We start from the raw sequence: 72,089 nt of genomic DNA, 5'->3' as shown, positions 1-72,089 counted from the left end.
GCCAACTTGAAGGCCTGAGTTTGCCAAGTAGAGTAGAAACGATAACACCGTTGGTGTACCACATGAAAAAGGGTCGATATTCTCTTCCCTACACCAGCTGCAAAATTTGTTCCAACGGCAGCGGTATAAAGACTTTGTTGCCGGTCTTCTGGCCAAAAGCAACACCTCCATGACGTCATCAGGGAGATCCCAATCCTTGTACCTCACCCTTTCAGAAGCCAAGCGTGAAGGTTGAGGGTTCTGGTGTCTGGATGGAGAACCTGACCTCCCTTCTGCGAGAGAAGATTCTCTTTGAGTGGAAGACGGATTGGAGGGCAGATGGACATATCTAGAAGGTCCGGGTACCACGTTCTCCTGGCTCAATCCGGGGCAATTAGGATCATGGTTTTCCGGAATCTTCCAACCTCCTGATCATTTGAGGAATAACAGGGACTGGTGGGAACACGTAAAGGAGTGGAAACTCCCAGTCCACTATGAACGCATCTCCTAGAGCTCCTCTCGGGGGAAATTCCCTTGAACAGAACAGATCACACTTCCTGTTGGTGCTTGTGATGAACAGATCCACCTGAGGGGTTCCCCAAAGGGCGAAGATCTCTTGAAGGACTTCCTGAGCTAGCTCCCACTCGTGGGAGACTGTGCTCTGCCTGCTCAGAGCGTCCGCTGTCAAGCTCTTCTCTCCAGCTAGGTGGACTGCCGATAGAGAGATTCCTTCTTGGATTGCCCAAAACCAGAGCTGCATCGCCTCTCTGCACAGTGGCAGTGATCCTACGCCTCCTCTTTTGTTGAGGTAGTGCATGGCCACCGCGTTGTCCGTCATTATCAGGACATTTCTCCCCTGTACTGATGGCAGGAAAGCATTCAGCGCTAGTCTGATCGCTCTCGGCTCTAATAGGTTGATGTGTAGTCTGGACTCCGATGGAGACCAACGACCGCTGATGGTCAAGTCGTTGGCATGGGCTCCCCACCCCGAGAGTGAGGAGTCCGACTACTGTTATCTCCGACCATGGTTGCCAAAACAGTTCTCCTTACAAGATGTTCTCTGGATAGGCCCACCACTGAAGGTTGCGGGCTACCTTGTCCGGATTCCGGAGGAGATCCGTCATTCTCCCTGAGAATTGCGACCACTGACTTCTCAGTGCCCACTGAAGAGATCTCATTCTCAGGCGAGCCTCTGGCACAAGGAAGATGCAGGATGCCATGAGGCCTAGCAACCTCAAAAAGTCGAAGGCTGGGAGACGTTGGGCATTTTGAAACTTGGTGACCATCTGTAGAATATCTTGAGCCCTCACCTCTGGTGGCGAGGCTTTTCCCAGGGAAGTGTCCAGGACCGCTCCAATAAAGTGGAGTCTCTGTGATGGTATCATCTGTGACTTCTTTAAATTGAGGGAGAAGCCCAGTCTGTGAAGGAAGTGGCAGACATAATCTAGCTGGGCCTGGGCCTGGGCCTGTTCCGAAGATACAGCCCTGATCAGCCAATCGTCCAGGTAGGGGTAGACGTGGATCCCTTCCCTCCTTAGACTCGCCGCCACTACCGACATCAGCTTGGTGAAGACCCTCGGGCGGAGGTCAGCCCAAATGGCAGAACTCGAAATTGATAATGAGAGTCGCCAATTGCGAACCTCAGGTATTTCCTGTGTTTGAGATGGATTTGCACATGGAAATAAGCATCCTGAAGGTCCAGAGATACCAGCCAGTCCTGGAGCTGGAGGGCCTGAAGGATCTGAGAGAGTTACCATCTTGAACTTGTCCTTCCTGAGGAACTTGTTCAATTCTCGTAAGTCCAGGATGGGTCTCAGTCCTCCGTCCTTCTTTGGTATGAGAAAGTAGGGGGAGTACCAGCCCTTGTTCCTGTCTGCTACAGGTACCGGTTCTATGGCACCTTTCTCTAGCAGGTCTATAATTTCCTGCAAGAGGAGCGGATCTGGAACTTTTAAAGAGCTGTTCCCTGGTGGATGACTGAGGAATATGTAGAAAGGGTAGGCAGTAACCCTGGGCAACTGTCCCCAATACCCAAGCATCTGACGTTATAGCCTGCCATTCCGTCAGATGGTGAGTTAACCTTCCCCCTACAGGTGTATTGTGTGGGAAGGCCTCAGAAGGGTTTGGGGGCGGCTGATGCAGATGCCGAGGGTAAAGAGGCACCTGCTGCTGCTGCGGCCTTAGTACTTTTGACCCGTCCACCTCGGGTGGATCTCCTTTGGCCTCTTTGAGCCGGCTGTCCGTTGCCTTTCCCAAATGCAGAATAATAGCGAAAGGACTTTCCTCTCCCAGAGGTTCCTGAGGGGCGAAAAGGAGTTTGGCGGATAGCAGCTCCTAAAGATTTTGCTGTTGCTTTAGAAGTCTGCAACTTTTCCAGACTGTTATCAGCCTTTTTCCCGAATAGTGAAGAGCCGTCAAAGGGCATATTCAAAAGTCTGGCCTGTACATCTGGAGCAAAGCCAGACTTTCGCAACCACGCATGCCGGCGGATTGTTGTTCTTGCCGCCATGGCCCTGCTGATACTGTCAGCGGAATCGATGTCAGTTTGAAGTGATTCGCACATGGCATCTTTGCCATCTTTAATAATGTTAAGGAAGGCTTCCTTTTCCTCTCCTTCGGGTATGCAGTCAGCCGCTGATGAAGCACACTCCCATAGTGTGTGACTGAACCTGGCGATGTTACAGCTGTCCACTTGGACCCCGCTGCTTCTCGTCACCAGATTTCACTTCCCGCGGTTCGACTCGGGATCGGGACTCCCAACATGGAGGTACCCGAGACTGCGAGCAGCGCACCAGTTGTTCGCGTTCACCGGACGATGCGGGTAGCCCCGCCCCTGACTTCCGGGAAGGAATATCCGGCAGCTGGAGCTTCGGTCCTACGCGTTGCTTCTCTCCTTAGAGTCGCGCTGCGCATCGTGAGTTCGCTCTCTCCTACCTATCTAAATTCAGCTATCATTGTTAGCCTGATTACTGATTCCAACTTTCACTTTCACTTTTACTTACTTCTTCTTTGTTTCTGAACTCGTAGAAATCTCCATTGTTTGGTAGTTATTCCTCACCTTCTAGCATTGAGTCCGGCATTCTCGTGGAGGTCTCTCTTTCTTCTAATCTTGTTTTTGTATTAACGCCCATTAGGACGCAACATTAGACCTTCCATTCTGCCTTCGGTTTCTACTTATGTTAGCCTCTTATTCTGCGCTTACCCATACCTCCCTGGGGCTAATTCCTGTGGGTAAGATTCATTCCAATTCCTACCACTTCCATTCTGAACTGTATCTTAAACATAACCTAATCTGTTATATTTGGCAATAGGCTACAGGTCTGCATTTCCCATCAGATTGAAATACAGAAGCCTAAAAGAGAATAGGTCTGTCAGGGTAAGCCTCCTTCTCTTATACTCTCCTCCTTCTGAATCGGAAATCTGAACCCATACTTACCTTAACCTCTACTTTTCTCACCCAGAATCCTACCTGATAAGACTACAGACTACATTCCAAAAGGCGTGATCCTTCAGCAGTCGTTGCAGGAATCCACTCTCCCCAGCAGCACATCACAGGGTTTTTTCCCTTCAGGGTTTCCCCTGGAGATTCCACTCCAGCCTAGCCTTTTGACTGGGTTTGAGAGGGGTTTTCAGGTAATTCCCTCTATCTTCTTTTCCGAGAGGGCTGACTGAAGAGAAGGTAGGTGTCATTCACAATTGCCAAAAGATAACCTGCTTTCGAGTGCTTTATTATTATAAGGTTATTACAGTAAGCAACGCCTAGCTGACCTTGAGAATCATCCTTATCTTTGGCATTTGTGAGGGACTACCTCCGTGATGGATCAACAGATCCAGCAACTTATAGCTGCTGTGCAATCTCTGACTTCAGAGGTACAAAATATGAAACAAGAGAATGCTAATCTTCGGCAGGCTCAACAGCAGTCTCAGCAACAGACTGCGCAGTTGGCTTCGCAACAGGCAACAGCGAGCAGGGTTCCTCATTGCTCAGAAGTTTCCCCTGGTCCCCTACCAGGGGGTCAATTCGATGGCAATCCTCATAAAATAAAGGAATTTCTAGATGCCTGCGCAGCCCAATTCGCTTTTAAAGCAGCCTTCTTTCATACCGATCGGGACAGAGTAGGTTATATGATTTTGCAGATGGTGGGACCTGCTTTAGCTTGGGCTACTCCTTTGGTCACAACCAATAACGCCTATTAGACTCGCATACTGCTTTCTGTAATAGCATCAGATCTATGTTTGGCAGGCAGGAGATACGAATAGCAGCTCAAGAACAACTACTAGATCTCAGACAAGGTAATCAGGACATCTTGACCTACATCACTAGATTCAAACAGATTGCCAGCAAATCTACTTGGTCAGATGATGCCCAGGTTACTCTTTTTCGGAGAGGTTTATCTGAGGATCTAAAGGATAAAGTGTCTAGGGTGCCACACCCCACGTCATTGACAGAATTTATCGCTTTAGTCATGCAGATTGACTACAGGATAAAGGAACGGAGCAGTGAACGGCGCAAAGGAAAGCCCACTACTCGTTCATGTTCCTCTGCCCCTTCTACACAAAGAGGAAGCTCTAATGAAGAACCTATGCAGTTGGGGTCAGCCACCGGAGGGCCTTTATCTCCTGAAGAGAGATCCCGTAGAAGAACTCAGGGATTGTGTATGTATTGTGGCTCGAATACCCACACTTTGAACATGCCAGCTTCACAAGGGAGCCAGCATTCTCACTCTCTAATGTTGGTTCTACATATCACTTTCTCATTTGGTACTCAGAAGATGACTGAGATTCCGGCACTTATAGACAGTGGCGCAGCCGGAAACATTGTTGATGAAATTTGGGCTAGACAACATCAGTTACCTTTAGTTTCAAAAGGCGAAGCTATCCCGGTGGAGTGTGTAGATGGTAGTCCTCTAACCTCCAGGCCAATTGCTAACCAAACCAGTCCCTTAGCTATGTCTATCGCTACACACGAGGAAGTCATTACCATGGATGTGATACGAACTGCTCATTACCCTGTTATCCTAGGACTGCCTTGGTTACGGAGACATAATCCCTATATTAATTGGGCAGCAGTTTCACTCTTTTTGGGTTTTTAGTTGTGCCTCCATAACTGTCTAGGAAGAACTAGCACGATATGTCATCCACGACTAGAGGAGAACAGACAAGTCACAATTATCGGTTCTGTAATCGGTCTTCCTCTCGAGTACCAAGAATTTTCTGAGGTCTTTTCCTCCTCCGATTACTCTTTACTTCCCCCTCATCGCAGAGATGATTGTGTAATTGATCTGATCCCAGACCAGCCTTTACCCTTCGGAAGGATGTACATCCTTTCCTCTTCCGAGAAGGTTGCTCTTAGAGAATACCTCAACCTCAATTTACGAAACGGACTCATTACCGAATCTACATCTCCAGCGGCCGCTTCTCTATTCTTTGTGCCCAAGAAGAATACTTCTGAACTCAGACCCTGTATAGATTTCAGGGGATTGAACAAGATCACTATTCCAGACAGATATTCGATGCCTTTAATTCCTGATATCTTAGAGGCTGTCAAAGGAGCCCGCATTTATACAAAGCTGGATTTAAAGGGAGCTTATCATCTGATCAGGATTAGAAAGGGAGACGAATGGAAGACGGCTTTCCGGACACCTTTTGGCCATTTTCAATACCAAGTAATGCCTTTTGGATTGACCAATGCCCCGGCCGTCTTCCAGCGATTTATGGACCACCTATTTTTGGATCTACTATTACACACTGTCATCGTCTACCTGGATGATATCCTGATCTTTTCTAAGGATTCCTCTGAACATCAAACCCATGTCTGAGAGGTATTATACAGCCTTCAGAGCAATCACTTATTCTGCAATTTGGAGAAATGCTTCTTTCATCAGTCCCAGGTGACCCATCTGGGTTATATCCTTTCGGCACAAGGTATCGCAATGGATCCAGACAAGGTTAAGGCAGTCCAGAATTGGGCTAACCCTCGATCTATCAAGGAGATTCAACGTTTCGTTGGATTCTCAAATTTTTATCGTCGGTTTATCCCTAATTTCTCGGCCCTTACTCAGCCTTTAACCAACCTTTTGAAAAAAGGAGTTCCATATGTCTTGAATGAGGAAACTCAAAAAGCTTTCGATACCTTAAAAAAAGAGGTTCACATCAGCACCCATACTTATGACGCCTGATCAATCACCCCATTTCATTCTCGAAACGGATGCCTCTCAGTATGTCTTGGGTGCTGTTCTCCTACAAGAAGTTGATCAAGGGCTAGAACGGCCCATTGCATATTTGTCCAAAACCCTTGCTCCAGCAGAATTGAATTATACCGTTCTCGAGAAGGAGCTATTGGCGATCAAAAGGGCTTATGAGGAGTGGAGACACTTGTTGCTGGGAGCAGAGTTTCCTGTAGAGGTCCGTACCGACCATCAAAACTTAAGGATTCTCCAATATGCCCAGACCTGTAACAGCCGTCAGGCCAGATGGGCTCATTTTTTCTCCCCTTTCAGAATCTTATTCTCTTTCATTCCCGGAAGAAACAATTTGCAAGCGGATGCCTTGTCACGAAAGGAGATCTCTTTTCAATGTCTAGTCAAACCAGCACCTATTTTCCCTGCGGCATCCTGAGCGTTGAAAAGAAATATAAATCTACAGATTTTCTCAAACGCTTGGAATTAAGTTCTGTACCCTCTGTCCTAAAGAGGCTGACCAAGAAGGAGTTGATTCTTCTGTCTAAAAAGGACGGTTGCTATTTTCATGGGAAACAGGTCTATGTACCCACTAAATCTTTACAAAAGGAGGTTCTAACTATGTGCCACGACTCAAAATCCGCAGGACATAGAGGTAATGTGAATACCCGCGAATTAATCTCCTGATACTTTTGGTGGCCATTAATGCGGAATGACATTTTCACAAATACGTTAGGTCTTGCCCTGTTTGTCTGCAAAATAAGAGCCCTAGACATTCACCCTTTGGAACTCTGGTAAAGATGCCAATACCTACACGGCCTTGGCAAATAATTTCAACAGACTTCATTGTGGATCTCCCTATCTCCGAAGGATGTTCAACTATTATGGTTGTTGTTGATTCATTCACCAAACTGGCTCATTTTCTCCCATTCACCGGTCTTCCCTCGGCGGCTCAAATGGCTCGAACCTTCATTTCCCGTATCTTCTGTCTTCATGGCCTACCAGAGACTATAATTTCGGATAGAGGTTCCCAATACACGTCCAGATACTGGAAGCAGGTCTGTCGAATTTTGGGTATCACCCGGGCTTTGAGTTCCGGTTTTCACCCACAAACCAACAGTCAGACCGAGAGACTAAATCAGACCCTAGAAGGATACCTTCGGAGTTATATATCAGCAGCACAAGACAACTGGTTGGGTTTGTTACCAATGGCTGAATACGCTTATAATAATGCACACCATTCAGCGATTAAAACCTCTCCCTTCTTTTGTTCCTATGGATTTCACCCTGCCTCATTTCCTGACAAGAGGGTTATGGATGACAAATGTCCGGACGTGAAGGTTCTCCTGGAGAAGATACACCAAGGTCAACACGCAGCCTCTCAGGCACTTAGGACTGCTCAAGAAAGAACAAAGAAGATGGCTGATCGCCTCCGATCTAAAGCTCCGGTAATACAACCTGGAGATCTGGTTTGGTTATCTTCCCGATTTTTGCCTAGACATCTTAGACCTTCCAAATTCTCACCTAAATTTATGGGCCCTTTTCGGGTGATTTCGGCAATAGGAGCTGCAGCCTTTAAGCTGAAACTACCCAGGACCTGGGCACGGATACATCCGGTCTTCCATGTCTCTCAGCTGAAACCTGACATTAGAAATAATTTCCATCCGGTGGTGTCTTCTCGTCCCCCTCCAGTTATGCTTGATACCAATGCAGAGTACGAAGTCTCAGAGTTGTGTGATTCACGTATTCACAGTGGAAAATTACAGTACTTAGTGGATTGGAAGGGCTACACCCCTTCTGATAGTACTTGGGAATCTAAATCCAGTATCCATGCTCCATGACTAATCAGACAATTTCACAAGAATCACCCTGGTAAACCAGGGGGTAGTGACTTTAAGAGGGGGCATACTGTTACAGCTGTCCACTTGGACCCCGCTGCTTCTCGTCGCCAGGTTTCACTTCTCGCTGTTCGACTCGGGATCGGGACTCCCAACATGGAGGTACCCGAGACTGCGAGCAGCGCACCAGTTGTTCGCGTTCACCGGACCACGCGGGTAGCCCTGCCCCTGACTTCCGGGAAGGAATATCCGGCAGCTGGAGCTTCGGTCCTACGCGTTGCTTCTCTCCTTAGAGTTGCGCTGAGCATCGTGAGTACGCTCTCTCCTACCTATCTAAATTCAGCTATCATTGTTAGCCTGATTACTGATTCCAACTGTCACTTTCACTTACTTCTTCTTTGTTTCTGAACTCGTAGAAATCTCCATTGCTATCCTTGCCCTCCGGATCGAGTAGACGATACCTTCCTGTTTTCACAACTACGTTTACCGGTAGTTATTCCTCACCTTCTAGCATTGAGTCCGGCATTCTCGTGGAGGTCTCTCTTTCTTCTAATCTTGTTTTTGTATTAACGCCCATTAGGACGCAACATTAGACCTTCCATTCTGCCTTCGGTTTCTACTTGTGTTAGCCTCTTATTCTGCGCTTACCCATACCTCCCTGGGGCTAATTCCTGTGGGTAAGATTCATTCCAATTCCTACGACTTCCATTCTGAACTGTATCTTAAACGTTCCCTAATCTGTTATATTTGGCAATAGGCTACAGGTCTGCATTTCCCATCAGATTGAAATACAGAAGCCTAAAAGAGAATAGGTCTGTCAGGGTAAGCCTACTTCTCTTATACTCTCCTCCTTCTGAATTGGAAATCTGAACCCATACTTACCTTTACCTCTACTTTTCTCACCCAGAATCCTACCTGATAAGACTACAGACTACCTTCCAAAAGGCGTGATCCTTCAGCAGTCGTTGCAGGAATCCACGCTCCCCAGCAGCACATCACTGGGTTTTTTCCCTTCGGGGTTTCCCCTGGAGATTCCACTCCAGCCTAGCCTTTTGACTGGGTTTGAGAGGGGTTTTCAGCTAATTCCCTCCAGCTTCTTTCCCGAGAGGGCTGACTGAAGAGAAGGTAGGTGTCATTCACAATTGCCAAAAGATAATCTGCTTTCGAGTGCTTTATTATTATAAGGTTATTACAGGCGAGCGTACAGGTGGCGTTGATGGACTTCAACGCCATACTACAAGCAGAGAAGAACAAGTTACTTACCAACTGTAACGTTCTTTCGACTGGATGATCCTCCCACGTATTCCTCATCTTGTGATAATCGTTATCTCCAGCTTCGCTGCTTCGGAAAAAAACAATTCTCGCCAGAAGGCGCTATGCTCGAGGTCGTGGCGTCGATTGTCCCTCGACGTACTCTGTCGACGTCACCGATGGTATAAGTAGCTCGAGCCGCGCCCGTTGCTTCAGTTCTGTTTTTTCGATTAAATATATATAGGAGGAACACCCAGGCGTGTCCCATGACCGATACATTCTTTGTGAGAGGAAAGTGTAAGAACACGTAAACTGAACTGTGAGGTTGGATGGGAGGGTCGATGAGGAATACGTGGGAGGAACATCCAGTCGAAAGAACGTTACAGTTGGTAAGTAACTTGTTCTTCGAATGGATTGTGTCCTCCCACGTATTCCTCATCTTGTGATAGGCTCCCATAGCAGTATCAATTTTTGGAGGTGGGAGTACCATTTCAGTTTTCGTGGACAGAATGCAGAACTGCCCTTGCAAATAAACCCTCGTTAGAGGAGGCAGTGTCCAGACAATAATGTTTAACAAATGTATGTATTGTTTTCCAGGTTGCAGCTGCGCAAATGTCTGCTGCCGGGACTCCCCTCGTTAGAGCCGCACAAGTAGCCATTCCCCTTGTAGAATGGGCACGAAGCCCATCTGGTGATTCTTTTCCCGCTAATCTATAGCATTCAACTATAGCTAATATGATCCAGCGGGAAATGGTCTGTTTCGTTACAGATAGGCCTAATTTTTGACCAGTGTAACCCACAAACACTTGGTCATCTTGTCTCAATTTAGCCATCCTAGATATGTAAAAACTAATAGCCCTCTTGGGATCTAATCTGTGTAATCTGTCCTCTTCTTTGACCAGATGAGGTGGAGGATAAAACGTAGGAAGTACTATTTTTTGTGACAAATGGAAGTCCGAGACTACTTTTGGCAAAAATGAAGGTTTAACTTTAAGGACTACCTTATCTTTATAGAAAATAAGAAAATAGTATATGGTGGTTTGCATGAGAGAGCCTGAAGTTCGCTAACCCTGCTGGCTGATGATAGGGCCACAAGTAGGACAGTTTTTAGAGTCAAAAGCCTCAATGGACATGAGTGCAGAGGCTCAAAAGGTATGCAAGTCAAGAATTTTAACACTAAATTTAAGTCCCAGGCTGGTACATGAAAAGGGACTGGAGGGTACACATTAGTGAGCCCCTTTAGGAATTGAACTATTAACGGTATTTTGAAATATGAAACCTCTTCCGAGGAGCGCTTAAAAATGGATAGCGCAGCAAAGTATCCTTTTATTGTTCCTATCTGGAGCCCCAGATTAGCTAGATGTAGCAGAAAAGAAAGCACCATTGGGGTGCCACACTGAAACTTTGTTGCTGGTCTTCTGGCCGAAAGCAAGATTTCCATTACGTCATCCGGAAGATCCCAATCCTTGTATCTCAACCTCTCAGAAACCATGCGTGAAGGTTGAGTGTTTTGACCTCTGGATGGAGAACCCGACCTTCCTCTTGCGAGAGAAGAACCTCTCTTTGCGGAAGACGTATTGGAGGGCAGATGGACATGTCTAGAAGGTTCGGGTACCACGTCCTCCTGGCCCAATCCGGGGCAATTAGGATCATGGTTTTCCTGAACTTTCTCAACCTCCTGATTACTTGAGGAATCACAGGGACTGGGGGAAACGCGTTCAGCAGTAGAAACTTCCACTCCACTACGAATGCGTCTCCCAGAGCTCCTCTTTGAGGAAATTCCCTTGAGCAGTACTGATCGCACTTCCGGTTGATCTCGGTGGCGAACAGATCCACTTGAGGGGTTCCCCAAAGGGCGAAGATCTCCAGAAGGACTTCCTGAGCCAGCTCCCACTCGTGAGAGACCGTGCTCTGCCTGCTCAGAGCGCCTGCCGCCATGTTCTTCTCTCCGGCTAGGTGAATTGCCAACAGAGAGATTCCTTCTCTTATTGCCCAGAACCAGAGCTGCATTGCCTCTCTGCACAGTGGCAGTGACCCTACTACTCCTCTCTTGTTGAGATAGTACATGGCCACTGTGTTGTCCGTCATTATCAGAACATTCTTTCCATGTACAGAGGGCAGAAAGGCCTTCAGAGCTAGTCTTATTGCCCTCAGCTCTAATAGGTTGATGTGTAGTTTGGACTCCGATGGAGACCAACGACCGCTGATTGTCAGATCGCTGGTGTGTGCTCCCCACCCCGTGAGTGAGGCGTCCGTCACTACCGTTATCTCCGGCCATGGTTGCCAAAAAGAGTCTCCCTTGAGAATGTTGTCGTTGCAAGCCCACCATAGAAGATCCTGAGCAACTGCGCTCGGGACTTGCAGAAGATCCGACATATTCCCTGAGAACTGGGACCACTGAGTTCTGAGTGCCCATTGAAGGGATCTCATTCTCAATCTCGCCTCTGGTACAAGAAAAATGCAGGATGCCATGAGGCCGAGCAACCTGAGAAAATCGAAGGCCGGTAGACGTTGAGCATTTTGGAATTTTGTTACCATCTGCTGGAAATGGAGAGCTCTCACTTCGGGAGGCAAGGCTTTTCCCGATGAATTGTCCAAGACCGCTCCGATAAACTGGCGTTTCTGGGATGGTATTATGTGGGACTTCTTGAAATTGAGGGAGAAGCCCAGTTTGTGAAGGAAGTGGCATGTGATCGAAAGATGTTCCTGAGCTTGTTCTGGAGAACTTGCTCTGGTCAACCAGTCGTCAAGGTAGGGATATATGTGAATACCTCCCTTCCTGAGACTTGCTGCCACAACCGCCAACAGTTTGGTGAAAACCCTCGGGGCGGAGGTCAACCCGAATGGCACAACTCGAAACTGATCATGAGAATTGCCAATCGCGAACCTCAGGTACTTTCTGTGCTTTGGATGGATTGGCACATAAAAGTAAGTAAGAAGGTCCAATGATACCAACCAATCTTGGAGTTGGAGACCCTGAAGGATCTGAGAAAGAGTCACCATCTTGAACTTGTCCTTCCCGAGGAACTTGTTCAAGTTTCTCAAGTCCAAGATGGGTCTCAGTCCTCCGTCCTTTTTTGGGATGAGAAAATATGGGAAGTACCAACCCCTGTTCCTCTCCGCTACAGGTACCAGTTCTATGGCACCTTTCTCTAGCAGGGTTAAAATTTCCTGCAACAGGAGCGGATCCGAAATTTTGACGGAATTGGCTCCCGGTGGATGATTCTGAGGCCTTTTTAGATCGGGGGGACAGTAACCTTGGGCTACTGTTTCCAGTGCCCAAGCATCTGAGGTAATGCCTCGCCATTCCTTCAGACGTTGCGAGATCCTACCTCCCACTGGTGTTTTGTGTAACAAGGTCTCAGAGGGATTTGGAGGCAACTGCAGGAGTGGCTGAGGGTACAGATACCGCTCCTGAGGCTGATTTTGCACCTCTTCCCCGTGTTCCACGAGGGAAGTTCCTTTTGCCCCTTTGAGAGGCCTGTCCTCTTCCTCTACCAAAAGAGGAGTAGTATCGAAAAGAACGACCCCTGCAGGAAGATGATCCGGAATAGGGTTTTAGAGGCTGGCGCAAAGAGGCGCTAAGTGATTTAGCTGCCGCTTTCGAGGTCTGAAGTTTTTCAAGGCTTTCATCAGCCTTTCTGCTAAAGAGCCTCGAGCCATCAAAGGGCATGTTGAGGAGTCTAGCTTGCACATCCGGTGCAAACCCCGACTTCCTCAACCACGCAAATCTGCGTAGCACAACGCTTGCAGGCATGGATCTGCTGATACTATCAGCAGTATCCAGTCCAGACTGGAGGCATTCCCCCATTGCCTCCTTCCCGTCTTTGACTATATTCAGGAAGCCTTCCCTTTCCTCGCCTTCCAGAATATGATCAGCCGCCGCCGAAATACAGTCCCACAGGGTATGGGTAAACCTGGCTAGGGTACAGGTGACATTTGCCGACTTAAGTACCATACTGCCTGACGTGAAAACTTTACGTGCCCAGGCGTCAATTTTTTTATCCTCTCTATCTGGAGGGATAGTAGGATAAGCAGTTTGTTTCGAAGTGGATGCTGCTTGAATGACTAAACTCTCAGGAGTAGGGTGTTTATTCAAATATTCTGGATCTGATCCAGCTGGTCTGTATTTTCTTGGAAAAGTGCTGTCTGCAGCAGCAATGGTTTCTGGTTTCTCCCAGTTTTTCTCCAGAGTCCTTTGAAGGGCCCTGTGAAAAGGGAGAACAGGATCCTTCTGAGGTCCCTTGACGATAATATCCGTCATGTCATCTTGTTCAAAAATGGGTGAAGTATTAGCCCAACCCATGTATTCAACTACCCTTGTCATAAGACCCCTGTACCCAGCATCTGCATGCTCTGCAGGATCAGGTTTGGCGAACTCTAATTCTGGGGATGTGTCAACTCCACTGGCAGAATGTAGAGTATCACTCAGGTCTCTCATTCTGGATTCCTGGTCAATAAGTTCTTCAGGAACTTGTCTTGTCCCATAAGCAACCCCCAAAGGAGTAACTTCGTCTTCTTCTTCTGAAGCAGACTCTTCATAAATTGCAGACATAGACTTGAAAAAGTCTGATCTGGGCAAAGGAGTGAATCTCCTTTCTTCCTCTTCCATCCGCTTTGAAGGAAATGGCAAATCCCTCGAAGTTTTCGAGGGTGTCTTCGAAGTTTTCGAAGATGACTTCGATAATGGCGTCGATGACGTATGTGGTTTTGGTGTCGAAATTATCGACGTCGAGGGCGTCGACGAAGTCGTCGAAGTCTTCGACGATTTGTGTTTCTTGGCCGGCACCGGAGAGGTGCTCGACTCTCGAGGTTTCTTCGACGGTTTTACGTCGACTCGTGGTTTTTTGTATTCCTCAACGCTACTGGTCTTAGCCATAGTAGCGTTGGACTTCCCTTTGTCGTCCAACGGAGCGACCTTAGGGGTATGGCTTTTTCGAGGTTCTTTCGAGGGGGTCGAGGCCGCATTCTCGAAAACCTCCATCATCTTTTTGCAGAATTCTTCCCACTTACTGGGAGAATCCGATTTAGTCGGACAACAAATTTCTTCGATCGACTCTGATGAAGAAGATGACGAGGGAGATCTGTGTCTCCTCTTCATTTTTTTCGATGACGACGAAGAATGTCTCGATCTACTTCTAGATCGAGATCTCTTCGAGTGTCTATGGCGATCCGATCCCTTAGAATCGGTCGCTTTCTTATGTTTTTTTGACAAAACCTTTTTTGAGGCCTCCCTCCCCACCGACAGTTTACCTCTCCTCTCACGAAGAGCTTTTTCGGTCATCGATCGGCAGGAGCCGCAGTCGTCGGTTCGGTGACTGGAACCGAGACACCAGAGACAAATCCGGGGGGGATCGGTAATCGACATCTTAGATCCACAATCTGCACACTTCTTGAACCCAGTCCTGGGTGTCGAAGGTGTCGAAGATGATGACATTTTCTTCACAGAAAATAGAAGCGCGCCGTTCTCGATAGCGAAGCGATCGGAAAAACGGAACTGAAGCAACGGGCGCGGCTCGAGCTACTTATACCATCGGTGACGTCGACAGAGTACGGAGTACGTCGAGGGACAATCGACGCCACGACCTCGAGCACAGCGCCCTCTGCCGAGAATTTTTTTTTCCGAAGCAGCGAAGCTGGAGATGACGATTATCACAAGATGAGGAATACGTGGGAGGACACAATCCATTCGAAGACTTTCTTCGCCATGGAATCGTACCTCTTGTCATCTCTATCCTGCGGGACAGTAGGGTAAGCGGTCCTACTGCTAGATTAAGTTGCCGCTTGAACCACCAGGCTCTCTGGGGTCGGGTGTTTTGATAAGTATTCAGGGTCAGCAGCCGCTACCCTATACTTGGCTGACAATCTTTTATTGACCGCAGGGATAACTTCAGGAGTTTCCCAATTAGATGTAATTTTCCTCTGTAAGGCTGCATGGAAGGGGACCACGGGGTCCTCCTGTGGACCTTGTCTAATATGTCTGTTAAGTCATCCTGTTGAAAAATAGGTGAGGGCGCAGACCAACCCATAAATTCAATAATTCTTGCCAAAAGGGTTCTATAGGGTGTTTCGGCATGTTCCCCTGGGTCTGGTTTAACAAATTCCACTTCTGGGGAAGTGTCCAGCCCACTTGCCTCATGTAGTGACTCCTGTAGGTCCTTCAGCCTTCTTTCCTCAGAGGTGAAATCCTCTGAAATAGGCAGTGTGGTCCTCTGTAACCCAAATGTTTCCTGGTAAGAATCTTCCCCCTCTTCATAAATTGAAGATAGTCCAGGGTACTCTGACCTCTGAAATGGTGTAAAACCCATCTCTAAGGCAGAAGGAGCCAAACACGTCGTTATTGGGCGAGAAAACGTCGATGTGGTCGACGCCGATGTGACAGGCTTCGAAGGCGCCGAGAACGGCGTCGAAAAAACTGGAAGCCGTCTCGAAGAACTCGAGAGGATCGGGATCCTACTCGAGGACATCGACGACGGTCTCGGCGCCGTGCCGGAGGCCCTTGGCATCACCGTAGGCTGTGGAGTGGCCTTGGTCTTCTCTTTCATCGGCGTCGATTGTCGGCGAGGACGATGGCGTCGAGTCGATCGACCGATGCGTCGAGGAACCCTTCGACAACGGCGTCGATGGCGCCGATCCGTGCGTCGAAGGAATCTTCGACGACGGCGTCGAAGATGGTGCCTTCTTACCCGATGGCTCATGGCGCTCTCGGGTAGAATGTTTCTCCGGGTGCTGCGACTCGCGGCGTTTTGATTTGTTGGGTTTTTCACCCGGGGTATCAACCTCAGCTGTCTTCGAGGGGGTCGAGGCCGCGTTCTTGAAGACGCTTAACATTTTCTTTCTGAATTCCTCCCACTCAGCTTGAGAGCTGTGTTTAGTGGGACAGGAGACCCTTTCTGGGGACACTGAAGACGACGAGGAAGGGGATCTTCGACGTCTCTTTTTTGAGTGTCTTGATCTCGACGAATGATGGGAGCTACTTCGAGATCTAGAATGGGAATGTTTTTGACGGCGAGGAGACGAATGCCTCGACTCAGCTGAAGAAACCTTCGAGGAGGTTTTGACTGACTTACCTCTCTACTGCAGTCTCAACATTTCTTGAAGCCGGATCGCGGCGTCGTCAGTTCCGATGAAGATGCCATTAAGAACGAGAAGGTATTATTCGAGTAGATATATGGAGTTATCCTGACTGAACTGAGGAACGACGTTCTGAGGCCCCACGAAGCGCGAAAAAACGGAACTGAACAACAGACGCAGCGCGTGGCTATTTATGGGCATGATGACGTCGGCGCTGATACGGTGGCCATCGAGGGACATCGACTCGGCGGACGTCGACGCAGAGCGCCATCTACAGAAAAAATTTCCGAGGCCAGCAAGCTGGAAATGTATTATCAAAGATAAGGAATATGTCGGAGGACACAATCCCTTCGAAATCATAGTGCGGTACAGACCGGTGTCACCAGCTCTCTCCCAGCTCTCTGTACACCCACTGCGATGAGTGATAATTGCAGCACGTATGGTACCCTGTAATTCTGGATCCTGCTGTGTATCAGACGTGGCCCTGCTGCCTCACCAGCGGGCACCTAGCTATCACTTGTGCGTGCTGGCCATCTGAGTGGTCCCAGCTGTCCCAGCACCAGTTCTTCTGTTATCTGTGTGTCCTTGTCGGCCCAGCAGCCTTTAGCCCCCGGGTCGATCCAGACCTTTTGAATCTACCCAATGTTCTTGGCGTGCTTTTGTGCGTCTTCGTTAGGCTGATTTCATCGGGCATCCCGCGTAGCCAAACCCGCTGAATTCCTGTTGAATCTGGCCCAGGGAGCCCAGGCCCGCGGCTTCACTTCTAAGCCCCTCTCTGACCATGTGTGGGAGGCTGGGTGCTGCGTGCTGCCGCTGGCGTATGCCGTCTTGGGTCCGGGGCAGCAGTGTACCTGGTATTTATTGTGTCTATGTACAGCGTTTGGCCGTGCCTGTCTTATGCTTGCGAGTGGTTGCTCTTACCTCCTTAGGAGCGCTGCAGCCCTCGGAACTCCAGCCGCCTGCCCGCACTGGGCAGCTACTCTGCTCTTCGGCGCCTCGCGGTCCTGCTGGGCCCAGGGTGTCTAAGTCCCCGCAGGTCATCGCTGTCTCTCGGCCCCACGGTGTGTGGCCGCCGGCCAATCTCCAGGTCCTATGGGTGCAGCCGGAAGGTGCGTCCGTGTCGTTCGAAGCTCCAGCGCTGTCCTTCACAGCAATTCTGTTGTCGGGCGTGCGCTGCCCCAGGTGCCGGATTCCTCTGTCCCTGCGGCTGTCCTCCGCTTCGGGCGCAGCCTTTCACGCTCCAGCAGCCGCAGGCTAGGCGCCCCACTGCTTATCCGTCTTCCTCGCCCTGCAGGCCGCCATAGTCCGCTGTCGCTGGTTCGCTGCCTCCACTGCTCCTCTATGTCTGTCTTAGGCACACCGGCAGTCGCTTCAGGAGGAGAAACAGGCCAATACCGTGCTAATACTACGCAGCCGTCTGTGTGCACTGAGGGCTTAGGGCGAGCCCCTCCCCCACTCTCTGCACCTCTTCTCAGGCCACCATTTTCACCATACCCCTGGGGCTCCTTTCTGGCACTCATTCGTCGAGATTCAGGCACCAAAGCACATCAAGTCTTTGCTCATGAACAGGAGAAACGCTTGCTCTGCACAGCGGCAGTGTTTTCGGCTGCGTTGGTCGCAGTATTCAGCAAATTAAATGATAATAGTTAGGATCAAGACAGGAGCTCAGCCCCAGTGCAGCCTCACTCCATGAGCTCCGGCCTTGGAGTTTGTTATTTAAGCCTAAACACACAATACAATCTTTAGGAGAGCTGCCCGAAGGAGAAATGTTGGGGGGGATTCTTCCTTGGATATAGCTGATGGAAATCCCCTTCAGAAGGCCTTTTTCCAGAGGGAGACTGATGTAGAAACCTTAACCAGAGAGGGATTTTTAAAGCGGGGCACAGAATGAGGCCAGGGCTCCAACAGGCCAGGCTGGCGGAGAGAGCATGGTACTGTGGTTGTCCCTACCTGTCAAGTGCCTTCAAAAGACAAACCAAATAGTGAGTATACCAATCTCTGTGTGTTTAGATGTACGTCCAAAGAAGTAGTTGAAGCTCCTGAAAGAAAGTGAAAGTCGTTTAGGGGAATCCTTTACTAGCTAGGCCACTTAATGTAGGTATATTTAAAAGAGTGTGCCCCAGAATTCATAATTGAGCAGGATACATAATATGCTCTGAATATAGTTGAATACATTCATTTCTAGGTTTTCACCAGAAGCATTTAAGCATAGATTTGTAAAATGGGTACCACACAAGAAATTATTCAACTTCTTGACCTGTGGAAACCATAATTTAAAAAGAGTCACCCTGAGTGAAGCTATATCCTTAAGGTTAAGTGGGAAGGATTCTAGTTTATCCACATTATTACCCATAATATAATATCAATTTAAATGCCCAGTGTGATTCTGCCAAAAACCATTGCGCAGAAAGGGAAGGACTCTGAACTTTTAACACCCAATAGAGCTGATATGTTCCCTGAGGTCTTATCACATTTAGTGCCTTTAGTATATCGTTCTAACAGGCCGGGGTACTTATGGCAATAAGCCCCTCGACTGCGGGCCATTGCTGCATATGCTAATGCCCCCGGGTCCTTTCATTAAGGCCCTCGCTATGCTATGGCCTGTAACTATGGTTTCTGCGGGCATTACCTTATGTGGTAATGGCCAGCAGTATCGGGGCGTTTTGCCCAAGTAAACTCTCATATTTGTGTGGCACTTTAGGTGAACCTAGATTTTGTGCTCTCTAAACATTTAAAATTCTATTCTAAATACAAGCTTGAAGACAAAGCAGTCCAACATCATACCCTGTATTTTACATACATGCCCAAACTATGAAGCAACCATTTCACATTTAGAGTAAAATTGTCTAGGGAATAAGAAAGTTATATGTGCATTCAATGTATGTTTTTCTTCAATGCCAACACTTATCGATGGCGTTACAGGAACCCAAGTGACAAGCATGTTACAACATTTTTATTTGATGTCAACACGTCAATGGTGTTAGAGAAAACCAATTAATAAATATTGTATATTTCTGATGAGACCATGGCAAAGAATATATATTTGTCTAGAATACTCACTCAGACTTGACTTTATATGAATGCATGTTTGTGTCTATTGTAAATCTAATCGACGAGACAATAGCAGGTAGGTTGCTTTTTCCTTTCTATAGGCAAGCTGCCTGTACGTATTTGTAAAGAATATTGTGGGTGATATCCCTAACATAAAGTTAGTAGACCACCTTTGTATTTCATTTATTGTTTTAAAAGAAATAGAATATTCATTTAGAAAAATCCTGTTTTTTGCCCCAGAATTTTGGGGTGGGGTTAATGTGGTATGGGGGTATTAGATCAGGAGTCACCTGCTCTCTCTCCAGTTAAAAGCAGAAACTGATGTGTTGGGAAGGTAGCAAACCCATCCCACCCCCTAGACGCTTTAGGGTGAGGCAAGTCCCATTGGAAGAACTCTGATATACCAGGTCGGAGTGGGGCGCCCTAAAGGTCCCTACACGATTATAATATTGTATTCAATTTAGACGTGTAGACATAGTGCATGCATATAAACAGACGTCATTTTGCAGATATTAAGTAGCCATAGTCGAAGCATGAGGCCTGCACGGCCATGCAGTATTTAGTGTATTAGATACAGGCCGCAAGTCTGAAGGGGAAATTTGAATAGGCCCAAGCGCTGATGAGAGAAGCCCATGCTGCTAACTTCTACAGAAACTCTTCTTTGCTCTAAAGCGGTTGCTAATATGTTTGTTCCAAGAAAGAATGTGCCTTGCAAGGCCACGAGACAGTGCTAGGCACCTTGGTGCACTTGCTATCCCAAATAGGGCAGAGCAGGCCTCCGACTCCCACCAAGCCAACTACGAGTTATAGTCCCTACAACTGTCCGAGTCCCAAGACCCAGGAATTGCAAGATACCAGCTGACACCAGACCACCAACCATAAACCAATCAACCATAAAAGATCTTAGAGTATGGTCACCCAAACTTTATTCCATAATTTCATGATTTGTAATGCGAGCTACAGGGAGGGATAAATTATAGTTCAAGAGCAAGGGTGGAAGCCTTGAAAGCCGAAAGACACATTGGGATGAGTGAAATGTGTGTGGGTCAGAGCGACCTCGAGACTCCCCCTGTACCAGCCTATGCTCATGACAGGTGCCCTGTATAATGATAGAGTAGCACTGTTAGCAAATGTCTCTAATTGATTCTTCAACCTTGGTTCCCAGGAGACGATGAGCTCAGCCACGCCCCACGTGATGGAAGATGGACAGACTGCTGGGACCAATGGCCTGGCATCCACTATGGAGTAGGCAGACCGTGTATAGGGAAAAATGCATATTCCTGACTGGTTTTACAGGAGTGGTCTTTGCAGAATCCCTGTCTGCTCTTTGGAGTGGGGCGCGGCTCTGAGGAGACAGCAGGCTAGTGTTATTGGGGACCCCGTGACGGAGGAGTTCGGGGGAACACGCACACGTGACTATAAACTTGCAAGTGATAACAAGTAGGGGACGGGTATATGGGAAAGTGTGAAAGGTGTGAACACGTGGATAGTGAAATTGTTGGTGTGGTATCAGTGTGGCTTGTTTTATTTTTTGGTATTATGAATTTTTTAAAGAGAATATTTAGGAAAGAAAAACAGAACGGCAGGGAGCCTTCCCGAGTGAGAGGAGAAGGTGGTACCACAGATATTGTGTAACAGAGAGACAAAAAAAGGCAATAAATAGAGCCCTGCATAGGCTCGGATTTAGTAGTAGTAGTTATTTTAGCTTGTTATTTTAGCATGTTTTGTTTGCGCATTTATTGTGTAGGGTGGAGGCCCAAGGAGGGGCATTGTGTAAATAGTAGTGTGTTTTGAGTATGTGGAGTGTGAGGATGTGAGAAGAAAAAAGGGTGTGTGAGAAATTGGTTTTGACTTGTTGATTGGAGGTAGTGCATGATGACAGACTGACTATTGTGAAGGGTAGCAGCAGTGTGTGCGGCACGTCTGCAGAGGTGTTGAGACAGTAAGGCACACAGACCATTACAATGGGAGGATAGACACCCGTAGAGAATATGTATGAGGCCCTGCCACTGTATTGTGACAGAATCGAGAAGTACCATAAACAGTAGGTGACGGAGACAAGAGGAGGGGGATGCCCATCTCGTGGCTAGAGCAGGGCTCCCATAATAAGGGAATTCTGGAACACATGTCTACATTTTTAACAGCTAAATATAAGGGGAAGCAGCTGCAAAAGTGGAATGAGATATTAGATCTCTGGAAAATGTTTGAAGATACAGAAGATTTTGAGGGAGGAAAAACGCAATGTGTTAGCAAGTGCGACTGTCCAGGAAATGAGGGCGGGGCACCAACGGAGCGCTGGAGAATATACCTATTGGTAGCTCGGTCCGCAGTAGGCTACACTAACCCGACCTATGTGTCCACTACGGCAACAGCCCCACCACCCCCTTATGCGTGTCCCAGCGCATGCCAATGTCAATAAAAGAGATCTAGAAGTGGCACTGGCAGCGACACAAACGGAGTTGAATAGATCGCGAGCAGCACAGCCTGAAGTAAAGCCTGACAAACCAGCAGAGCAAGGGCTAGATGGGTGGAAGGCAGGGGATTTTTTTGTTCAGGACAGCACGGCTATAAAGAACATGCACATAGAAAAGGACGGAGAAGAGGACAAGCGGTGTAGACAGTTTGGGGTACGAGAATCTAGGATCTCGTTGAGCGGAGGAAGACAGGTGGAGTACATTTGATGAGTATGAGGATGTTTCGGACGAAGAAGCAGAGCAGGTGCCTGAACAGAGTCCCCGGGTAGAGTGTTTGTGGGAAGGCAGGTTTAGGAGCAGATTTGGCCGAATAGCAGTCGCAAGGAAGAAAGGAAGCATGAAAAGGGGTGACGGGGGAATAACAAAGATGCAGATGCCTCTTATACATAAGGATTCCGGCAGACAGCACTATGTGCTGTGGACACAGATGGACAAAAAACAATTTGATAAAGGCGCCCCCCGCCCCTCACGGCGGGCGCAGATAAATGGATTCATGCATTCGAAAATCAGACAGCTAGAGTACCCATGGCAGTCGGTGGCATAAAAAGCCTATTGGTAGCGACTATTGGGGACCAAGCTGGGGATGTGTGGGTGAAAGAAGGATACTCAGGAGTGACGTTGGGGAACGATGCACATGATGGAGCATCATTTAATTTGATTCGAGAAAATGTATGAGACGTGCTGCAGTGGGCATTCCCTGACACACTTCACCTACAGTCTACAATGCAATATACTAGGGGGGATGAGGAAGACCCTTCTCAGTTCATTCTTAAAGTTCAGGGGATGTGAAAAACGGAGCTAGGTAGCTCATGGGACCAGTTGATTCCCTTTTTCTATTTTATAATTAGAAAGGAACTACCCAAAGAGGTGCAAAAGGCATTAGACAAAATCTTGGGCATTGAAGCTAAGCAGTGGCTTGAAATACAGAGCATAAGGAGCGTAAAAAGGAAACAGCTCAGAGGAAGTGAAACTAGTACAAAACAAATTAGCTAAAGTTGTTGTGGCAGCGTCAGTATCGATGCCAGCGCAGACAGAGGTGGCAGGGAAGGCCCAAGACTTTGCAATGGCTAAAATTGCTAGTTTGGTCGGAAGGAGGACAAGGAAAATGGGGCGGGTGTCAAAAGTACCCCAACCAACATTGGCAGCAAGGAGGACAGTGGCGAGGAAGAGGTGGGTTTTGGGGAGGGACGGTGGGGAGCTTTGGAGGAATGGGACCAAGAGGGTGAGGAATGGGGTCTTCACAATGTTGGAACTGTGGGAAGTGGGGCATTTTTCAAGGGAGTGTAGGACCACGCAAGGGATGGGGTATAATTACGGTCAACCAAATTACACCCCAACACCCAGGGGCCTCCACAATTTCCAGTGCCCAGAATTACTTCTATACCCTATGAGGAACACCAGGCCTACACACATTTGCCCCCGCAGATACCCGGTCCACCTGCACAGCAGCAGCAACCGCAGGTAGTACAACACACACCCCTGCACACGTTTCAACAGGGAGATGGCTCAAACCCATTCAGAGTAACACCAAATGGTATGTTCGCCCCCTTCCGAGACCCAGGCGTGGTGGGGGAAAGCCCTTTTTTCATTTCCCAGAACTAATACATATTCTGACTAGGACGGCCCACAGACAACTCTTGCGTGTCCGGTCCTGTGAATGGCCCTCAACCCTGAAAAGGAATCCTTGGTGAGGGCAGAGATAGACATGATAAGTGATTTATAACGCGCCTGTACACAAGTGTTTCTAGGCGTGACAAGACGAGAGAGTGGTAGCGAAATGGAAGGTCTTGAGTTGCTTCCGGAGTAGGTTCGGCTGAAGTTTGAGAGAGGCAGGGAGGCTGTTCCAGAGGGAGGCCACATCCGAGGAAAGAGATCTACCCCCACTCTGAGGGTCAGACGCTTCTCCAAGCACAACGAGCTGGAGGTGGTTTAGCGGAGGGCTCGAGAAGGAAGATGTTTAGGAAGATAAAGTTGGAGGTAGTGCGGTCCCAAGCCCCAGAAAGTCTTGTGGACGATGCAAATGGTCTTGAACTTGGTCTTTGCAGCCACAGGGAGTCAGTGGAGAGATTTCAGAGCTGGAGAGATAGGATCCCTGGGCTTGAGGCCAAGGACAAGACTTGCAGTCCTGTTCTGGATAAGTTGTAAAGGTCGAAGAGTAGAGACAGGCAGATTCCGAAAGAGGCTGTAGCAATAGTCTAGCCTAGAGTGGACCAGGGCTCTGGAGACAGTGACCTTCTGGGGACAAGTGAGAAAGGGCAGAATATTTTTGAAGAGGTGCAGCTTATAGTGTGAATACTTAGAGGCATCAGAGATGTGAGGAGAGAAGAAGAGGGTGGAGTCGAAGATGACACTAAGATTCTTATACTCACAGGAAGGAGCAGGTAGAGGGCCTAGGGTGGGTGGTCAGAGAGAGAGAGGAAATGAGAGAGCAAGTGTCCCGATGAGAAGGATCTCAGTCTTACTGGCATTAAGGCAGAGATCATTGGTGGCACACCATTCCTGAAATGCGGCCAGACAGTCTGGTATAAGAGAAGAAGCAGAGGTGGCAGAGGGGAGCATGAAGGAGAGATGGGTGTCATCTGCATAACACTGTAACACATAAGTCAGAAAGGAAACAAGCAATTCATTTTTATGGTTGATTTGGGCACCGAGGCATCATGTATCAGTGAGGGGGGCTTCCCATTATCTGGCAAAACTATTGAAATGCAGGGCTTCTCTGGGGCCATTTCTACGGTTCCATACACTAAAGATTTGGATGTAAAGATAGGAGGGAGAGTGGTGCGTGCTCCATTATTGTGCTGCAAGACTTCTCCTGTCAACCTGCTGGGCAAGGACCTGCTCAGTAAGTTAAATATGACAATCTCATTCATTGATCAAGACATTGTTTGCGCCACGCCAGGGATGTGTACAATAAGAGCAATGGTACTAATACATGCAATTGCAGGAGAGGTGGTGTCCGAGGGATACCCGTAGACCCAGACATGTTCATCTATGGAATAACATTACTTGTGGAGGCGGTGCCACAAATCGCCAAGGGCTGTTGGAGTGAATGACGGATTAAATATTTTGTCCTGTGATGTCCCCAGAATTGGTGTCGGGCTAATCGTGTCCCTAGACCTACAAGGGTTGTTGGTGTCTGCAAGGAGAGTGGTTGTGCTAGGAACAGACAGGAACGGGTGTGAGTGGCGTACGGTGCTTTGCATCAACCCCAATGTACCTTTTAAGGAAGTGACAGATGCAGAATTGTTCGAAAACAATGACAGTGATGGAGAAATTATTTTGGAGATTTGCATCCCTTGTGAGATCATGGTGCAATATAGACGGGTGCAGTGCCCACTGATGGCAGTTGTGGCCTCCCCCCCTTTCATTGAGGCAGACTTGAGATATGTACCCGAGCAGTTGTGGACCCCCAACCCACATGACGTTGGGCGTTTAAAGGAAGTGACCCCAGTACACATAACACTAAAAGCAGGGGCAGTGCTGCGGCGGGTGAAACAGTACCCACTATCAAGAGAAGCAGAGGAGGGAATCAGAGACACAATACAGGCCCTGCTCAGTCAAAGGATAATAGCGCCATCCACATCACCGTGTTACACGGCAATCTACCCTGCCAAAAAGGCGACAGGGGTTAGGGGGAATTGGAGAATGATTCAGGATTTGCTCGCCCTAAATGATATGGTACAGAAAGAATTTCCATTTGTCCCGAACCCTGCCACTATTTTGTGCAGTATCCCCAAGGAGGCACAGTGGTAGATTTGAAAAACTCCTTTTCAATACAGATGCACCCTGATTCACAGTATCTTACAGCCTTTACCCATGGCCGGAAAGCGCAACTAACCTACTTGTTTGCCTCAAGGGTACTACGAGAGCCCAAGAATCTTTAACAGACTATTGCATGCTGACTTTGGAAATATTTAGGTGCCCAGCACGATCCTCCAGTATGTGAACAACTTGCTTTTATGTAGCGACATTGAGCAGCACTGCTGCAGAGACTCCATCACATTCTTACAACTCCTGGCCACAAGGGGTATAAGGTTGACAAGACCAAAATACAGTACTGCCAGCAGGAAATGCTGTATTTAGGTCAGCTAATATCAGCAGACAGCAAATGAATAATATCAGACAGAGCAGCGTCTGTGAGCGCCACCCCAGACCCGTAACAATGAAAGACATGCAGACATTCTTAGGGCTATGCAACTATTGAAGAGCATGGATTTTAAGACTATGCAGCATATACCAGACCGCGCCTACAGGCCCTCAAGGAAGCACAAAAAGGCAGTCACAAACTCAAGTGGACAGCAGACATGATAACATATTTCAATGACCTAGAAGAATTGATATCCACAGCCCCAGTGCTCGCCACACCAGACTATACGCAGGAGTTCTACATATTCTCACATTCTAACGGCAAACTCATGACTACCGTGCTGACACAGAAGAGTCAAATGGACCACAAGCCATTGGGCTATTACAGTGATACGCTTAACTCAGTTATGCAGGGGCAATTTGCGTGCGTCCAAGCACTTGCTGCAGATGCATTCGCGATCGAAAAGAGTTCCACAATCGTGATGGGATGCTCCCTCACTTTGTATGTGGAGCATTCAGTTTTGCCATTTTGGAGAGATCAAAATACACCTGGACCACACAGAGCCTTGGCGTATGAGATCATTCTCTCAAGCCCATACATTCATGTTGTGCGATGCAAAAACAGTGAACCCTGCCACCTTTTTGACAGAAATGTGTACAGACGAAGACTTAGAAATACATGACTGTGCCAAATATGAAGGGGAGGAGGACGACATTCTCAAGGCAAAAGATAGCCCATTGGAGGAGGCTCTCTTTGTTGACGGGTCAGCAACAAGCGACCAGGGGAAAGGACAAAGACATATGGGCGCTGCAGTAGTGTGCCTCGAGGGAGGGGAATATGAGACATTAGTCATGAAAAGACAGCCCCATGCATTATTCGGCCCAAGCAGCAGAGCTCATAGCGCTCATTCAAGGGCTGCAGGCCTCACAAGGGGTGACCATCTATTCCAACTCAGCATACGTTGCTACAACAGTGTATGCTGTTCTGTCACGATGGAAGAGGAGGGGTTTCAGGAGAGCAGACGGTTCCCCAGTACAACATGCCGCATTACTAGATATATTGATCTCCGCATTGTCCCAACCCTCTGTAGTGGCAGTTTGTTAAATGCGCCGCCCATACCAACAGCACAGATGAAATTTCATGGGGAACGCTGCTGCAGAAGCAGCTGCCCAAATGGCGGCTTACCTCCTGGTACCCATACTTGCCGAGTACATAGTGACCATCCATCCAAATAGTCAGCAGAACACCCCATATAGATGTGCCTGTTGCGCAGCTTATCGAACTACAAGGCACAGCGCCAAATGAGGAAATGGAACTGTGGACAAGAAGGGTGTGCAAACAAACCCCCGACTGATCTCTTGTGGATACAAGAGTGCACTGGTAAGGCAGTTATACCCCAGGAACTGTTAGCATTAGCTTTTGACCAACTTCACCACCCCACTCACAGCTCAAAGCAACACATTGCAGCGGACATACAGGAAGATTGATATGTGCCCAATCTTCAGGAGCACCTCACAAATATGATCATACACTGCACCACATGTCAAGGTTTCAGCACAGGCATGACACTCCAAACTTTACAGGGCATGTTGTCCTGCCCCATTGGGCCGTTCACGAGCTACACATAGACTACGCAGAAATGGAAGAAAGATGTAATGAGTCCCGAAACCTAAGTGTCTTGCTTTTCCCCTTCTCGCGGTTCGTCGAGGCTGGTTCTTGTGCGCACACGGATACCAAATGTGCTGCCAAATTTCTTGTCCATGAAGTTTTCCCCTAAAGGGACGTTTGCGATGTGTTAAGGGCCGATAACGGCACCCATTTTTTCAATTAACTCTTTAAAGAGATCACAGCACTACTTGGCTTCAAATACTTGATGTGTTCAATGTATCACTCCCAGGCCAACATCGTTGTAGAGAGAATCAACGGCCTGCTCAAAAGCAAACTATCTAAGTTCTGCAAAACATTGAAAAGAACTGGGTTACCTGCTTGCATTTGGCCCTCTTCAGTCTCCACACACAACCCAGCAAGGACCACCATCTATCGCCCATGAGGTGTTAATTGATCGGCACATAAATACGCCCATATCCTGTCAGGAGAGCTTTAGATGCCCATAAAGAAGCAGCGGTCTTAGGTGAGGAATTTAAAGAGTATTTGACAATCCTAAAACGTGTCATTAAGTGCATCTCCTGACAAATTGCATCGCCCTGAACAGAAGACACATCAGATACCACACACGCAGCAGCAGCAAGCTCCCCGCCGATCCAACCGCTGCTGCCTGGATAGCTTATTTATGTAAGGAGTTTTGTTCACAAGTGGAAAAACAACGATTCCATGGTCCAGATGAAGTGGTGTTTTCCACCCCCCTCTCTGTAAAAGTGAAGGGGCTTCGCTATTGGATACACATTTCCGACGTGTGCAAGGTGCCCCAAACCATTACCAGACACCTTAAAAGAAGAGCAGCTAATTTTATACTCTGACTTAGCATTAAACTTTTTGCGATTCAAATTGATGGTGACACTTATTCACAATTGTTTGAACGTACAGATTTTATACGGTCTCTCTCTGTCCATTGTGTGCATTATTTTTCCTTCCCTTGTAGGTGAAAGATAATGGAGCCGGTAACATCAAATTCATCTATATGTGTTAGAAAGAATGTTAGCTATCAGACTGTACCCAGGTGTTCCTATTCATACATATGTGGAATGCATTTTAGTGCTGCACTATTTGCCGTTAGGAATTTAGGAATTTACTGGGGAGTTTCTTTTATATGGGGAGCTCATATAAAAGAGGGTGGGGTATATCCACAAACATGACCAACATTATATTATATGCATAATAATAGTGATGAACGTAGTAACAGTAGTAGCAATAACAGTAGGTCAACAGATACCCCTGTATGTACGAGTATAACATGAGCACAATATTAGAACACCTTTTTCCCTTTGTTTTCTATTACTTTAAAAACATGACCATTTATGATGTTAGCACCAGAAGTGTTATGTGTAAACCCATTGGCCCACATAGGAGGAGAAAACGACAGGCACGAACGGCGAAGTATGTTGCATACCATGGGCTAGGCCTGGATGCGATTGAAGGCATACAACACCTTGAAATGACCAACAGCTGGTACATGGATATGAGTGCGGTAGGGAGACAAACAGCAAACAGCAGCTGCTATCCATGTTCATTAATCCCACACGCGTCAGGGGAACCCAAGTTATTAGTACCACAGGAAGAACCAATCATAGAGGCACAGTGCCTGGTGCATCTTACGCTATGTATGGTCAAAGGCATCTTCCAAGCACACGAAGTGCGACTATAGCTCATCGATCCAGACCCCCTGCAATGTAACGATAATCTGAGAGACATTAAATGCCTGCAGCGGTCATATTTGGTGATTCAAGGACTTAAATATATAAACAGCAAATGGCTAGAGACCACACTCAGTGGTCTGGCGGAAGGACTCCTAGGATATGAAAAGGAAATCCTGGCTTGAGTGGCAGCAACTTGCGCCCAAATCTGGACAGAGCACATTACAAAGTTAACATGGATTGCGGCAATGGAAAAGCCAGTGAAAGTGCACAGGGAAGAAACGTATAAACTTTGTTTCCACAGTAAAGGAACTATTTTTACCGCCTCCAATCAAAACTGCAACAGGAGCCTCCTGATTCCAGACCTGGAGAAGGGCACATCAGCCTTGATGGATTACTACTGGGTCTGTGGCCAACAAGTGTACTTTCACCCCTCACCATCATGGAAGGGCTACTGTTCGCTGGCCACGCTGCACTCAGCGCTATTAGTAATCCCAGAAGACCATTTGCAAGGGGAGCCAATACACGATACAGCCCCAACCATTTCTCCCACATTCAAAGAACAGAACCCGTTGCTGCTAGTAGAGTTTTGCATTTTACCTGGAAAAGGGCAGTACGAGAAATTACAGAGAAAGAAGGCGTCAAGCTACCTATCCAGAGACTCAACCGAGTTGCTCGCTGAAATCCCGGAAGAATATACTGTTCAGTTCGGCAGAGACCTTCTTCACCTCCCTACTGGTGCAAGCAGCAGCCAAAGCAGAATGGCTGCACATTGCACACGGGGAGCTGGTTCAGTTGGCAAATGACACCGAACACGGGTTCAACCGTCAGAAAGTTCGAGCTGCGTGGCCTAAGGATGATGACGATGCAGAACAGGTACGCCCTCAATATGTTAACGGCGATGGGAGGAGTGGTGTGCCGGAAATTCAGGTATTTCTGTTGCAGATTCGTGCCTCCCGAAGACGCGGAGAACAGGTCATTTTCTCACATAATCGCAGCTGTACATGGTCTAGGAGCCTGTATGAAGAAAAAAGATGGAATACAAGGAAATGACTGGTTCGATGTAGCATTCGATTGGGCCCGGTCCTGGCTAGAAGCCATCGTGAAGATGCTGGTACCCGTCATCGTGTTGATCTTGGTCATCTTCTGTACTTGCCGAATGAGACAACAGTGTTCTGCCAAAGCAGTGCCTAGTAGCGCAATGATGAGGGTGCCAATTGGGGTTTCAAAGGTACCTTGCAATACAAAACACAGTGAAATTCAAATTCACCATGCCATCCCTCAAATGCTTCCCATCCCCCATGGGGACGAAGTGGACTGTCTATATCACACCATTATTGTCCCACCCCTTGACCCTGAGAATTATGAGGAAGTATGGGTTGATTTGGCAGGACGTGGGGGATGTATTTACATGACGTGCTCTCCTGAGCCATATGCATGATCAGGGGAAATCTTACAGTCCATGTGTAGGGCATGGATACCACACAAGTGGACTCCACTATATGAAGAGGCAGTGAGAAGAGAGAATGAGCGCATGCGTGGGGGCCGGGGGGTTTGTAACTGTAGAAGTAATGTAAGGGGGGAATTTTAGGAAGGGAGCAAACCCATCCCACCATCCTAGGCGCTTTAGGGTGAGGCGAGTCCCATTGGAAGAACTATGATACACCAGGGGGCAGGGGGATGCTCTAAAGGTCCCCATGTGATTATAATAGTGCACGCATATGAACAGACGCCATTTTGCAATTATTAAGTAGCAATAGTCGAAGCATGAGGCCTGCACGGCCAGGCAGTATTAAGTGTATTAAACACAGGCCGCAAGTCGGAAGGGTAAATTTGAACAGGCCCAAGCGCTGATGAGAGAAGCCCATGCTGCTAACTTCCACAGAAACTCTTTGTTCTAAAGTTGTTGCCAATATGTTTGTACCAAGAATGAATGTGCCCTGCAAGAGCATGTGACAGTGATAGGCGCCTTGGTGCACATGTTATCACAAACAGGCCAGCACAGGCCTCCGACCCCCACCAAGCCAACTACAAGTTATAGCCCCTACAACTGTCAGAGTCCCAAGACCCCTGAATTCCAAGATACCAGCTACCACAGAACACCGACCATAAACCAATCGGCCATAAAAGATCTAGGAGTAGGGTCACCCAACCTTTATTCCATAATGGAATGACTTTTAATGCGAGGTACAGGGAGGGATAAATAATAGTTCAAAATCGAGGGTGGAAGCCTTGAAAGCCAAAAGACACGGTTGGGGTGAGTGAAATGTGTGTGGGTCAGAGCGACCTTGAGACTCTCCCTGTGCCAGCCTATGCTCATGCCAGGTGCCCTGTATAATGATAGAGCAGTACTGTTAGCAATTGTATCTAATTGATTCTTCGACCTTGGTTCCCTTGAGATGATGAGCCCAACCGACCCCACATGATGGAAAATGGATGGACATGGTTGGTTCTAATGGCCTGGCATCCCCTATGGAGTAGGCCAAACATGTATAGGGACGCACCAACCAGCCACACAGGTTTTTACTGTATATGAGTGCCTGTTCGCAAGTGACTGCTCAAGTGACTGCTATTGGGCTGTTCTTTGGTGACATTTTGCTATGTTGGTGATACATCGGCCGACTCTGCACTGCTACTGTGGAGAGGATTCTAAGACATGCCGCTCCAACTAACATGCTACAAAAGGTGCGGGTCTAGCGCCTCGTGCGCGCGCACCTGTTTTCAAGTGACTGTTGATATGACTGCTGTTGTGCTGTTCGGCTGCGAGGCTGCAGGTAAGAGAGGAATTGGGATTGTGTTCTGTGTGTTTTTGCAACTCTGGGAAGTAAACTTTGACAAACGGGAGCCTCCGAAGTTGGTTAGAGAGGTTTATCATCTTCTACTGAAGCAAGGACTACCATACTATCAACATATTATCCAACATCTGGTAAACTGTTTGAAGTCTATAAGGAGTTTAAGCTCCCTTTAGCCCCTATTGAGGCAGCCGGCTTCAAAAACAGTTAATAACCCATACTCCGTTCACGGGAACCTGCTTGGTTAGTTTCCCATACTATTCTTTGAATCACGTAAGCAAACAATATGCTCAGTCTAAAAAAAACTCCCAATCATTCCAAATACTATTTATGGAGTGGTCTATTGACTGATGACCTACAGGCCCCAGAGTTTGAGTAGGGGGAATCACTGAGTGATAGCGGTCTCGACAGCGACAACCAGGCTCTCAGTAATGCGGCTCCGGGACATGAGGGATTCAATGTTATGCCTGCAGACTTAATGAGTGGAGCGATAACAACGGCGTCTGTCCATCGAGAAATAAGGATGGAAGATAAAGGGTCGCCATTTAGGAGGCAACAAGTTCGCAATCTATGGTTGAAAGGATTGGAATATACCATTACAACCAAAAATATAAGAAAGAAAAACAATGAATGATTTGCAAAAAAAAGATGGAGCACCGGAAATGTGAACACATGCGAGGACTATGAATAATTCACAGTAGCTGCTCTAGAAGCAAGGGTAAATGATGGCTCAGTGCTTTGCAGCAATGCTCCTCAATGTGAGGCGGACGTCCAAATAAATCTGCCTGCTTCAGGGATAGAAATTGGCTACTCCAACTATAGGTATCCATGGGCGGAGCAGGACCTCCGCTCTGAAGCTATTGTGGAACATGATGGGGAACTGCAGAGAACCCCACACAGTGAGTCAGGAGGCCATACTTTCTGCTCTAAATTTTGTCCTCACGTCCCTAGTAAATGCTAAAAATGGAGGTACAAGCTCATTCTGGAATCCTCCTAGAGGTAACCAAAGATCTGGGCTCATACAATTTATCTGTTACTGCCCTACGCTCAGTAATAAACTCAGAACTCCTAAAAGAAGTGTTGGAATTAAAGTTGGGTGTCATAGATCAGGAGCAACGCATGTTGCACAAATAGGCATTTATGGCAGAACCTAAAAAAAAGTATGGAACGCATGGCCGCAATTAAGCAGAGACACATGGGTAGGGGACGGGGGGGGGGCCGAGCTGAATATTGACACTGGTGGGCAAACCATAGCCAGCTCCCCTGCAGGGAATAACAGGAGACAAAGACTTCAAGGTTCTTAATCAATCTTCCATTCTGCTATTCCTGAGAAAGATCCCCAATTTATATCGGCTTTCCTCTAGCGACATTGAATTAGCTGTTTCACATATCTCAATTGCACGTACATTGTGGAACTGGATTTAAAAGCAAAAATGGGTGCTGATGCGCTTTTGGCTGAGATGTCTGAACTATATAATAGAGGTTTGGTGATATCCTTGAAAATCATTACTAACAACGAACAACAGAGTTCAAACAGGGGTGAAGCCGTGAACCCTAAAACATTAGGGAGGGACATAAATTCTACTATACCTACAGGCTTAAACCATAGCCAGCTCCCCTGCAGGGAATAACATGGTTGCCTTCCTTGATGATACGCCACTATCAGAATCGGTATTAGAGAAATTTTGGAAACTTGTGAATATATAGATACTCTAGATGCTCAGATTATTGCTTTGACGGGGCATCCAACGGTGGTGGTAGGGGAAGCTTCCATGCAAGGCCCTCCCCTTCAAAATGCTTGGTCAAGACGGAGGAGTAAAAGAAAAGAGGCAAGAGAGGTGAAGTCCAGAGCTCAGCAAACCATAGAGCAGAAGTCTAAAAACAAAAAAATAAAAAATATAAAGACTCCTGTGAAATCATCATTTGTGTGGTCAATACACAACCCTGCGAACAACAAGTTGAAAGTGGTGGTGTGCCACAGGGCAAAAAAAGGTGTCTCTGAAGATCAGAGTAACCAATAAATTTACCAACTTGCACTGAGCCTGACAAAAGTGCAGTTACCCTCACCTCAAAGGTGGGAGGGCAAAGCCTGTGTAAGGTCTTGACGGGCTCCCAAACAGAAAAAACACCTAGAGCCAATTTTTTTATAAATGCAAGCAATACAGAGTAGATCCTTCCAACTATGTTTCGTCCATACCCATGGGAAACTTACCTCAGGGCTCTTCTCTGGAGAGAGGAACCAGCTCCACAGTGCCATTAAGGAATGAGATTAAACCACAATCTGGGACCTCAATTAAAAAATGGAAACCGATCTTCTATAGAACAAAGAAGGCCGAAGGAAACTGTTCAGAGTCAGTCAGCACGCCCAACCACCCAGACACTTAAGCCGCTTTTAGGAAATCATCTAGAGATTTCTAATATGAGAACAGAACAATCACCCATCAGATGGAAACCTTTCAGACATGGAAGAACCTAAAGGAAATTCAGCTGGTGGACTACAAGATATTGGAACATCTAAAGCAGGGGTGTCCTCTTCTAACCCCTGCCCGTTTGCCCTTCAAAGGGTGTGACTCTACTAACAACGAACAACAGAGTTCAAACAGGGGTGAAGCCGTGAACCCTAAAACATTAGGGAGGGACATAAATTCTACTATACCTACAGGCTTAATTTCGAAGAATCGTCCTCTTGAATCCATTAGTGCGCACAATGGCTCTAAACCAAGCATTTGGGAAATCCTGCCAACTGTGATAGAGCAATTCTTTGAAAAGCTAAGGGGCAATGAAGATTTACTTTAGTAGTAACTGACTTGATAATATTGGGTTGGAATACCCAGGGCTCCAGCTTGTTCAAATTTAAGAGCAAGATATTTAAGTTTGATCTGATTGTCTTCCAAGAAACCTGGATGCTGAATCCCCTTAAGCTAGACGGATCTGTGGGGATGGATCAGCTCGCAACTAGGGGAGGGTGTGGGAGGTCAGCTGGCAGCCTCGCTATTTTGGTACGTACTTCTGTATGTACATATCTCCCACTTTTACCTACTAACTATCATAGTCTCCTGGTTGCTTTGCCCACAGTTAAAAACATTGAATGTCCGCTCCAGATAATCTTGGTTAATATTTATTGGGACCCGGCTAATTCCAACCTGATAGATTTCTTAGAACTACTGTCTGACCTTTTATCAAATGTAAAGAAGAATTATGGTTTGGCAGAAATCATTCTAACAGGGGATTTAAACTCTTACTGCATCCCTCAGAATCACGAAGTTTCTATGAAAGGGGAAAATCGGCAACAAATGGTAAGAAATGGTTATCTTTCTTTCAAAACTGGTTAATAGAAGCGTGAAGGGGGATTTTCCCCCCGCTAGCACATAGTCAAAGGGTATCTACACTTCAATTTTGGCTTATGTTTTGCTCTCTAAAAAGCTTTTTAAAATAGGTTCTTTATTCCTGGTCTCGGATAGAGGTCCTAGTGACCATAACAAATTATCTATGAGGATAGATATTCAACTCATGCAATCAATTCAGTTGAATGATACTCAATTAATTTTGAATAATGGCAAACATTGAATTGTTAAATTTAAATACAATGGTAAGACTCAATCGTAATTTAAGACGAGCAAAAGATGAGATTTCATATGAGGAACTTGCCAACTATTGTGACCGTTTGGAGGTGGTGAACTTTTTGTGGGACCTGAATCCTCCAAAACCCCAGTTGTCCACGTGGAGTAAGAACTATGCTCATGCATTTGATGAGAAAACGTGGGCTAGAAAAAGAATATTAAGGAAGTGTATTAGAGATCTAAAACATAAAGGTGGCTATGGTATGGTATAAGACAGAGGTAAAAACATTGCGTAATAATTATAGGAACTGGCTACGCGCTCATAGATTTCTCTGCCACCAGCAAGATGGAGAGGCTATGCTGGCCACACTCCTAATTAAAAATTCTCGTAACTTCTGGAGCTTGATCAATAAATCTCCAAAGTTATCTCCAAAGTAATATCATCTCAGAAGATACCTGGTGTAACTACTTTCTTAGTATCTTTCAAGGGAATTCTTTAACGGAGGAAGGAAGAATTAATGGCCCCTTGGTAAATGTCTTTTGATAGAGAACTGCTCATAGAACTAATAAATTCTTCGGCCTCGAGAGCGCCGTGTCCGAACGGTCTCACTGATGCTATTCTAAAGTCTAATATTGACTTATGGGCTTCTGTCCTTCTAATTATATTTGAAGGAATTTTAAAGTCCTCTAGTATACCATTCTCATGGAGGACAGCAACGGTTTTCCCCATCTACAAGAAGGGCGATCGGTCATATCCAGTGAGCTATCAGCCAATCGCCCTCCTGGATGCAGATGGGAAAATGTTTGCAGCTGCAGTGCTAAAGAAAATTGGAAACTTGGGTAGAGGAGGGGAAAACTTTATTTAAGGAACAAATCAGCTTTCGGAAAGATCACTCCACCACCCTCAATGGGGTAGTAATGGCGATGAGTGCTGAAACGACTGTGGGCAAAGAGGGGCGTATTTTGTATGATGCTTTGCTTGATTTATCAAGGGTGTTTGACACAATTAGCAGAGAACACCTTTGGGCCAACTCCTCCTTTGGGGAATTCTGAAGGGTTTACTTGCCATAATAGTGGCACTCAATCAAGGTTCGTCTGAATGCAGAGGGAGTTCTGTCACGTGAAGTTCCAACAGAAAGAGGTGCGAGACAGGGGTGCAGGTTAGCACCCTGCCTCTTTAAACTCTACTTGGCAGACTTGGCCCGGGCCTTAGAAGGTCGCTCATTGACAAGCCTGAAAATTGGAAAGAAAGCCATGTATCGGATAGCCTATGCGGATGACATTGTCCTGCTGGACTATACTCCTAGAGGATTGCAAAAATGATTAACAGCTCTCGGACATTATGCCGACTTGAATGAGCTGCAGGTCAACCCAGTAAAATAAAAAATTCAGGTCTTGAAAAAACTGCATAAATCCAAGCCTTGTGTAAGGGAGGAAGGGTCTCCCAGGCCCCCTTTCATTCCTAACAATGCACCCGATATGCTCATTCCGCGGTAGACAGCACACCTCTCAAGGTGTGAGGTTACCATTGAATGACCCATAAGTGTGCATGGCCTATGAGCCGCGAGACTCCATTTTGTGTTAGATACCAACTCCATTTTCTAGTAGGCCGTATGTAAACGCTGAATGCAGTCCTGCACCTCTCACCTTCATTTTCTGCGCACAGCCAGTATGCCAACCCCCCACCTAGTCCCCTCTGCCGTCTCCACGGCTGTCCTGTTCTCACAGAAGCTTGGCCGCAAACTGTAATGAGCTAAACACTGTATCTCTCTTCTTCCTTTTACATCACTGCCCTTTGTGTGACCAGGCCGAAGCCTGGTCCTGGAAAAAACCATCCATCTCCACAAATCTGCCTCTGTACTAGTGGACCCCTTTTAAAGAAATATAGACCCTTTTGTCCAATGAACGTACTAATTGTACCCCCTATAGCACACAATCATAGATGATGTGTTTTTGTGATATAATGTGTATTTTTCGTTGTTTGGGCAGAGTGCTCTGGGAGTAGCAAAGTCCTCTGCGTGCTCCATTTTAACTTTATATAAACTCTTATTTTTTACCTCTCTTGCACTTGGTCCTGGTCCCATTCTCTACTGGGGTGTATCCATTAGTGTTTCTTATTTGGTTATTTCACTTTAATTGTGGGGAATGCCAGCTTTTATTTGGTGACCCCGACGCAATAGCGTTCTTTCGTTCCTTTTGGTGGGAGACGTCCCCCAGCCACAGCGGCAAGATCCAGGGCACCCCCGTCAAGGCTGCCCACCTACGGCAACTGGTACCCTTAGAAGTGCACACATTAGGACAGAAGGTTCCACGGGTCCCGGCTTTTCAAATACCCAGCTGTACCGCTCGCCGCAGCCGGGTGTGGCCGTTGAGTGTGGGGTGGCACCTTGACAGACCGGGTGCGGAGGCTCTCGGATCAAGACGGACACGTGCGAATCAAGTGCGAGTGATCCTAAAAGAAGGTGGAGGGGGAAATGGGAAGGGAGACAGATAAAGGTGTGTTGAGAATATATAGTGGGGATAGAAGCAGGGGACTTTTCTTTACTGCCCTTTTCCTTTCGCAAATGGCCATTAGGAGTATATCAGAAGTTAAGAAGTGAACAGAGGTACAGGAACCTAGCTCTGCAAGGGGGTAGCAGGCAGCGCTGAAATTGGCCACACACACACACACACACACACACACACACACACACACACACACACACACACACACACACACACACACACACACACACACACACACACACACACACACACACACACACACACACACACACACACACACACACACACACACACACACACACACACACACACACACACACACACACACACACACACACACACACACACACACACACACACACACACACACACACACACACACACACACACACACACACACACACACACACACACACACACACACACACACACACACACACACACACACACACACACACACACACACACACACACACACACACACACACACACACACACACACACACACACTCTCTCTCTCTCTCTGGGGGCAGAAACGCCACTTGTGCATATATGTCAGAGCTTACCTGGGTATAGTGAAAAAAATAAAAAATAGCACAAATAGTGGCATACAGAAATGAAAGAGGAAGGTATGCCCCAGGTGGGTCATTCGAAAAATCAATACTAGACACGGTAGCAACATATTTGACCATTAAATATAAGGGCAAAAAGCTCCAGAACAGAAGCGAGGTGTTAGATTTGTGGAGACTATTCCAAGAGATACACCCAAGCAAGAGCAGTGAGTGAAGAGGGGAGAGCAAAAAAAAGATAAAACAGCCTTCAAGAATATACCCAATGCTAGACTCCTAGGATGGCCGCCGGCGTAGGGAGACGTGTGTGAACTTCATTCCCGCCGGGCCGTCCAGAAGCAGCATAATGAGCACCGACCCAAACGGTACCTACTCCTAATTATGCACCTTGCCATCTCCAGATGCTGACGGCACGGCAAGAAAGTATATTTGCCCCAGAGGAACGAACGAAGGCAGCGCTCCGGGAGTGAGCCACCCGTGTGTCACCCCTCCACTCACCCTCCCCCCCTCGGAGCAACAACGCGTCCCACGCAGTCTGTGTGAGGAGGGAGGCCGCGGTCGGACCCCATCGGCGCAGGATTCGGCCCCGTGGGATACCGGTGCTGCAGGCACCCCAACGGGACAGAGGGGAGCGGCAGTGAAGGGGCCCGCTGGCGGTCCCGACCTGCATCGTATACGTTTCGGGAGATCCGCCCGACCCTAATACGAGACCGGTAGATCATTCCGAGGAGAGGAGCAGCGGAAGGCCCCGCCGGGCACCGGAGGCGGGGACTCCCCGTGCCGCGATGTCCCCAACGCAGGAAGGAGCACTCGGCTGCATGAGCAGGCGGGGGTGATTCGACTCCCGGTCCGAGGGCGCGGTGGGGGTTCGAAACGCAGCGGGGAGGCGCAGGTGGAGGCAGCCGGAGGACTCATCTGGTGACAACAATAAGCGGAACAAAGCCACAAGTGAGGGATTCTCTGCTGCCCCCCCCTACCCGGGCAGAGCAGCTACGCAAGCTGTGAAGGCTGGTAGGCCTAGAACCAACGGGCCTAGAACAAAAGGGTGAAAGACCCCCCCCTGCACTGCACACAGAAGCACTCCGCGGTGGGGATAGGAGGGGTGGAACCGGACTGTCATCTGCCCACAAACACATCTCCAGCAGTGGGATTATTATACAGGGGCCTCCGGCGTGGCAGAATGGCCACAGCCTGTCACTGGACACAATGCTTTGAACATAAAAAGGCTTACTACTCAGCAGGCCACCCCAACTAAACAGGAAGAGGCCCGCGGAGGCACGATCAAGCAGGCATAACCCACTCATCCCATAAGGGATTGGTCGAAATTTTGTAAACCACTTACAATAAGGGGGAAATGTCCAAGGCGAGGGGGAAAGGGGATGCCCCCCCCACCGAACCTACAAGCGGCCAAACAGGATTCGAGCATTCTGCAAATGTGGGCGGCGGATACCCCGGTGACTAATAGGGGAAGGATGCAGGAGGACCTCACAACAGACGCCAGTACTACCAACTCTGGTAACCAACCCCCGTCGAAATACGATATGCGTGCCTGCTTCGTGGAGCTGCAGGACAAATTCATGTTCACAGTACAGGATCAATTCGCCACATTGAGGAGCGACATGAAGCAGGCAGTCTAAGAGATAAAACAGGATGTAGCCAACTTGGAAGAAAGGACGGACACCCTTGAAAAAATTGTGCAAAATGCAGAAGACGAAGCACTAAAGATTAGCATAACTCAAGAACACTGCGATTAACCCACAACCTTGAAATCCAATGTGAAGATCTAGAAAATAGGTCCCGCAGATCTAACATTCGCATTAAAAATATGTCGGAGACCATTTTGGATAAGGACCTAAAAAACGCGCTGCAGGAAGTGTTCAGAGACATAATTGATGCACAAGAAGCGGAGTCAATAAGGATTGACCGGGTACACAGAGTGGGCCCAAAACGAATTGGCGAACCCGGGGAAAGACCAAGAGACGTGTTGGTAGCTCTCTCCTCATACCCGCAGAAAGAACAAATATTAAGGAGAGCCAGGCAGTTAGACCAGATACGGATGAACGGAGCGGCCATTCAGCTTTACCAAGATCTGGCAGCGGTGACACTTCTAAAGAGAAGAGATATGGCCCCACTGACCAGGGAGCTGGTCACGAAAGAAATCAGGTACAAATGGACATTCCCGATCGGCCTGCTCTTCGAGTGGGAAGGAAAGCAAAGGAGGGTGACAACATGTGAAGAAGGGCTCCACATAAAGGGCATACATCCAGAGGAGGCGGTAGACGGGGGCAAGTTGGCAAAGGGGGACCTACAAAAAAGGCCGAGTGGGTGGGAAGCGGTCCGGCAGAAAAGGAAACGGAACAGGAGGGGGGAACTCCAAACCGGCAACCGTGAAATAGCGGAAACATTCAAGTAAAGTGAAGGTAGGGACCTACTAAAACCCAATGAACATGGAGAGGTACATATAGAAGGGATTCGGGAATATTCGCACTGCGGCCCGGTTGGGGATTGGGAATGAACACACAGTAAGGTCCGAGGAAGATGCAGGGTTTAGGACTCCCCGCAAAGTTGGACTCGAGTCTAATGAGGGCTGGGAGCGATAGGCGTAACGCCATAGCTAACATAGGTACCCGGGCCCTCCTCGGGATTAAAGTTGGTTCACTGTTAATGGTTGGGGGGAAGTTGGGAGTTCGGGGCAGAGGGGGAGAGGGAATTGTACTCCGGAGGAGAGATGGGTTCTCAGCGATCGGGCTTAAAAAGAATCCAATCTGGGCCGGTTGACATGGCGAAGCTCAGACTACTAACATGGAATGTAAGGGGCCTAAACTCCCCGGTCAAGAGGAAAAAAGTAGAGTATGCTCAGAATGGACAAAGCAGACATATTGCTGCTCCAGGAAACACACATTAGAGCCCAGGACAGGGGGAAGATCTAAGTTAGAGGGTATACTGTACTTGTACAATCAAATGCAGTGGGAAAAAGAGCGGGGGTAATGATAGCAGTAAAGAGGGGAGCGGATGCAGTACTCATAGACAAACAGATGGACAGCGAGGGGAGATATGCATTCGCCAACATCAAGCTAGACAATGCTAAGTTCACTCTGGCATCAGTGTATGCACCGAACTCGGGTCAAGACGGCTTCCTCCGGGACGCATTGGGGAGGTTAGACGGGTGGGGCGATCTGAATATGGCCTGGCACCCGCGGTTGGACAGGAGTGCGGGGGGCCCTCGGGCCAGAGTGCCCCATCTAAATCCCTCAAACAAACGATGGAACGAATGGCGCTAGGCGATGTATGGAGGGAACTGCAGGGTCAAAACAAGGAATTCACATATTACTCGCACGTACACAATACGATGTCGAGAATAGACTATTTTTGGGTGTCAGTAGGGAGGCTTGGCAGGGTACAAGGAATGGATCTAGGTCCCATTGCACTGTCGGACCATGCCCCACTCTGGCTAGATGTTTCGACCACTAGGAAAGGAGGAGGGCTATGGCGATGGAGACTTCCGCAGGACTTAATCTCGGACCCGGTGATGGCAGAGGCAATCAAAGACAAAATAACAGAATTCTTTGAGCACAACGACATGGGGGAGGTCCCTCTGGGAACAGTATGGGATGCGTTCAAGGCTGTAATCCGGGGACATATGATTTCTTTGAAAGCTACCAGAGACAAACTGAGTCATGGTTGGGAACGAGAGCTGGAAAAGAAACTAACAGAGATTCGCGAGGAGCTGTTGACTCACCCCACTAGAACCCTAAAGAAGGCGATGAGACATTTATAGGGGCAACTGGACCTCCTTCAGAACAGAAAGGCAGAGAAATCCCTCCTCTACCTCAGACAAAGACACTTTATCATGGCCAATAAGGCAGACAGATATCTTGCAAGGCAACTCTCAGCAAAACAAAAATCTATAACCATCCTAAACATCAAAAATACACAGGGAGAGACACTAACACGCACCAAAGATATTGGGGACGTATTTAAGGGTTTCTATCAAAATGTATATGTGACGGATCACCCAGATGAAAAGGAGCAAGAAAGTTTCCTGCAGTCTCTCCCCATCCCAAAAATTTCCGAAGAGGCCAAATTAGCGCTGGACGCCCAGATTACAGAAATGGAAGTTAAGCAGGCAATAGTGGATCTCCCATATAATAAGGCACCCGGTCCAGATGGCTTCACGGCCCCCTTTTATAAAAAGTATGCGGATACCCTCACCCCAATCCTAACAAGACTCTTAAATACCTTCAAGGACAATGGAAACGTAACCCCATCCATGAATGAAGCAAAGGTCTTGGTGTTCCACAAATAGGGTAAGGATCCCTCTCTACCAGGCTCATATAGACCCATAGCATTGATTAACCTGGATTCTAAGATCTACACGAGAATTCTGGCTGCTAGGCTTTCTCCGCTCCTGCCCTCCATAATACATCCGTACCAATCCGGCTTTATCCCGGGCAGGCAAACACACGATAATCTAAGAAGGCTAATCCACCTAATGGAAAAAGTGGGCATTACACACACGACAGCAATACTCTCACTAGATGCCGAAAAGGCTTTTGACCGGGTGGAATGGTCCATACTATTTAAAACCTTGGAGCATATGGGATTCGGGAACCATTACATAAAGATGGTCAAAGCCAACTACACCTCCCCTTCAATAAGAATAGCGGTTAACTGGGAAGTCTCAGACAGGGTAAGGATCACCAGGGGAACGAAACAGGGATGTCCGCTTTCCCTCCTTCTCTATGCTATCTTTTTGGAACCGTTACTAATCAAAATAAGGGAAGCAACCCACATTAAGGGGATAGAGATGGCAGGCAAACAACACAAGGTAATAGCCTATGCAGACGATATGCTCCTGTGCTAGCGGACCCAGGGAAGTCACTACCGTATACACTACAAGAGCTAGAGGTATTTGGGGAGATATCGGGCCCAAAAATAAATAGGAATAAATCAGAAATACTACATCTTGCGGGGGACAAAGGACAGGAAATTGGGGCCTTTGAGAAATGGGAGGAGGCTGGATGCAGAAAGATAGGAGAAATGTTCAATGACAAAGAAGTGAAATCATTTGCGGAATGCAAACTCACCTTTAACCTCAAGACTATGGACAGATTCAAATATGAACAGGTCAGCTTTCCTTTTCCTGCACTTACCTATGCTCCCTTTTTTCGTGCTACCGCCACTCTTCCCATTCTATTTCTTAGTCTCCCTTGGTGCCACCCTTCCACTTCCCCCTATCTGCCGGGCACTGATACTATAAGCAGGGATGCCCCACCTGACGCTTCACCTATTCCGTTCCCCTCCCCGTCTTCCTCTAAATCGCTCCAGTATTCTTCGTCCCTCTCTGATGACACACTTTTTTGCCCCGTACTCACCTGCTCCTCTCGCTGGTCTATAATTCTGGCGGGGACTTCGTTAATGCAAAATAGAATCTCCCCCTTTTTCCACTCATCTCCCACTATGTTTACTGGGGTACCTGGCATCTGGGGCAAACGAGGCAAAATTAATACAAACAAAATTGGTGAAGGTCGGAGCAGTAGCTGCTGCCCTCCCAGCAGAACGGCTGGGAGAGGGGGGACGAGGGGCCAATAGCAATACAGGCAAGAATGGCAACAAACTGGGTAGCAAATGGACAGGAACAATGGGCTGGCGAGGAGCAGTATGGAGGGCCACAATGGAGGGCAAGGAAGAGCTGGAAGAGGAGGACGAGGTGGTTTCAGAGGATCACGAGGGGGGTATGGAAGTCAGGGGCCCAGAGGAGGAGGGCAATCAGTGTATTGGAACTGTGGAAGATGGGGCCATTTTTCAAGAGAATGTCGTAGCCGTCCCATGACACCCTACCAAAATGAACAACAGTATGGCCACCCCCACCCAGGTAGCCCCTATGGCTTGCCAATGGGCGGATAGACGCGAAGAATAAGCAGATCCCCGGTATGCATATGAGCACAGAACACCCCCGCAGGGTACACAGCAATAGCCACAATCACAGAGTCACATGACACCCACACGCGGCAACCCAATCACCACGACAGCAAATGGCGCACCTGCACCATTCAGAGGGACATCAGTGGTGGGAGACAATGTTTTCCACAATCATGAAACAACAAGATACCCAGCATAGGCCAGCCCACAGAAAGCACTTGCGTGTCCAGTATTATCGACGACCCTCAGCGCAGACGAGGAACCACTGGTGGGGGCCGAGATAGGAAATAAACAATTCATCTTTATGGTGGACTCGGGAGCAGAAAAATAGTGTCTAAAAGAAGGCCGGTTTCCGCTTTGAATAGAAAAATGGAGACGCAGGGATTTTCTGGGGCAGTAGTCGAGGTCCAATATACTGAAGATTTGGATGTAACAGCCAGTGCGGGCGCCCCTGTTGTATTATGAAGATTCGCCCATAAATTTGCTGGGAGGGACCTCCTCAGCAAGCTTAATATGACTATCTCTTTTACAGAGAGAGGAATAGTGTGTTCAACACCAGGAATATGTGCCATGAGAGCAATGTTGTTAATACGCATATGCAAATTAACTAACAGTTCGCAGGAAACGGATTGACCCAGACATGTTTGTGCAAGGGATACAGGTGTTGGCGAGAGTAGTGCCGCAAATTAACGCGCCAAGAGTGGCGAGTACCATCGGAATTTATATTTCGCTCCTTGGCAGCCCCAGAAGTGGTGCCTGGGTCGATAGTGTCCATCGATGTGCATGCAGTACAAGTATCTGCGCAACGAATTGCGGTAATTGGAATGGACATGCATGGGTGTGAGTGGCGGACAGTGCTCTGCATATGATATGGCATTTATAACGCGCCTATACACAAGTGTTAAAAGGCGCGACGTGGCAAGGAAGGGGGAACAAAGGGAGGACAGACAACGATCCTACTAGGCCAGGTGTCATTCAGATCGCACAAGTGCATTGGATGGGGGAAGGGAAAGTGCAGGGGGACGGGACAGTGCAGTAACCAGGGAAAAGTAATCCCAAGTAAATAACGGCCAGCAGCTGGAAAGTGGAGAGGTTAATGCAGGAATCAGGTGTCAAGTGCTGGTGGTGTGGGACTCTAGGGATACAGGAACAGTCCCAAGTGCAGGGTTTGCCATGCACGCAGCGCAGGTGTGTGTGACTGGAGGGGAATAGACCTGGGCCCGAGATCATCCGAGGGTGGCCAGGTAGCCAGTACAGTTACAGCCAGGAGGTCAGCAGGGGAGAGGAAGAGAAAAAGCAGAAGCGAAGAGGAAGGGCTTGAGGTGCCTCTGGAACCGGAGATGGTTCTCCTCAAGTTTCAGGGAGTCAGGGAGGCCGTTCCAGAGGGAGTCCCCAGGCGAGGAAAGAGATCTATCACCAACTCGTTGCTTGGAGAACCGACTGACCCTGAGGGAGTTGGAGGCAGGGCTCAAGAAGGAAGATATTTAGGAAGAGAGAGTTTAAGGTATTGAGGCCCCAGAAGGCCTTGTGGACAATGCAGAGGGTTTTGAAGTTAATCCTTGCACCCACTGGGAGCCAGTGCAGAGATTTCAGTCCTGGAGCGATACGATCCCTGGGCTTGAGGCCAAGGACAAGTATTGCAGTCCTGTTCTGGATGAGTTGCAGAGGGCGGAGAGTAGAGGCAGGCAGAATTAGAAAGAGGGTGTTGCAATAGTCCAGCCTAGAAAGAACCAGAGCTCTGGAGACAGTGAGCTTCTGGAGGAAAGTGAGGAAAGGAAGAATACCTCTGAGGAGGTGCAGCTGGTAGTGTGACTTCTTAGAGACGTCAGAGATGTGAGGAGAGAAGGAAAGTGTGGAGTCGAAGATGATCCTGAGGTTTTTAGCCACGCAGGTGCGAGCGGGAAGCGGGCCAAGAGAGGCTGGCAAGAGAGAGACGGGAAAGGAGGGAGTGGGGGTGCTGATGAGGAGAATCTTAGTCTTACTGGCATTAAGGCAGAGGTCATTGGCGGCGCACCACTCCTGGATGGCAGACAGACACCCAGCGATGAAAGACGGAGATGAGGTGGCCGAGGGTAGCCTGAAAATGAGATGAGTGTCATCTGCATAGCACTAAAGGTTGGGGCATAAAGCGGCAATGTGGTGGGCAAGAAGTGCCAGATATTGTTTGAGCAGCCAGGGAGAGAGGTTAGATCCCTCGGGGACACCGCAGGTAGAGAAAAGAAATTGCAGAGAGGAAGGACCCAAGTCGGACCTGGGAGGGTCAATCAGAGAGGAAAGAAGTCAGCCACGCCAGGGCCTGACCTGTGATACACAGGTTATCACAGATATTTGAGCAGGATGGCATGGTTGACCATGTCAAAGGCAGAAGAGAGATCAAGCAAGATGAGGACACAGGGGGTGTTAGAATCAAGTTTGGGGAGCAGGTCTTCACGGATGTTCAGGAGAGCAGTTTCCCTGCTTCTGGCCGCTCTGAAGCCAGACTGATGGTCATGAAGGTAGCGAACAGATTCAGTGTGGAGATTGAGCTAGGAGATGGCCAGTTTTTCTAGGAGTTTGCCCAGGAAGGGAGTGATGGAGATTGGGCGATAGTTAGCTGGGCAGGAGGGGTCGGCAGAGGGTTTCTTAAGAAGATGGTGCACAAGGGAGTGCTTCAGGGAGAATGGGAAGACTCCAGTGGCGAAGGAGTGGTTGCAAAAGTCGGCCAGGGCAGGAGCCAGGAAGTCGATGCGGTCCTTAATGGTTTTGGAGGAGCAGGGGTAAACCTGTTTGGACGAGACTTTCATGGATCGGACTTGTCTAGAGACCTCGTCAGCGGAGAGCAGGGGAAAGGCAGAGAAGGAGGGAGTAGAGGTGGCTGCAGAAGGCCCTGAGGAAGAGCAGGGAGAAGAGGGGGCAGGGGAGAGGAGGAGAGTGAGGACAGGATGTCCTGAGTTTTAGAGATGAAGTGAGAAGCCAGTGCCGTGCAGAGGGCCTGGGAAGAGACAGGAGAGGTTTAGACTGCGGCAGGATTGGCAAGTTCCTTGCAGATTTTAAACAGTTCAGCTGAGTTTTTAGATGCCGCAGAGATGCAGGCTTGGATGTGGGCTCTCTTCTTGGTGAGGACAGAGAGTCGGTATTGCCTTTGGAGCAGGCGGCAGGCCAGTTTGTCAGAGGATGTACATGAAGCGCGCCATTTCCTCTCAGCCACCCTGCACTTGCGTTTAAGGGTGACAAGGTCTGAGTCATACCACGAGTTTCACTTGGCTTTGGGCTTCATGGGGATTCTCATGACAGGAGCAATAATATCAAGGGTATCAGATAAAGCAGAGTGGAGCATGGAAAGGGCTGTATCAGGGTGAGAGTCAGCCAACGGGGCAGAGGGGGTGAGAAAGTGGCAGCGAAAGCCTCGACGGACACACACTTCATGCGTCAGATGACCGAGAAGGTGGGTGGCAGTTATGGAGGTGGCTTGGCCTGGGGGGTAGAGAGGATGAGATGGGAGGAAATGATAAAGTGATCGCCAATGTAGCACTACGTGACCTATCAGATGAGGTGCTGTTCACTGCCAACGACACTGACGGAGAAATAATAATGGATATCTCCATTCCATGCGAGATAATGATTCAACACAGGCAAGTGACGACGCCCCTCATGGCCATTGTCAGTGCACCCCCGGCATTTTTCGACAAAGACATGCAACAAGTACCTTCCATACTGTGGACAAAAGGGTCCCATGACGTGGGACTCCTGCAGGGAGTAACCCCGTTAGAATGAAGCTCAAGCCAGGTGCAAGACTACCCTGTGTAAAACAATACCTACTATCACGAGAGGCAGAAGAGGGGATAAAAGAAACGATACATGCCCTGTTAGAGCAAGGGATAATCGTGCCATCAAATTCACCCTGTAACCCTTGCACTTGTCCGATTAAAAAAGCAAAGGGCGGGCCTTGTAGGACGATACAGGACTTAAGGCCTCTTAATGATGTCATACAAAAGGAATTGCCACTTGTCCCAAACCCTGCATCCACTCTGTGCAGCATCCCAAAGTCAGCGACATGCTTCACAGTGGCAGACCCAAAAATGCGGTTTTCTCAGTACCACTGGACCCAGAGTCACAATACTTAACTGCATTTACATTGGGCAGAAAAAAATACAAGCATTGCCGGTTGCGCAAGGCATACTGTGAAAGCCCAAGTATCTTTAACAGGATACTACATGTAGACGTAGGGAACATTGACACAAAAAGCACTATTATTCAATATGTCGATGACCTGCTATTTTACGGAGAGACTGAAGAGCAGTGAAGGAATAATTCAATAATATTGCTCACCTTGCTAGCCCACAAAGGGTACAAGGTAGATAAACAAAAATTGCAGTACTGTCTAAAGGAAGTACTTGGGTCAACGTATATCAAAAGATGGCAAGAGAATAATACTAGACAGAGCGGCAGCAGTGCGCGCATTGGGCAAACCAAGCACAGTAAAGGAAATGCAAACATTTCTGGGCATGTGCAATTATTGCCGAGCCTGGATACTGGACTATGCAGCATACACAAAACCCCTATTGCATGCACAAAAAGAAAACACAACACTCACATGGACCCCAGAAAGGAGCACAGCCTTTGACACTCAAAGATTTGATTTCAACAGCACCCATTCTAGAAACCCCTGATTATGACGGTGAGTTCTACTTGTTCTCACACTGTGATGGAACGCTGATGACAGCAGTACTGTCACAAAAAACGTCACTAAGGAATAAGCCTCTAGCATACTACAGCGGAACGCGGGACACTTGATTCAGTAATGCAGGGACAATTTGCATGCAAACAGGCTCTTGCAGCTACCACGTTCGCGATAGAGAAAAGCGCCACAATTGTAATGGTATGTTCAGTAACGCTGTTCATTGAACATTCATTGTTTGCCATCCTTGAGAGATCAAAATTGACACTGACAACACAGAGAGCCACAGCATATGAGATCATCCTTTCCAGTCCAAACATACACATAGTGCGGTGCAAAACAGTAAAACCAGCCACGTTCCTCACAGACACATGCACCATAGAAGATATACAAAACAATGACTGTGCCACATACAAGGGGGAAGACGATGACATGCCCAAAGCAAACGAGAATGCCCTGGAGGAAGGAGAAGTCTATTTTGTAGACGGATCAGCGTCAATACACTCAGACAGGGGAAAATCACATAGGGGCAGCAGTAGTGAGACTGGAAGAAGGGGAATATGAGATAATAGTGCAAACGCGATTGCTAGCACACTTTTTAGCACAAGCAGTGGATTTGGTAGCACTAACTGAAGCCTTACACACAGCAAAAGGGTGTGCAGTAACTATTTACACATATTCAGCTTACATGACCACAAAGGTACACTGGGGTTTGTCACGATGGTGGAGAAGAGGATTCAGGAGGGCAGATGGGTCCCCGGTACAACATGCTGAGCTTCTAAAAGAGCTGATAGAAGCCTTAACAGAACCAACGATGGTGGCCCTGGTTAAATGCCAGGCCCACACAAACAATAATGATGTCATCTCCTTGGGAAACGCGGCAGCAGACGCTGCCGCCAAAGAGGCAGCATACTTAGAAAGAGAGGTAAAAGGGGAATTTATAATAAAAGTAAGTGTGGAAGAAGAGAAAGATGACGGTTATAACTTAATGCCAATTTCACAAATAATGCAGTTACAAAAAGGGGCCCCACCTGAGGAACAGGAACTCTGGGTTAAAAAAGGGTATACCCAGTGATCCACCAACCTCCTCTGGCAGCAGAATTATACAGGAAAAATAGTAATGCCTGTGGAATTATTAGAAATAGCATTCCAGCAACTGCACTTCCCCGCGCACAATGCAAAACACATAGCAGCAGACATTGAGGAAAATTGGTTTCTGGCAGGATTACAGGAACATGTGGCAAAACTGGCAATAGAATGTACAACTTGTCAGGCATACAACTCAGGAATGACTGAGAAGATTGAGAGGACCACTTTCCCGCCCCAACGGACCATTCCGTGAACTGCATATTGATTATGCAGACATGAGAGAAATGTGTAATGGAGCAGGATATCTTATAGTAGTGGTCTGCCCCTTCTCGCGCTGGGTGGAAGCAGGTCCCGGCGCCCACCCGGATGCGAAATGCACTGCGAAATTGTTAGTGAGGGTAGTGTTTTCCCGATGGGGGATCTGTGACATCATACAATCCGACAATGGAACGCATTTCGTCAATGACTTATTCAAAGCAGTGACTGCGCTGCTGGGGATCAAACACAAATTGTGTTCGATTTATCACCCGCAAGATAACAGAGTTGTGGAAAAAATAGAAAAACGGCCTCCTCAAAAGCAGATTGTCAAAGCTACGCCACACCCTAAAGAAAAACTGGATGTACTGCTTGCAGTTGGCCCTATTTGAGTTGAGAAACGAGCCTAGCAAGGACCACGACATATCACCCCACGAGATAGTGACAGGAGGGTGCATGCATACCCCAATATCGCCCCCAAGGAGAATATCAGATGCACATAGAACAGCCACGGTACTGGGTGAAGAATTTCAAGATTACTTAAGGAAATTGACTAGGGCATCAAGGATGATAGCAAAGCAAATAGCTTCGCCCTTTACACGGAAAAGTGAAAGTGACACAGTAACCCCGGCTGGCGACAGCCCAAATGTACAACTAATGCCCGGGGAGACGTTATATGTCTGTAGCTTTGTACGGCAATGGAATGCTCCAAGATTTCATGGCCCTTATGAGGTAATATACAGTACGCCCACTGCAGTGAAAGTGAAAGGGCTGAAATACTGGATCGATCTATCAGACGTACGAAAAGCACATGATAGCGTTGTAGTGGAAAGAGAAGGGATGTTGAGGAAAGAACACAGAAAACGTAGCTTAATAATGATGCAGAGAAAGAATACAGAGCCAGATGAAAACGAGAACTATAATGGAAGTTGAACTGCCAGGTGTACATAGAAGAAAGAAATGTATGTAAAATTGAGCGGTGTTTGGTAAATGTAAACATGCATATGTCTGCAATTACAGGAATTAAATGCTTCCCTGTTTTTCTCTCTTCTTCTTTCTCTCTCCCTCTCATAGTGTCTCTCTTTCTCTGTCTTTCTCCCTCTCACTCTCTCAGTTTCTTTACCTCTTTCTCTCTAATAATATTGGAAACACAAGTAGAATAAAATGAAGGTGATTACGTAAAAGGTATTTCAATGAAAATAAATGCAACGTGAAGTTAAATGTGCATTGTGTGCTTAACCCAATTGTATCTCGCTCTGTAGGCACAGAGATGGCAGAAACGAGGGCCCTCAATGCCAGCGACTCCACAACAGATAGTAATAGGAGAAATGTTAGCAACACTAGGTTGTATTATTTTGAGTGCAGGCTTTGTTTTTCTGCAGTTTTGTTTTATACGCTGTTGTTTGGCCTGGCATCATACTGGGCAATTTATTTAATATATATTGATATGAAAGAGGGGAGGAGGAGCAAACCTGATACAAGAAGGATCCCACTTAGTATGGGATGATGTTAAGCTAATATGGGCTCACAATGCTCCCACAAACCTCACTACCATATACAAGAATAAAACTGTCCGAGCCCCATTGTTGAACTATTCGATAGCTGATTACTATGAGCATGAATTTAACGTATATGAGATTAATGACCCCAACCCCTATGCCATATGATAATGTCTATACAACCACACAAGCTACCTCAAGCGGCGATTATATAAATGTTGAAACACAAACCCCTGCCCCAGCGTATGGTAAAAAAGGTGGACAGCAAAGTGATGAAAGGGGAGCAAAGGTAATAGCTGGAACATTCCCAATCTGATACCAAAAAGTAGTAGAAATGAAAGGGGTTGAGGGGGCAGCAGGAGGCAGAAAAGGGGGTTGGGATGTAAAAGTTATGATGAATATCATGGTCTTGGTTTAGATACAGTAGAAGACTCACAATACCCAGATCAGTCCAACAAATAGTATGCAGACATGAGCATATTGGCAAAGCAAGCCACCAACGAAAGCTGCTATGTGTGCTCCTTGTTTCCCCATGCCTCGGGAACCCCTAAGGTTTTGTTACCAGAGGAGGCGCCTATTGCGGGGGCCCAGTGTCTAATTCACCTTGCACTGTGTAGAATTAAAAGCACCTATCAAGCACACAACGTTTCAGTACAAATGCTGCAAAACGAAAAAACTTGCTACAACAAGCCGCAAGGAGTGATCTTCATTAAGGAACGTTTTTTCGTAATCGAAGGGACAATGTTTTTTAACAAGTGGCAGGAACAACAAGTAGAGGTATTGAGAACTGTCAGACGAGAAGTTACAATGGATTAGAAGCACATGCACTTGAATCTGGTCTCAGCACATCACCAAACTAACGTGGGTAACGGCTCTCAAGAAACGGATCAAAGTGCAACGTGAAATATCGTATGAACTGTGTTTCCACGGAGACGGGAAAGTGCCCTTAGGAACAAACAAGAACTGTAGCAAGACTCATCATTCCATACATGAAAAAAGGAACAGCTGCTTTAATGGACACTTACTGGGTATGCGGCATACAGGCCTATTTGCACCTTCCACAGTCATGGAGGAGCACCTGCGCTCCGGCAATGCTGCACTCAGCCCTGATGGTGATACCAGAAAGCCACATCCGAGGGGAGAAGGTGCCATCAAAGACGTCCCAGGCACCCCTGTCAACGAGCGAAGAACCCCCTGCATATGACGTCTTAGCGGAAGAGCAGCTACAGAGCACAGTATCCAGAAAACGGAGGTCATCGAACTATATCTCTGCAGAATCCTCTGAACTTTTGGCGCAAATCCCTGACAAGTTTAAGTTGTTTACTTCAGAAGAAATATTTTTCGCCTCCCTCGTTCCAAGCATCTAGGCTCAAGCAAATGCGAAATGGATCCAGATAGTCCGCTGGGAACTCATCCAGCTAGCCAACGACACAGAAGAAAGAATCAATGTCATCAAGGTGGATTTGAGAGCCCTGCGGCTGATGACCATGCAGAACCGCTACTTCCTGGAGCTTCTAACTGCAATAGACGGCAGTGTTTGCTGAAGAATGAGGAGCGCATGTTGCACATGCGTACCCTCTGCTGACGCAGACAATGGGACACTATCACATGTCATAGCAGCAGTGCATAACCTCGGAGAAAGGATGAAGGAAGAAGGAGGAGTGCAGTCCAGCACATGGTTCGACAAGATGTTCGAGTGGGTCCCGTCATGGCTCGGAATGGCAGTGAGGCTGATACCCATCATCTTTTTCTTGCTAATGTTTTATGTGTGCCAATTGGGACTCAGATGCTGTGCAAAGTCTATTCCTAAAAGTGCAATGATGATGGTGACAATGGGCAAGTAAGCAGGAGTAGTACAGGTAACACAAAGTCCAGGTCCAAACTGAAGAAGATTCAGAACCAAAATATAGAATGACTGCTATATATAACACTGGGTACATTGTAGATCCGTTATGGAACACTACAATTAAGGACCCATGGGAATTAGAAGGGTATGATGAAGTATGGGTAGATGTGGAGGGGGACGGAGGTTGTAGCTACATGACTTGTACCCCAGATGAATATGCACAGGCTGGGGAGAGGCTTAGGGCGGTATGTCAGGCCTGGATGCCAAGAAAGGGAACCCCAGCTTGGAATGAAGCAGTGGCTGAGGAAGCCGAATGGAAAAGTTTGGGAGAATTGCAGTATTCGTTACTTAAGTAAGGAAAGGGGGGTTGTAATGGAGGAAGGGTCTCCCAGGCCCCCCTTCATTCCTAACAATGCACCTGATATGCTCTTTCTGCTGTAGACAGCACACCTCTGGCCAAGGTGTGAGGTTACCATTGAATGACCCATAACTGTGCATGGCAAATGAGCCGCAAGACTCCATTTTGTGTTAGCTACCAACTCCATTTTCTAGTAGGCCGCATGTAAACGCTGAATGCAGGCCTGCACCTTTCCCCTTCATTCTCCGCACACAGCCAGCATGCCAACCCCTCACTTCCTCCCCTCTGACGTCTCCGCGGCTGTCCTGTTCTCACGGAAGCTTGGGCGTGAACTGTAACGAGCTACACACTGTATCTCTCTTCTTCCTTTTATATCACTGCCCTGTGTGTGACCGGGCCGAAGCCTAGTCCTGGAAAAAACCATTAATCTCCACAAATCTGCCTCTGTACTAGTGGACCCCTTCTAAAGAAATATAGACCACAATCACTCTAACCCTGCACCTCTTTGATGTAACAGTTGCATACCCCTCTCCCCGTGTGCAACCCCAGCTCACCCCCTATCGCTAATCCCATGTGGTCATATATTCTTTTCGTACTAACAAACAGTAAAACACCTGCAGTAGATCCAAGGAGATACTTGATTAATGTGTTCCTGAAATACTGAGTCAGATAAGACAACTGGACCAATGTACCCTTACGTTTATTCTTCAGGTCAAAAGTCTAATGATAAATGTATATTGTATGTTGAGATTGATGAATAATGCTAAAATATGTGTGGCCAAAAGGGCAAATGTTAGCTAGAATAAATTACAGCGACGTGGGCATCGCCTGACCCCGCACCCTTCACAGATGAGCCCAGCTGACCTGCGTGCTCCAAGAAGTTACAATCTGATGCCGACCAATCGTGAAGCATCATCCCTATATGTAACATACTGACCAGTCCCTTTTGTCCAATGAACTTCCTAATTGTACCCCCCATAAGCACACATCATAGATGACGTGTTTTTGTAATATAATGTGTATTTTTTGCTGTTTGGGCAGAGCGCTCTCGGAGTAGCAGAGTCCTCTGCGTGCCCCATTTTAACTTTATATAAAGTCTTATCTTTTACCTCACTTGCACTTGGTCCTGGTCTCATTCCCCAACTGGGGTGTGTCCATTACGGTTTCTTATTTGGTTATTTCACTGTAATTGTGGGGAATGCCAGCTTTCACTTGTTATAAATGATCTCTATATAGTACAGGTTATTCAGGTGGTCACTGAACTGACCTATTTAAGGCTAGGAATAACAGCATTCCAAACAAATATAGCTCTGGAAATGGATCTGAACATAAAACTGTTACCACGGATTGCACAAATGAAGAGCATTAACAATACTTATTGTACATTTTGAATCTGTCCGCTGAAAGAGTTCTATAAAGCTAAGGCTATTCCAACCTTACTCTACGGACTTGAAGTACTGTACCACTCCCAGTCACTGAATTGGGTGCGCATAGAAGGCAAGATATGGAAACAGGTTTTACATTAACCTATTAGTTGACCCATATCAAGTCTGAGATATGAGTTGGGGCTACAATCGCTAAAGATGTGTTTTGATTGTAAGATTCGAACACTTTTTAGAGCAATATTGATGCTGTGTAAGAACTCGAACTATGAGGAACTCTTCATCAACTTAAAATGTGACACTAGTCTGGTTTTCTCGAAATTGCAGATTTATGGAGTCTCTCTTTTGGGAAACGTATCGTTCAATTCAGAAACTGATGGATAATCCGACTGGAGCTAAGCAGTCCTTAGCCCGCGTGGACTGCATTCTAATCATTGCGCAAATGCGAGCCTCGAAGATTGCCGCCTGTTCACACATTTTTTTATAAACCGAGGGGTTTTCTGCCGAATTTCTTGACCTGCTTTCGTAATCAAGTGATGAGATCGGAATTTCTGATACTGAGACTCAACATGATTAAAATGGGGGAGATCCGGAAGATCCAAGATGGCCACCGGGGTGAGGACACTGTGATAACAGTGCTCCTGTAACGCTCACCTGATTCTCGCAGAGGCGCCGGTCTTCAAAGGTGATGTGTAGCACCCGGTTTGCTCTTTGGGCTGGACCTCTGTGCACTCTATGCCTGACGTGTAGAGTAAGATGTCTGCAGATAGAAAATATGGGGTTAATGAACTGGGGTTATTGGGGTGTCCCTATCTCTTTCCTCTTCTCCTCTCCTGTAGACCCCCAAAGGTTAACGCTCTCACCTTAGGTAAGTGAATGCCGAGCTCTCCATCTGCCTCGGGACAGGGTGCTGTAACCAGTTTCTTCACTGGATAGGTAGCGCAGGCCTCTTGACTTCAGAGGACTGCTGTCCGTCGTTTACTGCACGAACGGTAAGTTTCGAGTCATTCAAATGTCTTTAAAGTCTTTAGTAATGATGTCTCTTGTTTTGCAGGGTTCCGGCGATGGCGGATGACGGGCTGAAGTGAGTTGAAGATGGAGCCCGTGTGATGAATAGAAGCGCCTGGAAGCACGTAAGTAAGCACTTGTTGCCTGCTTCACTATGCGCTCTAACTGTCTTTTTATTTTGCAGGTACGAGTTCGGAGCGGCTGCAGGGTGCCGGAATACCCACTGGATTAGATGTGGAAAGGAGTAATGGCACGTGAGTATTAAAGTTCCCCAATGTCTTTAAACGCACCTTGTTTTGTCTTTCAGATGCGGGATGCAGCGCCGAAGGCCTCCGGAGCGTGCGAAGAGTTGGTAAGCCTTTGCCTTTCAGATGCCGGAATGCTAACCTGTTCTTTCTTGTCTTTATAGGTGTTGCTGAAGACTGGATTCAGGATGGTAAGCCTTTGCCTTTCAGATGCCGGAATGCTAACCTGTTCTTTCTTGTCTTTATAGGTGTTGCTGAAGACTGGATTCAGGATGGTAAGCCTTTTTCCTTAGGCCCAGGACCGGATGCAGAAGACACGATGAGCGTCCTGCTGCAGAGGTTGCAGAATAACGCAAAGCAAGATTCATCCACCGGGTGTGGTTTAAATAGCCTCCTGTAGTGCTTAGGTGTCTCCTTCCACAGCCACGCCTAAGTAAGAAAAGAGTTCCTGGTAAGAAAAGAGTTCCTGCCTTCCAGAAGAGTTCCAGTGTTCTGAATCTAGGGAGTGGCTCCAGCCCCACCCAACAGGAAAAGTAGTTCCAAACAGAAGAGGATCAGAGGCTCAACTGGCAGGCAAGTAAGCAGCATGGTCTGCTGAAGGTAAGTCCACCCAAGCATTATGAGCCCGGCGCTTCCAGCGCTGGGACTGGGCATATTTATGAGCCTGGTGCCACTGGCGCCAGGACTGGGTCCAAAAGGTCCCAATTGGGACTGGTTGGCACTCGGAACCTGGGTTATGGATCTGCTTCCAAGGGAGTTGGGAAAACCCTGACCTTTTGGAAGCAGAGATCATGACAGTACCCCCCCTCAAGGCCCCTCCCAAACCGGGCTTCTCCGGGGGTTTTGGCTTGTCAGGAAATGTTCGGTGAAATCTTTTGATTAGGCGAGGAGCGTGGACATATTCAGCAGGTTCCCAGGATCTCTCGTGGGGGCCGTAGCCTTTCCAGTCAATTAGGTAGAATAGTTTAGATTTGGAGATCTTGGAGTCCAGAATGCTTTTGACTTCAAACTCGAGTTCTCCATCCACTAGGATAGGTTTTGGAGATTTGGTTAGTCGGGTTTGAGGTTGCACGGGTTTTAATAGAGAGACGTGGAAGACCGGATGTATCTTCATGTGCGGGGGCAAGTCCAACTTGACCGCTACTGGGTTTACTATGGTAGTGATGGAATAGGGACCAAGGTATCTTGGGTTGAATGTGCGTGGCCCTTTTAGAGATAGATATTTGGTGGATAACCAGACTTGATCCCCTACTTGATAGTGAGGGGCTTCCTTCCGATGTTGATCTGCTCCTTTCTTGTATTGTTCTTTAGCCCTTTGAAGGTGAGAAACAGCTTCCTTAAAGGCTTGGGTGATTGTAGAATGCAGGTAGTCTACTGCTGGTGTTTCAAGGTCTTGGAGGGGATCCAACTCCGAGGTTCGAGGGTGACTGCCGTACAAAAGAAAAAACGGGGTTTTCCCAGTTCCCGAATGGACAGAGTTATTGTAGGCATACTCGGCTATCCAAAGGATATCTTTCCAAGTTTTTTCAGTTTGTTGCAGCATGCATCGTAAATACTGTTCCAGAGTTTGATTGGTCCTCTCGGTTTGTCCGTCGGTCTGAGGGTGGTGACTGGTCGATAGTCTCACATCAATTTGAGCCGACCGACAGCAACTTCGCCAAAAATGAGAAATAAATTGACTACCTCGATCCGAAATTAGAACCGAAGGAAAACCGTGCAGTCGGACGATGTTTTCGAGAAATTCTCGGGCCAGAGTTGCTGCTGTTGGCAAGCCTTTGAGCGGAATGAAATGCGCCATCTTGGAGAATAAGTCCACGATTACTAGAATCCTATTGTATCCGGAGCATGGAGGTAGATCGGTAATGAAGTCCATAGAAAGCGTATGCCAAGGGCGAGGTGGGATGTCAATAGGGCGTAAGAGGCCTGCTGGTCTTTCCTTTTGACTCTTGTTTTGGGCGCATACTCCACAGGACATTATAAAGTCTCTGATATCTTTCTTCCAAGACGGCCACCAGAAGTAGCGCTTGATCTTTTCTGAGGTCTTGGCTATACCGGGATGACCTTCCATTAAAGAGTCGTGATAACAAGAGATTACTTTTTTCTGTAAATCTGTGCTGGGTAGGTATAATCGTTCTTGGAAATACAATAAGTTGTCCTTTACTGCAAAGTCCTTTCCCTGCAGATGCCAATTCTGTATGTCTGCTGGAGTTACAAGTTGCCTGGCTTTATCCTTAACTTCCTCTATGGATTCTGTGGCGATTACACCCAGAATTCTTTGTTCGGGAATGATTGGTACAGGTTTAGGGTTGACCAAGTGTTCTTCCACTCCCATCCGAGAAAGGGCATCGGCTTTACCGTTCTTTGTACCAGGTCGATAGGTAATTATGAAATCAAACTCGGCAAAGAATAATGCCCAACGGAGTTGTCTAGAGGATTGGGCTTTTGCGGTCTTCAAATATTGCAGGTTTCGGTGATCCGTAATCACAGTAACGGTGTGTCGGGCCCCCAGCAGATAATGCCGCCAAGCCTTAAAGGCAGACTTGATAGCCAGAAGTTCCTTGTCAGTAATCGTGTAATTGATTTCAGGAGGCGAGAATTTGCGGGACCAAAATGCCACGGGATGCAACTGATTGGTTACCGGGTCCTTTTGTGATAGAACTGCCCCCATGGCAAGGCTTGAAGCATCAGTTTCCACGATGTAGGGGAGTTCGGGGCGAGGGTGTTTTAAGATTGGTGCAGAGATAAATTTAATCTTCAAATCCTGGAAAGCTTGTTCCGCCTCGGTAGACCATTCAAAACGTTTGTTTTTCTTTAACAAGGCAGTGATGGGCTGGACTATTCGAGAGAATTCGGGGATAAACCTGCGGTAAAAGTTAGCGAAGCCTAACATGCTTTGCACACCTTTTACGGAGGAAGGTGATGGCCATTTGAGAACTGCATCGACCTTCTTTGAATCCATACGCACTCCGCCAGGTGATAATATGAATCCCAAGAATTCAACTTCAGTCACGTTGAAAACACATTTTTCCAATTTAGCGAAAAGTTTGTGTTGACGCAATCTTTCGAGGACCATTTTCACGTGTTTCCGATGTTCAGATTCCGATGAAGAATAAACGAGGATGTCGTCAATGTAAACAACAACACATACATCTATGAGCTCTCTGAGGACATCGTTCATAAAATATTGAAAGGCGGCCGGGGCATTGCAAAGTCCGAAGGGCATGACCTGATATTCAAATAGCCCATACTTGGTGCGGAAGGCCGTCTTCCATTCATCGCCCTCTTTTACTCGTACCAAGTGGTAAGCTCCTCTAAGATCCAGCTTTGTATATATGCATGCTTTTCTGACTTGGTCCAGGAGTTCAGGGATCAAAGGTAACGGATATCTATTCTTAACGGTGATCTGGTTCAGGGAGCGATAATCGATACAAGTTCTAAGGTCTCCTTCCTTTTTTGGAACGAAGAACAAAGCTGAAGAAGCAGGGGACTTGGAAGGACGAATAAACCCATTTGCCAGGTATTGATCCAGGTATTGTCGAAGGTGAAGGTTCTCAGGCTCGGTGAGGGCATAAATTCTACTACAAGGAGGAGTAGATCCAGGTATCAGGTCTATCTGGCAGTCATAAGACCTATGAGGAGGTAGAGAGTTAGCCTGATCCTTCCGGAAAACATCTTGGTATTCTAGGTATTCGGGAGGTAACTGGGGAGTCTCTGAAGAAATTGCGGCCAGTGCAACACCAGGTGGAGGGTGACAAGTAGGTGGAGGGTGACAAGTAGAGACACATTCTGGAAACTGGACCGTTCTTGCTCGCCAATCGATCAGAGGATTGTGTTTCTCTAACCAAGGTATTCCTAGAATAATCTGAAACTGAGGGGCCTTGATCACATCGAACACGATCTTCTCATGGTGTCCATCTTGACTTACTAGCGTCACCTCTTGAGTGGTATGCGTTACTGGCCCGGAGGCTATCTCCGTACCATCCACCGTAGTAATGACGTCCTTTACAGCCTTGGGACAAAGAGTTAGATTCATCCTGAAAACCATTTCATGATCCACATAATTGCCGATGGCACCGCTGTCGACGTAAGCTTCAATTGCATGTAATCGATCCGGATTATCAGGGCTAATGAGGACCATAGGTATCACGAAATGCGAGGTCACGGAACTGGTTTTCACGCTCGGCAAGAGGACCTCTATTCTTGTCGGGCGAGGTCGTTTCCCTGCTCAGAGTTTGTAACTTTGGTAACTGCAGCTCCTACTGCCTTCTTGGCAGGTTTCACCGGACAGTCTCGAAGAAAGTGCCCTGAGTTTCCGCAATATAGGCATAATTGCAACTGTTTCCTCCTTTCCCGCTCCCTTTGTGTTAGAGGACCTTTCAGACCCCCTATTTGCATGGGTTCCCCGGAGTCTACTCCTTTGGAAGGAGTTGGCGGTTTGGAAAATACTCGAGCATCAAACTTGGAACGATCGGCCTTCCTGTTCTGCAGCCTGTGATCTATTTGAACGACCAAGTCTATATAATCCGAACAGTCTTGTGGGGGATTCACTACTTGGGCTAAAACGTCTTTGAGCTCTCCACGTAGACCTCTATAAAACAGCGTAATCCTTTTGTCCTCAGGCCATTGAGTTTCCACTATTAGTCTATTGAAAGATGCAATATAAGCCAAAAGGTCTTGATTACCCTGTCGCAACGAAAGAAGCTCATTGTCCAAGGCCTGCCCCTGTGAATGTCTTGCGAACAGTTTTTCCATACTAAGCTGAAAGGCTTGAAAATCATGGAGAACCGGATCATCTTGATTAACTAGAGGGATCGACCAGTCTGCCGCATTGCCACTAAGGTACGAAAGTACAAAAGCTACTTTTGCTTGATCAGTTGGAAAGGCTGCTGGCCGGCATAAGAAGTGCAACCGGCACTGATTGATAAATACTGCAAACCTCTTTGGGTCACCAGAAAATCGTTCGGGCGGAGCCAGAGGTACATTCCCAGGTAGGTTGATCTGCACTGGATTCATAGAGGATGTTGAAGGAAGATTTGCCCCTGATGCGGGTAACGGGGTCTGTCCGGCTTGTGACTGTAGCACTTGTCTAGCAAGATTGTCTGTTCTCTCCTTGGAAATAATTAGTTCCCTTCTTAGAGCATTCGTTTCCTGACGAGCTGCATGCACTTCTGCCCTTAGTTCCCCAAGTAACCGGGCTAGGGGGTCAGTATCCGAGGTTTCCATAGCGCCTGGGCGAGAGTTTTGCGGTAGGCTTTGCGTTCTGTAACGCTCACCTGATTCTCGCAGAGGCGCCGGTCTTCAAAGGTGATGTGTAGCACCCGGTTGGCTCTTTGGGCTGGACCTCTGTGCACTCTATGCCTGACGTGTAGAGTAAGATGTCTGCAGATAGAAAATATGGGGTTAATGAACTGGGGTTATTGGGGTGTCCCTATCTCTTTCCTCTTCTCCTCTCCTGTAGACCCCCAAAGGTTAACGCTCTCACCTTAGGTAAGTGAATGCCGAGCTCTCCATCTGCCTCGGGGCAGGGTGCTGTAACCAGTTTCTTCACTGGATAGGTAGCGCAGGCCTCTTGACTTCAGAGGACTGCTGTCCGTCGTTTACTGCACGAACGGTAAGTTTCGAGTCATTCAAATGTCTTTAAAGTCTTTAGTAATGATGTCTCTTGTTTTGCAGGGTTCCGGCGATGGCGGATGACGGGCTGAAGTGAGTTGAAGATGGAGCCCGTGTGATGAATAGAAGCGCCTGGAAGCACGTAAGTAAGCACTTGTTGCCTGCTTCACTATGCGCTCTAACTGTCTTTTTATTTTGCAGGTACGAGTTCGGAGCGGCTGCAGGGTGCCGGAATACCCACTGGATTAGATGTGGAAAGGAGTAATGGCACGTGAGTATTAAAGTTCCCCAATGCCTTTAAACGCACCTTGTTTTGTCTTTCAGATGCGGGATGCAGCGCCGAAGGCCTCCGGAGCATGCGAAGAGTTGGTAAGCCTTTGCCTTTCAGATGCCGGAATGCTAACCTGTTCTTTCTTGTCTTTATAGGTGTTGCTGAAGACTGGATTCAGGATGGTAAGCCTTTGCCTTTCAGATGCCGGAATGCTAACCTGTTCTTTCTTGTCTTTATAGGTGTTGCTGAAGACTGGATTCAGGATGGTAAGCCTTTTTCCTTAGGCCCAGGACCGGATGCAGAAGACACGATGAGCGTCCTGCTGCAGAGGTTGCAGAATAACGCAAAGCAAGATTCATCCACCGGGTGTGGTTTAAATAGCCTCCTGTAGTGCTTAGGTGTCTCCTTCCACAGCCACGCCTAAGTAAGAAAAGAGTTCCTGGTAAGAAAAGAGTTCCTGCCTTCCAGAAGAGTTCCAGTGTTCAGAATCTAGGGAGTGGCTCCAGCCCCACCCAACAGGAAAAGTAGTTCCAAACAGAAGAGGATCAGAGGCTCAACTGGCAGGCAAGTAAGCAGCATGGTCTGCTGAAGGTAAGTCCACCCAAGCATTATGAGCCCGGCGCTTCCAGCGCTGGGACTGGGCATATTTATGAGCCTGGTGCCACTGGCGCCAGGACTGGGTCCAAAAGGTCCCAATTGGGACTGGTTGGCACTCGGAACCTGGGTTATGGATCTGCTTCCAAGGGAGTTGGGAAAACCCTGACCTTTTGGAAGCAGAGATCATGACAGCTCCCTTCAACCTTACCACCAAAAGCAGTGTAAACAAGCTAAAATCCCTCTCCCCGGGTGCATTTGTTTATCAATTTCATTCAACTAGAGGACCCAGGCCGGTAAGGAGGTGGTCTAGCGAATACGCAGCACTCCCCCCCCCCCGGAGTGAGAGACCCTGCAGGCTGCATCGAGGTGGCCACCACAGCGAGATCGGCTGGCGGCAGCAAAGCACGGCTCAGACTGGGGTGAAACCAGTGGAGAGCGGTGTACAGAAGCGCCCCCCTATTCCGGGAGACTGGTCCGCTGCCCAGAGGGTCTGGAGGCACGGGCGGTACAGCCCCAAGTGCAGAGGCAGAGGGAGAGGCCAACGGGTGAACAGACCAGAGAAAGCAGGAAGGAGGAGGCGCGAGTGCCGCGTCGGAACCCCTGGGATGCGGGGGAGGGGAGACTGAATCCTGCCCGCAGCCCGACAGGAGGAGTCGGAGCCAGAGTGAGAGTGGAGGGAGGCTCGACTTGTGCACCCAGGAGGAGCCGCCACAGGAGTGGACGAATCGGGCAACGCAGATGAGGTAAGGACCGGTCGGCGCAAAGAAGAATCCCAACGGGACCGCGTGGAGGGCCAGAGACAGGTGAGAGACCAGCCAGTGGAACGACTCGGTGCCTCAGCGACGTGGGCCGTGCCCACGCCCTGCAGAAACATGGAGAGGCAGCCCAGGCACGATTAAGGACAAAAGGCGGAGAGAGGAGCAGCACTGCAAGGCCCTCCAAACAAACAGTGAGCAAAGCTAACCGAAGTCCAGCTTCCCCTCCAGGGAAAAGCTCCCACACAGGGCGAAGTGGCCAGCGGGGAGACACCAAAGGGGGCCCTGAGGGAGGCATAACTCCAGAGCAATCAATAAGCACGTCCTCAGAGCACCCCATCAGGCAGTGTGCGGTACTGAAAGTATACTCAGGCCCGCAAAGGGTCATCAATCGCAAGGCGTAGGTGGGGCCGCAGGAGTGACAACTTGGGGCCAGAGGGAGAGCCATAAGAAGTGGGTATCTCCCAGTCACAGGCATCACAGGAAAAGACCCACCCCACTCACTGGGGATCTGTCCACGGAGCACCCGGTCCAGCCCGGTGCAGTAAAGGAAATAAACTCTGGGGAAAGCGACAAGAAGTGGGTCTTTCCCTGCCATAAGATCCACAAAAGAAGACCCAGAGAGGCAGTAGCAATCAGGGAAAGCACCAAGCTGTAAGAGACAAGTTGAGGGGGGGCAAGAAGAAGCAGCGCAGGGCCCCTAAGTTCATTCACCCTCTCTCCAAAGAGCCCAGACAGAACAATCTGAGAAGCAGACAACACACGCTGCACCGACACGCCAGGAGAGCGAAAGGGCCAACATACGGGAAAGCATAAAGCAGCAGCCGAACCGGCCAGTTGCGAGGCAAAAATGTCAAAAAACAGAGAGAAGGTCACCCCAACCCCAGCAAAATGGGACAAGGGGACAAGAAGAACCCGGAAGGAGTGCTCCAGAAACTGTGGAGGAAAGAGGAAGGTGCCCAGCTAGACAACGGAAAAGGTGGGGGGGGCGGAGTGAGGAGGAGATCCCCCAGGTTGAAGACCAGGAAGATAGAGGGGTCACGAAAAAAAAGAATTCTCGGAAGAATGCTTTTAAAGCTTTGGAGACAGGATGGCTAACGTAATGCAAACCCAACTCGACAAAAAGAAGGCGGAGCTGACGGGGGCACTTAAGGAGGTAAAGAATGATATACATGTTCTTGAAGCAAGAGTTGACACCAATGAAACATCGTCGCAGGAGCTGGCAGAGGACGCACATAAGGTACAAGACCTGGTGGAAAACTTGGTCAGTGCCACGCACAATTAAGAAATTCAGACTGAAGACCTGGAAAATAGGTTGAGAAGGGCAAACATAAGGGTCAAGTCAATCCCCGAGACGGTGCAGGACGCAGAGCTCCGGCACACAGTGAAACAAATATTCGCAACCCTAAGTGACATCTCAGATCCCAGGCACATTCTGGTGGACAAGGTTCACAGTGGGGCCTAAAAGGAATGAACCAGGAGCAAGGCCAAGGGATGCGCTAGTGGCAATGCACGAATACACACAAAAGGAGTAGGTTCTGTGGGCCGCAAGACACTCGGACAATCTTAACTTCAATAGGGACACAATCCAGCTTTACCAAGATCTCTCCCAAAACACCCTCATCAAGAGAAGACAGATGCGTCCGATAACACAAGAGTTACAGAAACGAAGTATCAGATACAAATGGACTTTCCCATTCGGCCTCTTGTTTGAAGTAGACAAAAGGCAGAGAAGGATCACCACTATAGAAGAGGGGGGGGGATATCCTCGAAATAGATGTGGACCCGACTTGGAATGAGCCGCGAGACATGGGAAAAGGAAGTCCAAATAGGAAGGTGTGGTAGTGGTCGACACTGGAATCAAGGAGTAAGGCAAGGACAAGGAGGGGTCCCTCGTGACCGAAACCTCAGACAAAAGTCCCACTGCTTGACGCGGAGGCCCCGAGCAGGAGCCCCAATCGATAAACCCACCACGGCCTCGAGACCACAGTAAGAGCACCCGGGGAGGGGGAAAACAAATGACAAATGAGGTGGGGAGGAGGGATGGAGAATCCACTGGATCACCACAAGGGTCAGGGAAGACCCGCTAGAGGGGCCACTGTAGGCGGAATGGTTCTACACCCGAGGAGGTTTGGAGTCGTGGGCGCTAAAGGCCGGTGGAGCCAACACGTTGAGGGGAGGAAGAGGGGGAGTGAGGGGCACGGGAAGTTGTGGGGGGACCAGGTCAGGAAGGAAACAACGGGCTGCAGCCAACTGGGCCCAGGTGAAAACACTGGTACTCAGGGCAATGGATGGGTCACTAAAAATCATGTCCCTAAATATCAAGGGACTCAATTCGTAATAAAGAGGAAAAAGCTGGAGTTGTTCTTAGAAATGGAGAACCCAGACATAATAGCCCTACAGGAGACACACATACAGGAAAAGGACAGACAGAGGTTGAGAATAAAGGGGTACAATCAAATACATCAATCAAAAAATCCCGGGAAGAAGGGGGGTGCCCTTTTAGCTCTGAAAAACAGCCTCAATTTGAACATTACGTGCACAACCAGAGACACAACAGGCAGATTCGTAGCATTAATCCTCCAGGGAGGGGGGGCTAATTACACTCGCAACAATGTACGCGCCCGACAAGGGACAAGATCACTTCATACAAACAATACTGCATAGACTAGAAGGGTTCGCCAAGGGTAATATAATATTCACAGGGGACTTCAACCTAGCATGGGACCCAGCAAAGGACCGGAGTGCTAGATTTTCGCACAACCAAACCATCGAAGGAGCTACAGGGGAAAATGGACAACCTGTCATTGGTGGACACATGGAGGGAGAAGAGGGGAGGAGCCAGGGGATACACCTTTTACTCCCATGTACATATGTCGGCGTCAAGAACAGACTATGGGCCTCATCACGAGTTGGGCTGTAGCTCTTAAATGCGGTGGTAACGGTATTACAGCCGCATTTAAGGGCTGGCCCTATCACGAGTTGGGCGCTAAATGGGCTCTTTTACCTCCAGCCTTTCTCTGGAGGTGAAAATCCCCAGGTGTTTTCGGCTGTATTACTGCCGGCTGTATTAGCCTGCATAATTAGCGCTGAAAATAACCTATTGAATCCAATGGACCCAATTGGGAATGGGGATTTACCGTTAACACCCAACTCGTGATCCGGCGGTAATACAGCCAGACCGGTCGGTGTTAGGGCTATTACAGTCGGCGGTATTACAGCCGGGAATACAGCCCAACTCGTGATGAGGCCCTTTGTCTGGATCTCACGCCCCCTGCTAGGCAGGGTTATGGAAGTGGCGGTAGGAGCTATCACCATCTTGGACCATGCCCCAATTACGGTGACACTTACACAACCTACACAAGCAGCGGGGCTGTGGAGATGGCGGTACCCAGCACACACATTCAAAGTGAAGTTCTGAAGGGGGAACTGCGAGAGGAGATAGGTCAATATTTCCAGATGAATGACTCCCAGGAAATGGACCCACGTATAGTTTGGGATGCCTTTAAGGCCACTATTCAAGGGAAGATTATTGCAATAAAGGCAAGAAGGGATAGGGAGGTCAGGAAGTTGGAAGACAACGTAGAGGCTATGCTGAAGACAATAACGTAGGAAATGGCGATAAAACCCTCAGGGGAGACTAGACGGGAATATAGGGCGGTCAACTGGGAACGATTTACTCAACTAGAGCAGAGAGTGCCAATATGCACCTCAAACAGAGGTACTACATTAAAGCAAACAGAGGGGATAGACAATTGACTAGGCTGCTAAGGAAAGAGGAAAGGGAAATAACTATTCTAAAAATTAGGATGGGGGAGTAGGGTGGAGGGGAGATTAGACCTCCAGTCAATTAAGAGGGAATTTGTCAAGTATTATGGGGAGGTGTATCGAACGGACAGCCCAGACGAAAAGGCCCAAGCGGAATACCTAGAGGAATGTAAACTACCAGAGATAACGACCATAGAGATGGAGGAACTACAAAATGAGTTATCTAGAGAAGAGGTGCATAGGGCTATCGCAGCACTCCCATCTAATAAAGCCCTGGGTCCCGATGGTTTTACCTCAGAATTCTACAAGACATTTTGGACGTTCTAGCCCTCCGCATGGTAGCCTTGTTTAATGGATTCGGAGGAAGTGGAGGGATAACACAGTCAATGGAAGAGGCGAAAGTGGTATTACTGCCCCAGCCAGGGAGGGACCCCATGACATGCGGCGCATACAGGCCGATTGCTCTAATTAACCTAGACGCAACAATCTATACTAAGATCCTGGCAAACAGATTAGACCCTCTACTCCCCCCACAAACCCTATCTAGGAATAAACACAATAAAACACTAGATAACCTCCTACCATTGCTACAGCCCCTCACTGGCTTGCCTCGCAACTCTAATCTGGACCGCTCCCCCTGGCTGACCTATACAATGGCACCATAGAGCAAGCCCTTAAACAAATTGCACCTCTTAAACTGAGAAAGGCTAAACCAGTCGCCCATCTAAACAAATGGTTTACTGCCGAACGAAAAGCATTACGCAAACTAAAAACATAATCTGAAACTAATTGGCGAAAAGCACCATCTACTCCCAACAAGGAAGGGTTCTCCTCTGCTGCGGCTACCTACAAAGCTGCCATCACCAATACCAAAAGAGAGATTTATAACAAGAATTCAAAACGCTAAATCTGGCACAAAAGAGCTATTTTCCATCCAAAGAGAACTGTAATCCCCCAGCACCTCCTACAGAGGACTGCATTAAAGATAAAGCATGGTGGGCCAACCTCCAGAAAGCTTTATTAGACAAAATAATCTTACTTCAAAATAAAATTGAGTCAAAAAAGATTAGCCTTGTTTCTAATACCTACTAGCACAATCCGTGTGCACAAATAATTGACAGAGTTGCCTATTCAAAACTCCAAATTCAAAAACATTTGGAAGACAACAATCGTCTCGGCAATCCGGTTTCAGACCCAGGCATGGAACGGAAACAGCCCTCTTGGATTTAAAAATTCAAATGGATGAGGCTAAAGACAAGGGCTATCTGGTCACCCTGCCCCTGCTGGATTTATTAGCAGCATTTGAACTTGTTTACCTTCAAATTCTGACTGAACATCTCTCCACAGCAGCAGCTTTGTATCCTAATGTGGCCTGCTAGATCCAATCTTTCCTCACAAACAGAACGACTAGAGTATTTGCACCCTCGGCAGCTGCCGAACCAGCACCCATCCACTTTGGAGTCCCCGCAAGGCTCCTGTGTGTCACACACACTCTATAATATTTTTACTAAGCTCCTTTTTGACTGTCTTGACAACCTGGGTGTCACATACACAAATCATGCTGATGACGCTCAGGTCCTCATCACACTCACTGGTTGCTATGAGAGAGATGCCAAAAAACTAAATGAAATCTACTTGGAAATTCAGGCTTCAATCGCTACTCATAGCCTTTGCCTAAATGATGACAAGACCAAGCTCTTGATCATCGCCACTCAAGCACGTCTGAACAAACGCAACCACCAATATAATTCCTTTAACATCGATGGCAACATCATCAAAGTCACGAAAGAGGTTAAAACCCTTGGTGTCTACTTGGATTCCACCCCAAAAAACAAGTTAACTCCACAGCCTCCTCCACTGCATACACAAACAAATTAATCACGCCTGCAAACCCTTTCTATCCACAAATAGATGCCTCACGTTAACCAGGGCCCTGATTTTATCCAAACTGGATTATTGTAACACACTATTCCTAGGCACCTCTGAGCACAACCTAAATAGATTACAGGGTCTCCAGAACAACGCCCTTCGCTGTGCATTGAACATACCATGCTGCAGCCATATATCTACCTTCAGACATGATGCCCACTGGCTACCAGTTCGAGACAGAATCAAACTTCGCACACTTGTCATTACTCACAAATGTCTAGCCAACACAGCCCCACAAAATTTGTCAAACAAATTCTTGAGGCACCACTCTACGAGACCTACCAGATCCACTTACTTACATTGCCTCAATATACCCAAGTTTAAATTGAAAAAAGGAGGGGGCGGGGGGGGGTTGAGCTTTCCAGTCTTGGCAGCCCAATGCTGGAACTCCTCCCCACCTCCATCAGATCAGCACCCTCTTTCTGGACTTTTAGATCCAAAGTAAAACAATGGCTCTTTGCATATCCTCCCCAGCTATCACCCCGTTGACCACTATGCAACAAGGCACCAACAACCCTGTAATACTATGTAACTGTAATAGTAATATTTTATTTTTATGTCTATTCTTTGTTTCTCGTTGTAACTGTTATACCTTTTTCTCTGTAACTAACAATCCTCCTATGTTTTAAGCGCCCAGATACCTCAGGGTAATAAACTAAACTAAACACCCAGGCCTTGTGGAAGCTGACCAGTCTGGGTTGATACGGGGTAGGCAAACGCACAACAACACTAGGAGAATTGCCCACATAATAGAGAAAATTAACAAATCTTGCACCAAGGCACTAGTGGTTGCGTTGGACGCAGAAAAGGCATTCGACAGGGTGGAGTGGAGGTTCCTTTTTTATACAATGCGCAAAATGGGATTCGAGAAAGCGTTCAGGTCCAAAATAGAAGCCAATTACCGAAACCCTACATTACGCCTAATGATCAATGGGGAGGCCTCAGACCCAGTGGCTTTGTCTAGAAGCACGAAACAGAGATGCCCCCTGTAGCCGTTATTATACACCATTTACCTAGAACCGCTCGAGGAAAATTAGAACTACCTAAGAAATCGAAGGGGCTCCATTCGGCGGGAGAGCCCATATAGTGGCTGCATTCGCAGATGATATGCTGCTAACCCTAACAAACCTGCATTATTCTCTCGAGGGAGTAGATAGAGAAGCATGACAGAGTTTGGGCAGGCAGCGGGGCTGAAAATTAAGAGCAAGTCAGAGGTGCTGTGTCTGCAAATATCACCAGAAAAGGAAAGGTAGTTGAAGGGCGGTTCAGTGTACGCTTGGGCCCCGGACAGGATACGTTATCTGGGAATATATATAACAAAATCCATTGACCAACTATTTGAGGCCAACTACCACCCCCCTGCTGGAGAATAATAAGTTCTTGCTCCAAGGGTGGGGCCCCTTAAGCATATCCTGGATGGACAGGATTAATGTCTTAAAAATGGTTATCCTGCCGAAAATATTGTATGCGTGTATGGCAATCCCAGCCAAAGTACCGGCCCCCTTCTTCAGAAAGCTACGCAAATACACTCAAGCCTATATCTGGGAAGAGAAGAACCCAAGAATAGCTTGCAAACTGATGCAACAGCCCAGCAACAGGGGAGGATTGGCTATGTTCTTTTTGGGAACGTCTAATTAAGGGTCATGAAAGACGCCTCACTATTGAGCTTTTAAAAGTTTTACGTACCTTGGGATTTATTGAATTAAAATACATTTTATATATTCTTCTATTTTCCTGCTCTGTAATAAGACTGATTTTGCTCATGCTGCTATATATTGTGTTTATATTGAAAGTTCTTATTTGTACATTTTCTTTTTCTATTTTTTCATTTATCTTTTTATTGTATTAGGAAGGAATGATGTAGGTTTTGTTTTTCTGTTCTTTTGTGAAAAGGGAATATAAGTCAGCATAACAATAAATAAAAAAAATTCAAAAAGGTATATGAATGACGCTGTGTTCCCTTTTAAGTTTCTGGTTGCACTTCTGCAACCACTCGTTCGCCACTGGAGTCTTCCCTTCCCACCTGAAGCACTCCCTTGTGTACCCTCTTCTTAAGAAACCCTCTGCCGCCCATCCTGTCTGGCTAACTATCGCCCAAACATCATCAATCCTTTCCTGGGCAAACTTGGAAAGCTGGACATCTCCCAGCTCTATGATATATGATATGGCATTTGTAACGCGCCTATACACAAGTGTTTCAAGGCGCGACGATGCAGGCGGAGGAACAG

This window comes from Ambystoma mexicanum, chromosome 2q (assembly GCF_040938575.1).
Source record: "Ambystoma mexicanum isolate Mex_15411 chromosome 2q, UKY_AmexF1_1, whole genome shotgun sequence".
In the NCBI taxonomy this organism is placed as follows: domain Eukaryota; kingdom Metazoa; phylum Chordata; class Amphibia; order Caudata; family Ambystomatidae; genus Ambystoma; species Ambystoma mexicanum.
This window is presented reverse-complemented; position numbering follows the sequence as displayed.